We start from the raw sequence: 72,089 nt of genomic DNA, 5'->3' as shown, positions 1-72,089 counted from the left end.
TTGATAAGTGTATTGAAGTCTTTCAAAAGTGTATAAATACATATTAAAACACTACATGTATATACATTTTAACTGAGTCGTTAAGTCATCGTTAGTCGTTACATGTAAGTGTTGTTTTGAAACCTTTAGGTTAACGATCTTGTTAAATGTTGTTAACCCAATGTTTATAATATCAAATGAGATTTTAAATTATTATATTATCATGATATTATCATGTATGAATATCTCTTAATATGATATATATACATTAAATGTCTTTACAACGATAATCGTTACATATATGTCTCGTTTAAATAAAAATCATTAAGTTAGTAGTCTTGTTTTTACATATGTAGTTCATTGTTAATATACTTAATGATATGTTTACTTATCATAGTATCATGTTAACTATATATATATCCATATATATGTCATCATATAGTTTTTACAAGTTTTAACGTTCGTGAATCACCGGTCAACTTGGGTGGTCAATTGTCTATATGAAACATATTTCAATTAATCAAGTCTTAACAAGTTTGATTGCTTAACATGTTGGAAACATTTAATCATGTAAATATCAATCTCAATTAATATATATAAACATGGAAAAGTTCGGGTCACTACAGCAACAAGCATTGGGGACTCATCTAGACATGAGTACTGCCTATCATCCACAAACATATGGGCAGAGCGAAAGGACGATACAAACGCTTGAAGACATGCTACGAGCATGTGTTATTGATTTCGGAAACAGTTGGGATCGACACCTACCGTTAGCAGAATTTTCCTACAACAACAGTTATCATTCTAGTATTGAGATGGCGCCGTTTGAGGCACTTTATGGTAGAAAGTGCAGGTCTCCGATTTGTTGGAATGAAGTGGGGGATAGACAGATTACGGGTCCGGAGATAATACAAGAAACTACCGAGAAAATCATCCAAATTCAACAACGATTGAAAACCGCTCAGAGTCGACAAAAGAGCTACGCGGACAATAAAAGAAAAGATATAGAGTTTGAAATTGGAGAAATGGTCATGCTTAAGGTTTCACCTTGGAAAGGCGTTGTTCGATTTGGTAAACGGGGGAAACTAAATCCAAGGTACATTGGACCATTCAAGATTATAGATCGTGTCGGACCAGTAGCTTACCAACTGGAGCTACCTCAACAACTCGCGGCTGTACATAACACTTTCCACGTCTCGAATTTGAAGAAATATTTTGCTAAAGAAGATCTCACTATTCCGTTGGACGAAATCCAAATCAATGAAAAACTTCAATTCATTGAAGAACCCGTCGAAATAATGGATCGTGAGGTTAAGAGACTTAAGCAAAACAAGATACCGATTGTTAAGGTTCGATGGAATGCTCGTAGAGGACCCGAGTTCACCTGGGAGCATGAAGATCAGATGAAGAAGAAATACCCGCATCTATTTCCAGAAGATTCGTCAACACCTTCAACAGCTTAAAATTTCGAGACGAAATTTATTTAACGGGTAGGTACTATAGTGACCTGAACTTTTCCATGTTTATATATATTAATTGAGATTGATATTTACATGACTAAATGTTTTCAACATGTTAAGCAATCAAACTTGTTAAGACTTGATTAAATGAAATAAGTTTCATATAGACAATTGATCACCCAAGTTGACCGGCGATTCACGAACGTTACAAATTTGTAAAAACTACATGTTGTGGTATATATAGACATATATATATGGTTGACATGAGATTATGATGAGTAAGTATCTCACTAAGTATATTAACAATGTGTGATATACATAAGAAATGAGATTACTAAGTTAAGAAACTTGAAATGATATATATAACGATTATTGTTATGATAACGTCTACTAAATACATATGTATCATATTAAGATATTGATACACTATATTTAACATGATAAAATGATATTTAAATATATCATTAAGTGTGTTAACAATGAACTACATATGTAAAAACAAGACTACTAACTCAAGAATTACGAAACGAGACTTATATGTAACGATTATCGTTGTAACGATATTTTAATGTATATACCATATTAAGAGATATTCATACATCATAATATCATGATAATATAATAATTTAACATCTCATTTGATATAATAAACATTGGGTTAACAACATTAATTGAGATCGTTAACTTAAAGGTTTCAAAACAACACTTACATGTAACGACTAACGAAGACTTAACGACTCCTTTAGAATGTATATACATGTTGTGTTTTGATATGTATTCTTACACTTTTGAAAGACTTCAATACACATATCAAAGTACTTCTACTTAACAAAAATTCTTACAATTACATCCTCGTTCAGTTTCATCAACAATTCTACTCGTATGCACCCGTATTCGTACTCGTACAATACACAGCTTTTAGATGTATGTACTATTGGTATATACACTCCAATGATCAGCTCTTAGCAGCCCATGTGAGTCACCTAACACATGTGGGAACCATCATTTGGCAACTAGCATGAAATATCTCATAAAATTACAAAAATATTAGTAATCATTCATGACTTATTTACATGAAAATAAAATTACATATCCTTTATATCTAATCCATATACCAACGACCAAAAACACCTACAAACACTTTCATTCTTCAATTTTCTTCATCTAATTGATCTCTCTCAAGTTCCATCTTCAAGTTCTAAGTGTTCTTCATAAATTCCATAAGTATAGTTTCATAAAAATCAAGAATACTTCCAAATTTGCAAGTCTACTTCCAAGCTTTCTAATCCATTCCAAGTAATCATCTAAGATCAAGGAACCTTTGTTATTTACAGTAGGTTATCTTTCTAATTCAAGATAATATTCATATTCAAACTTTGATTCAATTTCTACAACTATAACAATCTTATTTCGAGTGAAAATCTTACTTGAACTGTTTTCGTGTCATGATTCTGCTTCAAGAACTTTCAAGCCATCCAAGGATCCTTTGAAGCTAGATCCATTTTTCTCATTTCCAGTAGTTTTATCCAGAAAACTTGAGATAGTAATGATGTTCATAACATCATTCGATTCATACATATAAAGCTATCTTATTCGAAGGTTTAAACTTGTAATCACTAGAACATAGTTTAGTTAATTCTAAACTTGTTCGCAAACAAAAGTTAATCCTTCTAACTTGACTTTTAAAATCAACTAAACACATGTTCTATATCTATATGATATGCTAACTTAATGATTTAAAACCTCGAAACACGATGAACACCATAAAATCGGATATACGCCGTCGTAGTGAAACCGGGGGCTGTTTTGGTTTGGATAATTAAAAACTATGATAAACTTTGATTTAAAAGTTGTTCTTATGGGAAAATGATTTTTCATATGAACATGAAACTATATCCAAAAATCTTGGTTAAACTCAAAGTGAAAGTATGTTTTTCAAAATGGTCATCAAGATGTCGTTCTTTCGACGGAAATGACTACCTCTTTAGTAATTGACATGTAACTTAAATTTCCGACTATAAACCTATACTTTTTCTGTTTGGATTCTTAAATTAGAGTTCAATATAAAACCATAGCAATTTGATTCACTCAAAACGGATTTAAAATGAAGAAGTTATGGGTAAAACAAGATTGGATATTTTTGATCTTTTTAGCTACGGAAAATGTTTAACAAATCTATACAAATTATATCCTAGCTAACTTATATTGTATTATACATGTATTCTAATATATTATGTAATCTTGGGATACCATAGACACGTATGCAAATGTTTTGACATATCATATCGACCCATGTATATATATTATTTGGAACAACCATAGACACTCTATATGCAGTAATGTTGGAGTTAGCTATACAGGGTTGAGGTTGATTCCAAAAATATATATACTTTGAGTTGTGATCTAGCCTGAGACGTGTATACATTGGGTCGTGGATTGATTCAAGATAATATATATCGATTTATTTCTGTACATCTAACTGTGGACAACTAGTTGTAGGTTACTAACGAGGACAGCTGACTTAATACACTCAAATCTTTAAAACATAATAAAAATGGTTGTAATTATTTTGATCATACTTTGATATATATGTACATATTTGTATAGGTTCGTGAATCGATCTGTGGCCAAGTCTTATTTCCGAGGAAGGAAATATCTGTGAAAGTGAGTTATAGTCCCACTTTTAAAATCTAATATTTTTGGGATGAGAATACATGCAGGTTTTATAAATAATTTACAAAATAGACACAAGTACGTGAAACTACATTATATGGTTGAATTATCGAAATCGAATATGCCCCTTTTTATTAAGTCTGGTAATCTAAGAATTAGGGAACAGACATCCTAATTGACGCGAATCCTAAAGATAGATCTATTGGGCCTAACAAACCCCATCCAAAGTACCGGATGCTTTAGTACTTCGAAATTTATATCATATCCGAAGGGTGTCCCGGAATGATGGGAATATTCTTATATATGCATCTTGTTAATGTCGGTTACCAGGTGTTCACCATATGAATGATTTTTATCTCTATGTATGGGATGTGTATTGAAATATGAAATCTTGTGGTCTATTGTTACGATTTGATATATATAGGTTAAACCTATAACTCACCAACATTTTTGTTGACGTTTAAAGCATGTTTATTCTCAGGTGAATACTAAGAGCTTCCGCTGTTGCATACTAAAATAAGGACAAGATTTGGAGTCCATGTTTATATGATATTGTGTAAAAACTGCATTCAAGAAACATATGTCGATGTAATATATTTCTATTGTAAACCATTATGTAATGGTATGTGTAAACAGTATATTTTAGATTATCATTATTTGATAATCTACGTAATACTTTTAAAACCTTTATTGATAAAATAAAGGTTATGGTTGTTTTAAAAATGAATGCAGTCTTTGAAAAACGTCTCATATAGAGGTCAAAACCTCGCAACGAAATCAATTAATATGTAACGTTTATAATCAATATGAATGGGACATTTCAATCTCTTCCTAAGAAGTTGCAGTCGATTGCCATACAAATTTCAAAAGATAGGTCAACAGAATAATATATAAATGAATTCTGTTGATTTCATTTATATACCACACTAGCCATATGCATATATAATTGATGTAAAAGTGAACCAACACTTGTGAAAAAAAATCGTAAGTACACCAACTTGTACCTAAAGTTAGGCGATGCATGTTCATTGTCTACACGACTACATCATCAAAAATAAATGTGTTTCATGAATTTAATAGTTGAATTGCAAAAAGAACACACAAGTAATTGTGGGTAGCATCCATCTTGGAACGTATTAAGGTCTTTCCATTTGCACTTCGTGTTGATACGGATGCAGAAAATTATATCTATACGAATATAAGCTTTATGAGTCATGTACGACTTGTACAACCTCAATTAAATTCTAATGTTTCAGCAGGCATTTTCAATGTTAACTCCTCATCAATGGCTCACTACTAATATAAAAGGTATAAAAGGTAGAAGGTTTTCACTGCTCACTGAAATCGTATATAAATAAGTGAAAAACCTAGCATTCTTTAAGATTATACATGCCACTTACTAGCAGACAGCTAAGTCCCATGTATCAAATGGCTATTAAGCAATAGCAAAATAACTTCTAATGAGCCATAGGAATATTTTACCTAAATCTTCACATCATCGGCGTTTTGGGGTACCCAAGACGCTAAATGCACACATCTTATTTTTAAAAAGGAGTACAGAGAATAACAATCTAACATAATCATATTACACCCCATCTACGAATAAATAGTCAATCCTATCCAAATGGGTTCCCACCAATTGAGGCCACTGGACCCTGGGCTTGAATGTTCCTGCAAAGTGAGCAATAAGATTTTAGCAATGTGGTTGGAATCTAAAAACGAGTCATGAGTTTGTATTTGTCGATAATCCTTTATATTAAAGTAAATATACATGGAGGCACTTACGGAATCTGCACGTTTGGTACCGGCCCAGTCATAAAAGCTAAAGCATCTGTACAATCATATTGCAACAGTAAGAATAGATTCATACTATAATAAACAGGAACTGATTTGTCAGTTGAGATCTTTACCTTGTGATATACCAGATGCACTTTCAGGATACCAAGATGTCGACATATTGTGATTTGGCAGAGCCGATTGCAAAGAACTCATGTCCAAAAACTGCAGTTGTAACTAAAAATCATTATATGTGGCGTGACTACTTTGAATAATACGGAGTAATACTTGACTTATATCATCAAAAAGTCATCACACAAATGACAAAATGACAGTAATTTGAAAAGTTTACGCATGGAACTTACCATGTTGCTTGATTCCAGATCAGCATCATCAGGAAAATCGAATGGATTGCTAGATTTCGATTCAAGTACTCGTGATTGTGCTCCACCCTGAATAAATTTAGACATCCCACAAACATATAAAAGAAGAGGTCTCGATAAAATAGATATTACAGGAAAGGGATACAATGAGCCCAAAATACAAATACAGATACATACATGTATATAGATACATAAACATACATGTATATAGATACATAAACATACATGTATATCCCCCATCAGGGGTTGAAATAAATGAACACATCATACCATGACAGGAAGTTGACTTGAAGAGTTTAATGATCCAAGGGCATGTGGTGTTGTGTTAAGAAAAGAAGGTGGTCTGGTATCCCAATCAGCTTGATTTATTTGGAAATTCTGTAAAAAATCATTTTATATAATAAAAAAATAATGTCTTGCACATAAAGAATGATACGGTTATATCTAGGTATCTAACTACGCCGATACCTCTGATATTCCCCATGCCAAATATGGATCAGCAACTTGAGTAACTTGTACAGGAACTTGTTCACTACCCTTCATATAACTGCCATCAAAGTGTGTGGTAGATTCTTCAAATGAACTCCATGACTGCATAAACGTTTAGAGTTAAACAAACGTATGCCTCTAATTAGGCCTGTCAAAGTGTCGTGTCATGATCCAGATCCAATCCATTTATATGATTCACTGGGTCAAAATTCATGATCCATCAACGCGAAAAGCGATGTAATAGATCAACCTGAGTCTATCCGCTTAAACAAATTCAAAATTCATTTAGACAGATGGATACTTAGGTTGATCCATGATCCATCCGAGTCCATCCGCTTAAACAAATCAACAGATTGCTCAGTTTTTATTTTGCAATATCAAACTCCTATTTGACCATTCACAATGATTATAATATTTTCTATGCATCTTGTTTCATTTTTTTTGTTCTTTTTGTTTTGTTTTGCCGGAGGTCCTCACGGAAGCAATCTTAGAGAAACGACTTATCTTCTATTCTATGGATTGTCTACATCTCACCTCCCCATACCTCGCAATACCTCGCAGGTACGTGATTTGTTGTTGTATATTTTTATATACATAACAAAAAGAGAGTGGAATATCAAATAAATAGATGAATATATACAGAAAAGGTTGGTAAAGGGAGAGTCGGTGTTTGTGGTGTACAGTGTAACAGACTATCGGTGATACGGTAGGTGGGGATTTGGACCGGGTTGTGCCTGATGTGACGTTTAACGTAGTAAAAAAATGAGTCATCTTGGTCATGATTCATATTTAGATTACATTGGTCATTGCTCAACTAATAATAATCCATATATTTAGTTGGGTCATGAGTCAAATCCGATCATCACTCAGCCTATCCAAATCAACAACATTGACAAAACTACTTATTATGTTTGATTACACAGGTAACATACCTGATTATTCTGTACATTTACTGGAGCCCCTGTATCATGCCACGAGCTATGCACAAACAATGAAGGTCCACTAGCACTGAACTCTTGCTGATATGGCAAATGAGAGCTCTTGTCCAGAGATACAGCACGATCCAATTTCCCAAGAGACGCATCACTAGTAGAAGTTTCTGACACGACTGAGCTCTTCGTACCTTGACTAGGTTCTGCAAGCAAAGGCATATCAAACGTCGCCCATCCACCATCATTTTGGGTTACTGTATCTGTTGGATTATTATCCAAAGTATCAGTCGACTGATGTTGCTGAGGCATAACAGTAAATAAGTCCAAAGGAGATTCAAAAGCTTTGAACTGATTCGTACTCAAAGTTGTTGCTGCAGATGGAGCTGACAACTCAAATAGGTCAATGGACGTTGGAGCCGATAATGTCGATTGAGGTGCATGAGGTGCACTAAAAAGGTCCAAACCACCAAACTTTTCAGGTTCAGAAGGTGCGGATGTGGTGGACTGAGGTGGGTTCGGTGCACTAAAAAGGTCCAAACCACCAAACTTTTCAGGTTCAGAAGGTGTGGATGTGGTGGACTGAGGTGGGTTCGGTGCACTAAAAAGGTCTAAACCATCAAACTTTACAGTTTGGTTAGAAGGTGCAGGTGTGTTCGATTGAGGCGGATTTTGCGCACCGAAAAGGTCCAAACCATCGAACTTTCCAGATCCTGATGATTGTGACAAAGGAGGTGATTGGGTACCAGACCTAAATAGATCACCTCCATTAGTCACCGAATAATCTGAAGCTCGAGCATTTGTAACCTCGTTTGCAAAACTGTCCTCTTGTACATGATCACTTAAACGACTTGTACTCATAAACCGAAACATTCCTCTGTCTGATCCAGGCTTTTTAGTAAGTGCAGGAGCCTGTTTTCCATAACGACGTTCTTCGTATTGATAATCATATGGTGGACTTTGCGAGTAAGAATGATATGAACTAGCTCGTCTTGTTTCATCCTCGTGATTTCTGTTGATCTGAGAATTTGATAATCCAAATGCACAATTTAGTATAGAGGAGAAACCAGGTGTGGCTAAATAAGCAGGTTGAGTAACAAGTCAAATAGGTTGTGTTTTATCCAAATAAATTAACTTTGTATAAATAATTGGTGTGTCAGATACGATAAAATATTATTTCAACAGAAGTCTAATGTTTTCCAATAAAATGAGTTAGTAATCCACTTGATCTTGTTCTTAATTAGTTACTTCTGTTTATTTTATAATTGACTGGAATGGTCAATTAGAGATAATGCATAATTTGAATGAGCCGATTGGTAACACAATTTTTAAAAAGTTGTGCAGTACAAGAAAGGCATACTACCATTGTATCTCTAGGAGGCTTTCCAGACGCCTTTGAAGCGAAAAACTTCTTGTCCACATAAACACTCTTTATAAAGGCCCGAACTTTGTCCACGTTGCTGTAATAGAGAGCATGCATAAGAGAATCTATTCGACGTCCTTTTACTAGGAATATTAGATGTTAGATGCAACAATTATAAAGTGTATCACCTGTTATCAGGAAGTCTCTGTTCTCGTGGGTCCCAATCTCTAAGAAACGTTTCCCTTGCACGCTATAGAAGAAACTATATTTTGTGAGAAAAAAATAAACAAATTTTCACCAATAAATAAAAATCTAGTAACATTTGTACCTGATTACCACCTTCTTGTAGGGCTTCAACTTCTTGTGACGTAAACTTAGACATCGACACAGATTTAACACGATGAGTAAACTCGCGGCTGCATCATTCCATGAAACAAAACAACAAGGAACAAGAAACTGTTACATTCATGTGGTCTGCGTATATCATCAAAACAAATGTTTACAAATCATAAATGGACATATCCGGATTTGTATTTGTTTCAACGTACTGAATTTGGACCAGAACTTGAACTTGAATTATCTGATGTTACCATAATTTGAATAACGTAAAAACCGAAATATGCCAAAATAAATCATATATGAAAATGTGAATTATCATATGATTCTAGCTCCATCTATTGCGTGAGCTCGTATTTTCACTATGTGTTGGGTTCGATACTTAAAACCTTAAGCCCGACTGATTAACCTCTTTTCACTGCCTTTACAAACCTATTTACTTCATATGAAAGATTAAGGCTTCTATGTGGGCACTGCCTTTACAAACCTATTTACTTCATATGAAAGATTAAGGCTTCTATGAGGGAGTATATTTATTTCTTTTGCTCAAATATACTTATATACATGTGCTCGAGGTAATTAGCGATAGTCCAGATAATAATGAGATAGTATTATTTATAAAAAAACACATCTTAACAGTTAACTGACTAAGTGTAACTGGAAAACTGCACAGTAATTAACATTCACAAATTATCCAACATTCACATGTGAAATAGCTTTGGATTAAAGAGAACTCACTGTATCCCACTACATGTCATGCAAACGAATGTCCAAAAGTTTGTGCACACATATTGAGGCCCCTGGAAATCAAAATTGAAAATCAAAATACAGTCAAGGAACACGATATCACAATATAATCTTTATCACAGACTATATGACTCCAGGCTATAGCACGTTCACATTAATTATCGACATAAAGTTATAGCTAATTGTTAATTAAAAGGATGTATAAACAATCTATGAAAACAACGATTTCATCGTCACCAAGTTATAAGGCTTTCAAATGATTAAGTACAAAAAAGCACTTGATTATAAAACATATAAAAAGTAGATACTAAACTTCTGTTAGCTAATACAAACTGGTAGTTAAGCTTTCATCAAGTAGTCAAGGTAGGTTTCCAACTTTATATCGAATAAAACAACAAATATATTACGACAATTCAATACATTTGATTCTTTATTTAATTTCTTTTTACATTGAAGGCAGGTAACTACCACTAAATCACTCATCTAAACTAACATAACCATAACTATATTCATAAGAAATAAAAAATATATATAGAATTTCAATATTTCATATATACCACAAATATATGGATAGATATAAGTATAAGTATATAACTAATAAAAACTTCAAATTTTTAACAATACATACCAAACTGTTGCAATTGATGCATCTTCGATTAGGTGGAAGTTTCATTAAACCCCTAATTATTTTTTCATTTCTCTCTTCTTCTCTCCTGCTACTCATTCTTATTTGATTTCACAGCAAAAAGATGTTCGATTGATGAATTTTGGATTGAAAAAAGGGGACGATTGAATGAATCTAGGGTTTTAAGGTTTTCAAATTGCGATAAATGGAACCAACAGTTCAGTGTTCTTCCCTAATCTTAGCTCGAATTCCTAACAATCTCTTTCGTTAGCTCAACGACAAGATTTAGTGCTTCAAATATCGCTTTTTGAAAGACTTTACAATTATTATAGGCTCAATTATATATACACAGTGTATATGTATGTATGTGTATATGTATATATGCATTATTATTATTATTTTATTATTATTTCTACAAATAAATAATAACCGGTCTTTTGGCCCGCGCTTTCGCTACGGGTTAGTTTCGGGAAGAAAAAAAAGTATTGTAGCTACACAGCTACAGTAGCGTGTATTCGGGTCAGGTTGGTGGAGCGGGTCAGGGGATCCGGATGGTATTGGATTAGTAGTTTGGGGGATGTTGGGCAAATCATTAGAGAAAAAAATGTTACTATTAACAAATGGTGGCAACCAATCATAGGTTCATCATTTACCACAATTTATATATATATATATATATATATATATATATATATAATAATAATAATAATTAAATTATATAATACTCCAATAAATAACAACGTATTTAAATTTGGCCCGTTGTAGAACTGATAAGCTATGCTGCTGAGTGCTGTAGCCAGTCAATGCCCACAAATTTGCAGTTCACTCCCACTAGTAATTACTTTGTCCATATCAAGCCCCATTCTTAGAGTGCTCAGAACTATGAAAAGTTTCCTCATCAGAATTAGCACATTAGCACTTCCTCATCAGTACTAAACACTCTCAACCATGACATATTAAACACTCTCAACCATGACATACTTTCTCATAAAAATTGAGATGTGCTATATTATTTAACTAATTAAATGTATAAGTATACAAGCAAACATTGATATTCCATACCTCTACTAAAAAAATAATTAGGACTTGCGTGTGTATTGCTTTCTGCTGAAAAGAAGGAAACCAGGGCAACGAGGCCAAGGCGGAGCAGGGTGGCCGACATAGCGGTTTTACTATTCATCCCTCATCATTGACATCATTAGTTTACTATTCATCCCTCATCGTTACCTCCTATTTTCTTTTTATAAAGAAAAAAAATTGCAGTCGATAATAAAATAGAATTTTTCAATTGAAATATGTTAATAATAAACTTATTCTATTGAAATATGTTAATTAATGATATTATTCGATTAAAATATGTTAATTTCTTCATATATCAAAATTCGAATTGCCATTTTATAAAACTTCTTTGTGGATCGTGGCATAACTTAACTACACATAATAACACATCTATTTTTCAGTTCAAATAAATTCACAATTTTTTTGATAGAAGGGGTAAAAGGTTTTTCCATACTAAATATTTGTCCTGAAGACCTCAACCATTGAGCCATCTTTTAATTGATTCACTATTTTTTGATATTGAATCAAACAGTTTGCTGTCATATGAAAGGCAAAAGAACCTGCAGAATCACGGTTCGGATTTTATGAAACAGAGACAACGAGCTAGCCGAACCATGACCCAATAGAACCTAACAGGGCCCATCTCTAGCAAATCTTATACTTGTAACTTGTAACTAGATATCCCTTTACATTACATTCATGTGACACTAACACCAAAACAATAACCATTGAAAGTTCGAGCAACGCCATTTTTTAACAAGAAACAGATCAGTTCGGTTTAAGCACATGTGACGGTGAACTTGATTCTCACGGACCAAATCACTGAATCAGTTACTTTTGTTCAAATGATAAAAGATGAAATATCCTAATACAATTGTTCCGAAAAAACATACATGATCTCCAAACTTTTTCAACTTTCTTGTTGAACTCCATACAGAAATCATCATAACTCTAAATAAATCCTACTAAAAACAAACAGTTCTAAACATTGAGCATGCTAACCATGCAAAATACATCAAATGTGATCATTTGATGCATGCTTTGATACCCATTGAAGGTTTCCATACGCAAACACGTATAGAAGTAACATATGACCTGTCGATATTGGCTATAGCGAGCAGAAGACTTGCTACTTTGTTGACTATCAATCATGGATCCAAGTCTTCGTGGTTAGTGTCAAGACTTTTGTGCTTCCGATGGTGAAAGTAGATAAACTGGATCAGAATCTAACATATTGTCAAGGATCAACAGACTAATGTGAATACAAAGATTAGTTTTTATGTTTATGTAACTTAATGATAAGATAATTGTTGAAATGAATTGTTATACGAGGCACAAAAATCATATGTTTTAAGGATACAAAAGTATCAAGCATTACACATCCACTTGCTTCCACCACCCATGGAAGGTTTGGTTTTATTTTTGACCATTCAAGGCTGCTCACAAGTATGCTACAAATATAACAAATAATCATGAGAAACATCATTTTTGTCTAAACAAAAATACCATTTCAAAGTTAAAGTACGATTCTACTATGATAAGCAAACAATGTGAAGAACATTTACCTTGCTACATAGGTAGAGTTTCCAGCAAGGGCAAAAACAAACATCAGTGGATTCAAACCCTGCATGTACGTGTCAAGAACATAAGTGAAGCAATACTTGCAGCATGTAAACACACATTGGTTACATGTGTCGTTTGTGTTGAAGACAAAACAATAAATAAGGATGTCAGAGTTTGTTTAAAAGTTACAATTAAACAATAAATAAGGAGGAGAAGAATGATTCATGGTTACCTGAACATTTCCCCTTTTGATCTGCAAATATTAAAATCCAGGATATAAACATGTTAGTATAGCTTTAAGTAAGTTTTTATATCAAACTATATTTTGTACTGTATTAAGTTAAAGGTTACTTGTTTTTCCAACACTTCTAATTTCTAGTATAGACTCTGCATGTACTTCCACATAACCAACCCCAAATTGCAGTAAACGATGTCAGAGTGTGTTTACTTTCTGTTATGTTATTGTATCTATTTTATTTATGGAAATAAATCCAGAAACGAAACTATCATCCTATTTAATGCCTACTTTCTTTCTTGAAAGACATGATGAAGCTCTCAATTAGATTTTCAAAAACCAGAATCAATTGTTCTACCAAGTTTTTAGAAAACATAACGTTGTCTGGACAGACAAACATACACATAACACACGTTGATACACACACACGCGTATTATATTTATGACAGGGGCGTTCTTACATTTAAGAAAATTTGTGGAAGACGTCCACCCATATAAATAGCTGCCATTCCCCAACCAAGGAACGTTCCAATCCCGATACTCTCTATACCATCGCTACCTTCCAATAAACCGCCACTTGCCTGAAATGGGTGCATATGGTTAAATAGTGATAATCTTATTATCTGAAATCAACCAATATATGCAACTTTTGGAGTATATAAGAAGTATAAAATGACTAGTGAGCACTATAAATCCTTATTGGTGATATTAAAAACAGATATAAGCAGAAGTGACAGTTTGTTTGGCAGTAGAATTTCAGTTACATTTCATTTAGATAATAAGTACTTGAGTAGTATAAGATCAAGAAGTCAGTTGCTTAAGTAACGTGACTAAATAAGTTGTTTTTGTTACCTGTAAAAGCTTTCTTCCCACATGCATTACAATCCCGTTATCTGGTCTTACAGAATTCAAACTAAGATAACTGTCTCTTTCAAGTTTTAGATTGTATGTACAGAGGAAAATTGTCACTGTAAATACCTGAAATGCAGAAGGATAAAACATCAATGTTGTTTATGTGTACCCAAAAAAGTGAATGGTTGAAGCTTTAACTATTGATTTACATTTTCTTGAGATGTAGCACTAATATTATTACAAATGCAACAGAAGTTGCATACAACTCACCACACATAACATATTTTTAGTTTCTGAAGCAGGTGGTGAATGTGAACGTCCACCAAGCAAGGGTTCTTGAACACTATCTTGATCACATCCGTTTGCGGTTGTTCGATGTGTAGGGAAGTATTTCATAGTTGGAGTGTGACTTCTAGATAGAGATCTAGCAGAACTGCACCATAAAACATTAATAAACCCAATAAAGAAATAAGGTTATATGTATATGTATATATATACAGCTTTATTGGATTCTTGAATAAAAATATGGTAATACACTTTTTCACGGTTACCTGTAGTATACAGTTTCAGGGGATGAGCAATCATCAGCATCTGGAATTGGCAAACTTGGTGTGAATTTTGATAGCATAGGAACAGTTGACTCTTCTTGACTGTTACCATTTGCCATCTGTTTTTTGTTACTGTCAAGACTGCGTCTTTTTTTCTTTTCTGCAGACTCCATCTGGATATGTTTAAGAAGTTAAAAAACAGGGCTATCTTGATCATACAAGTTATGATAAAACATAGTTCTAATGACCTTGTGAAATAGAATTTAAAACTTTTGAAGATCAAAGTAATACATACATATTATAGAAAAGTATAATTGTTACCTTATGGCATTGTCTTTTAGAAGTACCATTAAAAAAGTAACCATAGTACATTGCTTGGGATGCAAGAGCTAAGGTAGTCACTAAGTAGAGCTACATTGCAACAAAAAAAAAAAAAAAAAAAAAAAAAAAATAAATAAATAAATAAATAAATAAAACACACACAATAAGTAGAGCAAATTTTTTGAGTTGGAATAATATATTAAGAAAAAAATCAGGATTTATGGGTTAATAAATGCTTACCACTGCCGTATAGTACTGTGTTGGAAGCTGCAGAAGAAAAGCATAATATGAATTAAAAAAGAGACTTTCATCAAAGCTAACACAAGATACATGAAACATATCCCATTTTTAAACATAGATTCTACCTAAAGCTACTTTGAGTCTATGACACAATAACATACAAGAACATTTTCAGATGAGCACAGTAATACTACAGCCTTCATTTTAGAATAAATTTAGCAGAATTTAGAAGAAAGAAATACTTACTGTAGCTGGTTCGAGCAAACAACCAAAAACGTTGAGAAGATCTCTGCAAAAATAGAGGCAAAAAGAAGAGATAAGAAAGAGAGGGATGTACATATGTAGAATGATCATATCTCAATTCACATGATAGAAGAAAACAAAGCGTGGAAAAATATGAAGCGAGTGAACTTAGATCACCCATTTCATGTTTGTTATTACCATTATGAATGACAAAATTTCAAGGGATTTTGCCAGATTAAATATACCTACTGATTGGCATATTAAACTCTCAATACTTTTATAATGTTTCCCTTTCAATAACAAACAAGTAAATGCTTTCATAACTTTCACAAACTTTTTTAACTACTTACTTATATACAGCTTTAATAACCCTTAAAATATAATGCTCTCTAACATAGCCTCTATGCTAGAATATATGTTCATGTTTGTTTATCTATCCATCACTATGCTTTAACATCATCAATTCGACAATGACAATACCCATATATTTGATTAATTACAAATGTTTAATTAACAAAATTTATCTGTTTGCAATTGACCATGAGTAACATTAGTATAACCACTAAGTTAAAATGCCAACACCTTGTGCAAATCACCATCAACACAATATTAAGAAGAAACTCATGCCAAATTATAACATCATGATATTACAAATGAACTGCATAACTCAAATAAGATATAAGAATTAGTTACCCGAGAATCCATGTCAAAAGGAATCCGATAGCAAGCCCTTCAGAAGACTTCTCTTTGTAATTCGTAATGATTTGTGGTACCTCTGCAACACCCCAACATAAAACACTAACTATTCCCAATATCAACGAAATCAAATCTTTCCTGCTACACAAACAATACTTCATGTAACTTCTAGCCCATTGCGAGCAATGTTGGTTTGCAGGGCACATTGGTAAATTACTTCCACCAAAGAGCCCCATTGCATTCAAGAACTGCACCTACACAAAACATGACATCACATTACGTAATTGAGAAAACGACCCATATTGCCTATGCTAAAACGCCCAGATGGTATGTCCATAGTTTCATCCTAAGCTCAGCTAAACCCTAACAATGTTTCAAACGCCTCAATCTACAGATTAAGTTAGGCTACAATAGGGTTGTTGCCGAGTCGAGCAATTAATAAGCTATTTTGGCTAAAGGTCGTTTAGCTTGAGTTCCATGTTGATAAGTGGAATCCAAACAAAAGTCTATTCCTCGAACACTTTCACAAGTCGAGCATACAAAAACTAATGTTTGACTTGACTCGTTCGAAAGCTAGTTAACAAACTAATCAATCTCAGAAAGTTGAAAAGACTAGCTTATACGGAGTGTAGCAATTTTGTATCTACAAACTATTAATAAATGTAACAAACATAGTTTAACCCAAATACTCAAGTACTAATGTCAAGCTATCAACCGAGTTTATCAATAGATTGTATACTAGTTCTGCATATATAAGCTATTGGCATAAAATTAAACAAATAAATAAATAAATTTTAGGTTAAATTTCAAATTCAGTGAACATTTACCGTGTCCTCTTGACCCAATGCTAGTTCCCAAAAATCTGTTCCCCTAGAAAAAACACATAAATCCGCAATTAAAAACAAATTAATTTTGTAATTACTCCATTAATACAACCAAAATGGCAGTCTCTTTCTCTATAATTGTACGGAGTATATTGTATGTCACCACTCAAAACAAATAATTAAACAATTTTTCAAAAATCAACCGCAACAGTATCTCCGACATTTCCGCGGGAAACGAAAAATTCAAACTACGAACATTAGTAAGTACGATCGTAATTGAACGAAACCCTACCTGAGCGTCTTCGAGCAGAGATATGAAGAAAATGAAGCAGTAGAAAAGTGTGTTTACGAGTTCCAAAGAAGTTGGCAGACCGCAGATTAATTTATAAACAGGTGGCTAGCTTTATACTGTATGATTGAACGGCCACATGCTATGAGTGCGTTTTAGGGTATGCCTAATTTATGGTTATATATCCGACACTTTTTGAAATAACATATGATAATGAAATATGATATGATACAAACACATCAAAATAAATAGTTATGTATGGGCTTTTCAATCCAAAACCTTTAATTTCTATCTATCTACTCTTTTATCTACCGTCATAAATATTCCCAATCCAAATAATACGCATACAATATGAAACTCCAAAATACGGAGTACTTTTATTTATGGTATTTGTTAGTTTACAAGTAAATTACTTCTTACAAGTGAGTTTATTTCTTATTAGAGCTTACCGAATCTTAGGATTATTTGTTCGGCGTCACCTTGATGCCAAATGTCAGGGATCGAACCCGAGATTTGGAGATTCACTAAAAATTCTGATGGTCACTGATCACTTGAGCTGTACCCAAGTAGTTAAACTTATTACAAGTTAAGTTTGTAACTTATTGAAGTAGAATGATCATAAATGGTTGTTTATATCATTATTTACTTCGTATGATTTTTATGTCACTTTAATTTGTTTTTGTAAGCTTCATTTTCAATAAATTACTTTTGTCAAAAATCTATATATCTAAGCTTAAGATATTAAGCTGATCTCGGATCCTTTGACATTTTCCGAGCTTGAGCTCAGATCGAGTTCACCTTGTTAACATATGGTAATAATTATACATGTTTTTTTAGAACGGTAAGTGATATTGCTTTAAACATACATAAAATTCGACGCAATATCATTTATATTTCATCAGCTTTTATCGTTTACTAAGACATTCAAATGTATAAATCACGAGAAAAAACGACAAAAGTTAACGCGAGCTTACTGTTTGAAGAAACGACGATAAAACAACAATAAACGATGGATTTAAACCAATTACATATCAAGATAACGTTTACCCAAACGCAAGTTCAAGATGAGCGAAGAAAAAAAAGAGTTCAAATGAAAAGGTCCAAATCGATAAACGTCAACGCGGGATCAAAAGAGAACAAAACATAAAATAAAAACAAGAAAAACTGTCGGCTATTCTTACGCGAATCGTGTGAAGACCTACGCGAAACGCGTAGTATTTAACTCTTACGCGGATCGTGTGGACTCCTACGCGAAACGCGTAATATCTTGACCAGATTCAGATTCAAATGTGTATGGGACGGTGGCTTTTGTATTTTATATGGATTCTTTTTATTAGTGGTACAGCAAGAAAGCAAATATGCACTCATTTCTCCTACTACACAATTCACAAGATGATATAATACGGAGTACACTTACAAGACCAGGAGATAGAAAATAGAGAGGGCAGTACACATTTTCAAGAGATATATTTTTCTACACATACAATTCAATACAGTACCCATTCAATTTATTTTCGAGTATATTTTGTAATCTGTATTATTTTCAGCTTCAAGGTTCAAAAATTAGGATAGTTTCAAATATTAAGGGTGTATTGTTCGTAATTAAGGGTATTATTGTACGCGCAAAAAGGGGTGTTATTATTGTAATTTTCTACCGTTTAAAGTAAATGAGAGTGAAGATTTTCGTAAGTATATTCTGTTAAAATTTTCGTTATCAGTTTTTATCATTATTATTATGTTTGTATATTTATATTTTTATGTTTCCCTTAGTATAATGAGTAGCTAATTTCCCTAGTGTTTGCTTAGATGTAGAGCCCCTAGTGAAATGGATTGTTATCATTTGTAAAAATTAAAATGTAACTTTAGTATTTTTAATATTGAGCCTAATTAAAAGAACCATTATTATATATTTGGATATTTAACCCTTGTCACTTAATTTGTTAGATTAAAATAACGAAAGTTATTTTTATTTATATAAATTAAGCTTCAACATTAAAAGTGATATAGACGAACTTATAACTAATTTACTAACACTAAATTAAAAAGTAAGGTTCGGTGGTTTGGGTAATATCACTAGTCATATAATAGTGAAATTGTAAAAAGGGAAACCGTTATGATTTGGGTTTTGGCGAAGGTCAAAACTGGGTTGGGTCTCAATTTAAATACTTAAGGACTAGTAACTATCTAAATATAATCCAATGAAAATTAGATTTAATTTAGTTAGTCAAAACTTATTATTTATTCGAAAGGAAAATATAAGTTTTATACTAAACATTTTAATACGATCTTAAACTTAAAACAATCCATGGACCTAGAGGTGACACATTTAAGTAAACACTCCCTTTTATTTTATAAATCATTATTATTATTATTTACGTTCATTTATTCAGTAAAGTTAAAAGTAAAATTAAAAAATATATTACACAACATTATATTCCAGTTTATTCGTCACTGTTTTGTCACCTGGATTATAACATACGCGGATCGCGTATATCTCTACACGATACGCGTACATATTAAACCATACGCGAAACGCGTATTATACTACGCAAAACCCGTAAGTATAATACGGGTACTGTACGAACTAGGTTAAAAATCTAGGGTTTTAATTATTTTATTATTATATTTAAGTTGTTAATTTATAATTATTATAATTTATAATTAGTAATTAGTTTATAACTAGTTAAAATATTACAATTCCTATTAATTTATATTAATTTAGTTAAAATATGTTATTTAGTTAATTTAAATAAATTTATATTATAATTGCTCAAAACAAAATTCTAAACAATTAGTTTTATTAAAAAGTTATCATTTTATTAATTATCATTTAGTAATAAACTTATTAGTATGATTTCAATTAATTCACTTTTAAATTAATAATTATAAATAATGTATTCGTATAAATTAATAAGTAGTTCAATTAAATTAGGATTAAGTTATATTTTATTATTATTATGTAGTATTATCATTTCCTAATCCAAAACCCCCTTAGAATAAGTTTAACTATAAAGACTATTAAAAACCATTGAACACTGTCTCCCTGTGGAACGAACCGGATTTACCGGCAAACTAAACTACGCGGATAGGACTAGTTGCCTATATGTGTGAAATCAACCTAAAATCATTAAAATACCACATATACAATAAATCAATTCGTGTAACAAAATAACTCAAATCCGTTCATAAATAAAGGTACTGTTTCAGCACATCAGTAAGTACGGCATCAAATTCTCTCATTTGCCACCCACGCACCCGTTAGCATATAACTTGGAGAACCACCCCCCCCCCCCCCCCCCCCCCCCCCTTAATTTGACTACACCCATTTTTTCAAGGGTATAAGCACACAACCAACTGAGACTTTTTACCATTCAACCAATAGTTCCGTGATTATTATTAATGTATATAAGTGAAATGCTCGTTTAGGCTTGCGAGCTAGTTCACTCTGGATACAAGAAGCTCGGGCTCGAATACATTTAAGCTTGGTTTGAATCGATTATTTGAAGAAACTCAAGTTCATCACGAATACTTCGACTCTTTTAGACCCCTAACAATTTTGTATGTTTACTTGGCACTATTAATATTTTTAAGTTAACATACAGCTACAACTATATTTAAGAAAAATAAAAATACATAACTATTTTGGCTGATGTTAAGTCTTGTTTATGCCGCTAATGTTGCGTTTGATACAGAAATTGATCATATAATTCGGTGGATTTCATTCCTCAGCTTGTTTCGATAAGTAATAGACAAAAATCGTATTATTAAATACATGATTGGTCCCGAGAATTTAAGGGCCGAGAAAGAAGTGGAAAAAAGACTCATAGGTCCTAATGAATAATATAAACTATTTAAAAAAAAGTTCTTTCGTCTTTGCTAGAATGCTAGTCGACTTTGATTTTTTTATGGAGTATTTAATTATTGTTTTTAGACCTATTGTTTTTTTTTTTTTTAAACAGCGATTGTGATCACCTGAGGGGGACTAAACCACCTGTTGCGATCATCTCTCGTTTCGACTATGCCGATGCAGCGATAATAACCCCGCCCCCATCGCTGCCCGGGAGAAAAACTTGAAACCGATCCAAGTGTGTTTCATTAGTTTTCCTGCTTCTCAAATCTCCGATTATTTCTATATATATATATATATATATATATATATATATATATATATATATATATATATATATATATATATAGAAAATTGGGCTCTAAAAATTTTGAGTCCTGAGTGGTCGATCACTTTGTTCCCCTCTGTTCCTGATTAAGTACATATTGGTTTATGAATATTAGTAGTGCAATTTAACTTCTTTTAATAATACGTTAATCAGAGTTTGTCTCTAAACAAAGATAACTAAAAATAAAAGTAATGAATTTTTTAATGGATGTAAATAATGAGAACACTTTAGTGTGTTCTTTGTAATAGTTAATTACAATAATCAATCTAAATAAACAACAACAACAACAACAACAACAACAATACTCAATCCCATATGAATGGGGTATGAGGAGGTGGGATGTAGACAATCCTTCCTCTATCCTAGAATAAAGAGAAATCATTTCTCCACCCCGAGTTAAACACTCACAAGAACGGAGAAAGTCCTCCCTCTCTCTATTCGACGGGTAAAGAGATTGCTTTCGAGGGGACCTCCGGCCATAAAAAAAATGAGAAAAAAAACTAAAAAATAAATTAAATAAATAGAAAAAAAGCATGAAATAAATAGATAAATATATAAAAAATAGTAATAATAAATAACACAACAACAACAACAATACACAATCCCATATGAATGGGGTATGAGGGAGGTGGGATGTAGACAATCTTTCCTCTATCTTAGAATAAAGAGAAATCATTTCTCCACCTCGAGTTAAACACTCACAAGAGCGGAGAAAGTCCTCCCTCTCTCTATTCGACGGGTAAAGAGATTGCTTTCGAGGGGACCTCCGGCCATAAAAAAAATGAGAAAAAAAACTAAAAAATAAATTAAATAAATAGAAAAAAAAATGCATGAAATAAATAGATAAATATATAAAAAATAGTAATAGTAAATAAGAAAATAAAAAATAAAATAAAATAAACAGAGACGCCATGAAAATGGTAGAATCAAATTTTCATGGGTTTTACATCGTGCCTGGAGTTCAATTTAGGCTCTAAGCGGTAGCCAAATCGCCAATCAATCGACGCTTGCTAAGCCTCGCTTAATAGAACCGTGTATGAGAAAAAAAAAAAAAAAACTAATAGTAAGAGTATATATATATATATATATATATATATATATATATATATATATATATATATATATATAAGGGAAAAAGAAGACGTACCTTAGATAGTAGGGCGAAGCTCTGGACAAAACGAGATATGCTACAACTAAAAAACAAAAAACATATATGACCGCAAACAAGCAACCCTAAACAGAATAAGACATACAACCTAGAAACACAGACCAGCAAACATACATACAAACATACATACAAACATACATACATACATACATACATACATACATACAAACATACATACATACATACATATAAGCATACATACAAACATACAAGAAAACGTACGTAACCAAACAAAAAACATGAAAACCTGAAACGTACCCACGAGCATACATACAACCATATAATAATAGACCCACAAACGCATACAAACATACATACAGAAACCAACGTAACAAGCCCGCATATACAACAAACGCAAAAAAAAAAAAAAAAAAAAAAAAAAAAAATATATAAATAAATGAGAGTACCTAATACAGCTGTGGCGGGCTCAAGACAAATAGAGAAATGTCACACTAAAAGAAAAAAGAAAAAAAATAAAAAGGAAAGGAAAAAGAATAAAGAAAAAGAAAAGAGAAAAAAAAAGAAACAAAAATGACCACATACCAACAACCCCAGAAACACACATAACCAAACATAACTACAAAACATAAACCTACATACATACATCCATACATCCACACATGCATTCATATATACATACATACATAAAACCGTAACTAAAAAAAAAAAAATACAAACATGAAACATACATGCGTACATAAATACATACACACATATACGCATACATTCATACTCACTAACATACCTACAACCCTAAACATACAAAATATAGGAACATATATAAGCATACTTACAAAGGCATACATACTTCCATACAAAACATACATACAAACAGTCAAAAACATACACCAAGCAAACATAAAAGCACGGAAAAACAACCATAAACATACATACCCAAAACATCCCAACCTAAACATGCAAGCATCCAGACCCGAAACCCTAAACATGCAAGCATCTTTACCTGAAACCTTAAACATGCGAACATACATACATAAACCTCCATACATACGCAAACATTTCAGCACACACAAACATACCCAAACCAAGACGGGGTCCTGGTTAAATGCAAAGCGCGAGAATATACAATACAAGAAAATATATACGTACACAACATTCATACAAACATCACTATAAAAGAAGACACATACACACATTCACCCATGCCCACAAAACCACAAGCACCCCTACCCGCATAGATCCTACTCGTCTATTTTTATTCTAGCCTTCCACGCGTTCCTATCAGAAGTCATGTCCTCGGTCAGTAAAAGCTCATTCAAGTCGAGCTTTATCCTATCCTCCCACCTACGTGTGGGTCTACCCGTTCTCCTTACACCGTCAACTGTAAGTGCCTTGACTCTCCTAACAGGAGCAGTAAGGGGTCGCCTCCTCACATGCCCAAACCATCGAAGTCGTTCTTCTCTTAGCTTGTCGACGATGCTTCTAACTTTCAGGTTCTCCCTAAAAACACTATTTGGAATCATATCCAACATCGTCTTACCGCATGTCCACCTAAGCATCCTCATCTCTGCCACCTCCATCCTTCTCTCTTGCGCCTTCATCATTGGCCAACACTCTGATCCGTATAGCATGGCAGGTCTAATTGCTACCTTGAAGAATTTCCCTTTCAGCTTTAGGGGGATCTTCCTGTCGCATAAGACTCCAGTCGCCGCTCTCCACTTCACCCACCCTACTTTAATACGGTGAGACACGTCTTCATTTATCCTCCCCGATTTGTGGAGCATCGAGCCTAGGTACCTAAAAGAGGTTTTTGGATGCAAGACCTGTTCTCCAATGCAGATGTTCACTCCATCATCTTGTTCATCATTGTTTCTGTCGAAATCACATCTAAGATATTCCGTCTTTTGTCTACTTATTTGTAGACCATTACCTTCTAAGGCCATCCTCCATTGCTCTAGTCTTCTATTAAGTTCCTCCTTAGATTCAGAAACAAGCACAATATCATCTGCAAAAATTAAGCACCAAGGGATACTCTCTTGTATCCCTCGAGAAAGCTCATCAAGAATCAAAGCGAAAAGAAAAGGGCTAAGAGCCGAACCCTGATGCAGGCCAACTTCTATTGGGAAAACTTCGGTATTTCCCACCGGCGTTCGGACGCAAGACTTCGCCCCTTCGTACATATCCTTAATAGCACTAATGTATCTACTCGGAATACTTCTATCTCTAAGGGTCTTCCATGTAGTGACCCGAACTTTTCCATGTTTATATATATTAATTGAGATTGATATTTACATGATTAAATGTTTCTAACATGTTAAGCAATCAAACTTGTTAAGACTTGATTAATTGAAATATGTTTCATATAGACAATTGACCACCCAAGTTGACCGGTGATTCACGAACGTTAAAACCTGTAAAAACTATATGATGACATATATATGGATATATATATAGTTAACATGATACTATGATAAGTAAACATATCATTAAGTATATTAACAATGAACTACATATGTAAAAACAAGACTACTAACTTAATGATTTTTAAACGAGACATATATGTAACGATTATCGTTGTAAAGACATTTAATGTATATATATCATATTAAGAGATATTCATACATGATAATATAATAATTTAAAATCTCATTTGATATTATAAACATTGGGTTAACAACATTTAACAAGATCGTTAACCTAAAGGTTTCAAAACAACACTTACATGTAACGACTAACGATGACTTAACGACTCAGTTAAAATGTATATACATGTAGTGTTTTAATATGTATTTATACACTTTTAAAAGACTTCAATACACTTATCAAAATACTTCTACTTAACAAAAATGCTTACAATTACATCCTCGTTCAGTTTCATCAACAATTCTACTCGTATGCACCCGTATTCGTACTCGTACAATACATAGATTTTAGATGTATGTACTATTGGTATATATACTCCAATGATCAGCTCTTAGCAGCCCATGTGAGTCACCAAACACATGTGGGAACCATCATTTGGCAACTAGCATGAAATATCTCATAAAATTACAAAAATATGAGTAATCATTCATGACTTATTTACATGAAAACAAAATTACATATCCTTTATATCTAATCCATACACCAATGACCAAAAACACCTACAAACACTTTCATTCTTCAATTTTCTTCATCTAATTGATCTCTCTCAAGTTCTATCTTTAAGTTCTAAGCGTTCTTCATAAATTCTACAAGTTCTAGTTACATAAAATCAAGAATACTTTCAAGTTTGCTAGCTCACTTCCAATCTTGTAAGGTGATCATCCAACCTCAAGAAATCTTTGTTTCTTACAGTAGGTTATCATTCTAATACAAGGTAATAATCATATTCAAACTTTGGTTCAATTTCTATAACTATAACAATCTTATTTCAAGTGATGATCTTACTTGAACTTGTTTTCGTGTCATGATTCTGCTTCAAGAACTTCGAGCCATCCAAGGATCCGTTGAAGCTAGATCCATTTTTCTATTTTCCAGTAGGTTTATCCAAGGAACTTAAGGTAGTAATGATGTTCATAACATCATTCGATTCATACATATAAAGCTATCTTATTCGAAGGTTTAAACTTGTAATCACTAGAACATAGTTTAGTTAATTCTAAACTTGTTCGCAAACAAAAGTTAATCCTTCTAACTTGACTTTTAAAATCAACTAAACACATGTTCTATATCTATATGATATGCTAACTTAATGATTTAAAACCTGGAAACACGAAAAACACCGTAAAACCGGATTTACGCCGTCGTAGTAACACCGCGGGCTGTTTTGGGTTAGTTAATTAAAAACTATGATAAACTTTGATTTAAAAGTTGTTATTCTGAGAAAATGATTTTTATTATGAACATGAAACTATATCCAAAAATTATGGTTAAACTCAAAGTGGAAGTATGTTTTCTAAAATGGTCATCTAGACGTCGTTCTTTCGACTAAAATGACTACCTTTACAAAAACGACATGTAACTTATTTTTATGACTATAAACCTATACTTTTTCTGTTTAGATTCATAAAATAGAGTTCAATATGAAACTATAGCAATTTGATTCACTCAAAACGGATTTAAAATGAAGAAGTTATGGGTAAAACAAGATTGGATAATTTTTCTCATTTTAGCTACGTGAAAATTGGTAACAAATCTATTCCAACCATAACTTAATCAACTTGTATTGTATATTATGTAATCTTGAGATACCATAGACACGTATACAATGTTTCGACCTATCATGTCGACACATCTATATATATTTCGGAACAACCATAGACACTCTATATGTGAATGTTGGAGTTAGCTATACAGGGTTGAGGTTGATTCCAAAATATATATAGTTTGAGTTATGATCAATACTGAGATACGTATACACTGGGTCGTGGATTGATTCAAGATAATATTTATCGATTTATTACTGTACATCTAATTGTGGACAACTAGTTGTAGGTTACTAACGAGGACAGCTGACTTAATAAACTTAAAACATCAAAATATATTAAAAGTGTTGTAAATATATTTTGAACATACTTTGATATATATGTATATATTGTTATAGGTTCGTGAATCAACCAGTGGCCAAGTCTTACTTCCCGACGAAGTAAAAATCTGTGAAAGTGAGTTATAGTCCCACTTTTAAAATCTAATATTTTTGGGATGAGAATACATGCAGGTTTTATAAATGATTTACAAAATAGACACAAGTACGTGAAACTACATTCTATGGTTGAATTATCGAAATCGAATATGCCCCTTTTTATTAAGTCTGGTAATCTAAGAATTAGGGAACAGACACCCTAATTAACGCGAATCCTAAAGATAGATCTATTGGGCCTAACAAACCCCATCCAAAGTACCGGATGCTTTAGTACTTCGAAATTTATATCATATCCGAAGGGTGTCCCGGAATGATGGGGATATTCTTATATATGCATCTTGTTAATGTCGGTTACCAGGTGTTCACCATATGAATGATTTTTATCTCTATGTATGGGATGTGTATTGAAATATGAAATCTTGTGGTCTATTATTATGATTTGATATATATAGGTTAAACCTATAACTCACCAACATTTTTTGTTGACGTTTTAAGCATGTTTATTCTCAGGTGATTATTAAGAGCTTCCGCTGTCACATACTTAAATAAGGACGAGATTTGGAGTCCATGCTTGTATGATATTGTGTAAAAACTGCATTCAAGAAACTTATTTTGTTGTAACATATTTGTATTGTAAACCATTATGTAATGGTCGTGTGTAAACAGGATATTTTAAATTATCATTATTTGATAATCTACGTAAAGCTTTTTAAACCTTTATTGATGAAATAAAGGTTATGGTTTGTTTTAAAATGAATGCAGTCTTTGAAAAACGTCTCATATAGAGGTCAAAACCTCGCAACGAAATCAATTAATATGGAACGTTTTTAATCAATAAGAACGGGACATTTCAGTTGGTATCCGAGCGTTGGTCTTAGAGAACCAGAATTTTGCATTAGTGTGTCTTATCGAGTTTGTTAGGATGCATTAGTGAGTCTGGACTTCTACCGTGTTTACTTGAAAAATGATTGCTTAACAAATTTTGTTGGAAACTATATATTTTTAACATGTGAATATTATGTGATATATTAATCTCTTAACGCGTTTGATATTATGTGATAGATGTCTACCTCTAGAACAAGTCCCATTGACTCACCTAATAATAATGAAGGGTCAAATGTAAATTGGAATGATTCGTGGACTGATTCACAAGTTCCCGAAGAGGAACCGGAAGAAGAGTCGGAACCGGAAGAAGAATCGGAACCGGAAGAAGAATCGGAACCGGATGAAGAAATAGAACCGGTGGGGGAAATAATAAAACGGTTAAGTAAAAGAAAATCCTCAACCAACCGTCCAAGGTTAATTATGGTCAATGGTGTTTCCGCCAAGGAAGCAAAATATTGGGAGGATTACCAATTCTCCGATGAATCGGATTCCGACGAGAATTCCGATGATGTTATAGAAATTACCCCAACTGAATTTAAAAAGGCAAAAGAAAATAATAAGGGAAAGGGCATAAAAATAGAGAAATCTAATTCCAACCCCGATGAACTTTATATGTATCGTCAACCCCTAAGTCCTTAAGTTATAACAATGACCCGGGAACCTCTAAACCACCCGGTTTTTCTAAACCAATGTGGAAAACGACGGCTCGTATTAGGGGAACATCATATATCCCTAGAAACTTGGAAAAACGAACCAAAACCGAAGAAGAAGAAACAAGCGAGTCGGAATAAGATAGTTGTATTCGTGTGGTGTAATATATGTAATATAATGTGCTTATGCTTTATGATATATGTAAAAATTGCTTGTATTAATAAGTATTTTTTTTTTATGAATCTAACTCTTGTCTATTTTACAGTATAAAAACACAAAATGGATAGACAACCCAATATTTTAAGAGACCTACCCGGAGACATGATTGATGAAATCTTGTCTAGAGTCGGTCAGAATTCTTCGGCACAACTATTTAAGGCGAGATCAGTTTGTAAGACATTCGAAGAACGTTCCAAGAATGCCTTGGTTTATAAAAGGCTTTCGTTCGAAAGATGGGGGATATCACATTGGGAAATCCATAAGTTACGATGTGTTTACTTTGACGCATATATTGCGGGGAACCCAAATGCTATTTTACGCAATGGGTTAAGAAATTATTTTGACTCAATATATCCGAATATTGGACTTCGTGATTTAGAAAAAGCGGCTAACATGCAACATAAAGAAGCATGTTATGCTTACGGATTAGTAATGTTCGCTTCTCACCAAAGTGAGAACAAGAACATCGGGCTACAACTATTAAACAAAACATTCCCACAAGTGACGGAGTCGGTAATTGGGGTAAGAAATGAGGTTTTTAGATTGTTACGGGACTGTTGGACATTACGTAACCCTCGTCCCTTTGACGACGTTACAACACGCTGTCTTATCAACGGCCATAACGGTTATGTTCCACAAGACCAAGGATGGGAAGTAATCCTAGTAAAACCAGAATGCATGACTTGTTTCTGGACGTATGAATTACGTGTCTTTATTGCCTTTGCTGAACGACTTGTGTACTAGCTAGAATTATCTTCACAACCATCTTGTATCAAATTTATTGTGTGCTATATTTCATGCTATATGTAAAATAGGCGGCATTGTAAGTTTGTAAAATATTGTGTAAAAGTTTGAACGCGAAATATTATTATAATCAGTTTTTCATATAGAATTGTAGTAGTTGAATTGTATATTAGCTACTAAGTATGAACTTAACGGGTAGGTACTACCTGAATTTAAACTTATAAAATGCTAATATGAAGAAAAAGCTTTTATAAATGAGTTCATATTATGCTACGAAATACTATTAACTACTCTTAATATTCTGTATGATTAACTTGTTCCATTTGACTATTTTGAAGGAAATGGCACCGACTACTCGACACACCGTGAATATGAATGAAGAGGAATTCCGTACTTTTCTAGCTTCAAACATAGCCGCAGTACAGGCTGCGCTACATACCAACAATAACCTTGGATCTAGCAGTACAGGAAATCGTGTAGGATGCACCTTCAAAGAATTCACTGCCTGCAAACCTTTGGAATTTGATGGAACCGAAGGACCGATCGGATTGAAACGGTGGACCGAGAAGGTCGAATCGGTGTTTGCCATAAGTAAGTGTACTGAAGAGGACAAAGTGAAGTACGCTACGCATACCTTCACAGGTTCTGCGTTAACATGGTGGAATACCTATCTAGAGCAAGTGGGACAAGACGATGCGTACGCACTATCGTGGTCAGCATTCAAGCACTTGATGAACGAGAAGTACCGTCCCAGAACCGAGGTCAATAAGCTCAAGACAGAACTTAGAGGGTTACGAACCCAAGGATTTGATATTACCACGTATGAAAGACGATTCACAGAATTGTGCCTATTGTGTCCGGGAGCATTCGAAGATGAGGAAGAGAAGATCGACGCGTTTGTGAAAGGATTACCGGAAAGAATCCAAGAAGATATAAGTTCACACGAGCCCGCCTCCATACAACAGGCATGTAGAATGGCTCACAAACTAGTGAACCAGATTGAAGAAAGAATTAAAGAACAGACTGCTGAAGAGGCCAATGTGAAGCAAGTCAAAAGAAAGTGGGAGGAAAACGGTGATAAGAATCACCAATACAACAACAACAGCAATTACAACAATAATCGCAACAATTATCCCAACAATCGCAACATCAATCGCAACTACAACAAACGGCCCAACAACAACAACAACAACAACAACAACAACATCAACTACAACAATCATCCCAACAACAATAATAACCGCAACAACAACAATCAGAAGCAGCTATGCCAAAGGTGTTAAAAGTATCACTCGGGGTTCTGCACCAAATTTTGCAACAAGTGTAAAAGAAATGGTCATAGCGCGGCGAAGTGTGAGGTCTACGGACCAGGGGTTAATAGAACGAAAGGAACAAATGGTGTCGGAACGAGTAATGGCGGAGCAAGTAGTGTCGGAGCAAGTTATGCCAATGTAGTTTGTTATAAATGTGGAAAACCGGGCCACATTATTAGAAATTGCCCGAACCAGGAGAACACGAATGGACAAGGCCGCGGAAGAGTTTTCAATTTTAATGCGGCAGAGGCACAGGAAGACCCGGAGCTTGTTACGGGTATGTTTCTTATTGACAATAAATCTGCTTACGTTTTATTTGATTCGGGTGCGGATAGAAGCTATATGAGTAGAGATTTTTGTGCTAAATTAAGTTGTCCATTGACGCCTTTGGATAGTAAATTTTTACTCAAATTAGCAAATGGTAAATTAATTTCAGCAGATAATATATGTCGGAATCGAGAAATTAAACTGGTTAGCGAAACATTTAAGATTGATTTGATACCAGTAGAGTTAGGGAGTTTTGATGTGATAATCGGTATGGACTGGTTGAAAGAAGTGAAAGCAGAGATCGTTTGTTACAAAAATGAAATTCGCATTATACGAGAAAAAGGAAAACCCTTAATGGTGTACGGAGAAAAGGGAAACACGAAGCTACATCTTATTAGTAATTTGAAGGCACAAAAACTAATAAGAAAATGTTGCTATGCTGTTCTAGCACACGTCGAGAAAGTACAAACTGAAGAAAAGGGCATCAATGATGTTCCCATTGCAAAAGAATTTCCCGATGTATTTCCGAAAGAATTACCGGGATTACCCCCACATCGATCCGTTGAATTTCAAATAGATCTTGTACCAGGAGCTGCACCAATAGCTCGTGCTCCTTACAAACTCGCACCCAGCGAGATGAAAGAACTGCAAAGCGAATTACAAGAACTTTTAGAGCGTGGTTTCATTCTACCAAGCACATCACCGTGGGGAGCTCCTGTTTTGTTTGTCAAGAAGAAAGATGGTACATTCAGGTTGTGTATCGACTACCGAGAGTTGAACAAACTTACCATCAAGAACCGCTACCCACTACCGAGAATCGACGACTTATTTGATCAACTACAAGGCTCGTCTGTTTATTCAAAGATTGACTTACGTTCCAGGTATCATCAAATGCGGGTGAAAGAAGATGATATTCCAAAGACTGCTTTCAGAACACGTTACGGTCATTACGAGTTTATGGTCATGCCGTTTGGTTTAACTAATGCACCAGCTGTGTTCATGGACCTTATGAACCGAGTGTGTGGACCATACCTTGACAAGTTTGTCATTGTTTTCATTGATGACATACTTATTTACTCAAAGAATGACCAAGAACACGGTGAACATTTGAGAAAGGTGTTAGAAGTATTGAAGATGGAAGAATTGTACGCTAAGTTTTCAAAGTGTGCATTTTGGTTGGAAGAAGTTCAATTCTTCGGTCACATAGTGAACAAAGAAGGTATTAAGGTGGATCCGGCAAAGATAGAAACTGTTGAAAAGTGGGAAACCCCGAAAACTCCGAAACACATACGCCAGTTTTTAGGACTAGCTGGTTACTACAGAAGGTTCATCCAAGACTTTTCCAGAATAGCAAAACCCTTGACTGCATTAACGCATAAAGGGAAGAAATTTGAATGGAATGATGAACAAGAGAAAGCGTTTCAGTTATTGAAGAAAAAGCTAACTACGGCACCTATATTGTCATTGCCTGAAGGGAATGATGATTTTGTGATTTATTGTGACGCATCAAAGCAAGGTCTCGGTTGTGTATTAATGCAACGAACGAAGGTGATTGCTTATGCGTCTAGACAATTGAAGATTCACGAATAAAATTATACGACGCATGATTTGGAATTAGGCGCGGTTGTTTTTGCATTAAAGACTTGGAGGCACTACTTATATGGGGTCAAAAGTATTATATATACCGACCACAAAAGTCTTCAACACATATTTAATCAGAAACACCTGAATATGAGGCAGCGTAGGTGGATTGAATTATTGAATGATTACGACTTTGAGATTCGTTACCACCCGGGGAAGGCAAATGTGGTAGCCTATGCCTTGAGCAGGAAGGACAGAGAACCCATTCGAGTAAAATCTATGAATATAATGATTCATAATAACCTTACTACTCAAATAAAGGAGGCGCAACAAGGAGTTTTAAAAGAGGGAAATTTAAAGGATGAAATACCCAAAGGATCGGAGAAGCATCTTAATATTCGGGAAGACGGAACCCGGTATAGGGCTGAAAGGATTTGGGTACCAAAATTTGGAGATATGAGAGAAATGGTACTTAGAGAAGCTCATAAAACCAGATACTCAATACATCCTGGAACGGGGAAGATGTACAAGGATCTCAAGAAACATTTTTGGTGGCCGGGTATGAAAGCCGATGTTGCTAAATACGTAGGAGAATGTTTGACGTGTTCTAAGGTCAAAACTGAGCATCAGAAACCATCAGGTCTACTTCAACAACCCGAAATCCCGGAATGGAAATGGGAAAACATTACCATGGATTTTATCACTAAATTACCAAGGACTGCAAGTGGTTTTGATACTCTTTGGGTAATAGTTGATCGTCTCACCAAATCAGCACACTTCCTGCCAATAAGAGAAGATGACAAGATGGAGAAGTTAGCACGACTTTATTTGAAGGAAGTCGTCTCTAGACATGGAATACCAATCTCTATTATCTCTGATAGGGATGGCAGATTTATTTCAAGATTCTGGCAGACATTACAGCAAGCATTAGGAACTCGTCTAGACATGAGTACTGCCTATCATCCACAAACTGATGGGCAGAGCGAAAGGATGATACAAACACTTGAAGACATGCTACGAGCATGTGTTATTGATTTCGAAAACAGTTGGGATCGACATCTACCGTTAGCAGAATTTTCCTACAACAACAGCTACCATTCAAGCATTGAGATGGCGCCGTTTGAAGCACTTTATAGTAGAAAGTGCAGGTCTCCGATTTGTTGGAGTGAAGTGGGGGATAGACAGATTACGGGTCCGGAGATTATACAAGAAACTACCGAGAAGATCATCCAAATTCAACAATGGTTGAAAACCGCCCAAAGTCGACAAAAGAGCTATGCTGACATTAAAAGAAAAGATATAGAATTTGAAATTGGAGAGATGGTCATGCTTAAAGTTGCACCTTGGAAATGCGTTGTTCGATTTGATAAATGAGGGAAATTAAATCCAAGGTATATTGGACCATTCAAGATTATTGATCGTGTCGGACCAGTAGCTTACCGACTTTCCACGTCTCAAATTTGAAGAAATGTTTTGCTAAAGAAGATCTCACTATTCCGTTGGACGAAATCCAAATCAATGAAAAACTTCAATTCATTGAAGAACCCGTCGAAATAATGGATCGTGAGGTTAAGAGACTCAAACAAAATAAGATACCGATTGTTAAGGTTCGATGGAATGCTCGTAGAGGACCCGAGTTCACCTGGGAGCGTGAAGATCAGATGAAGAAGAAATACCCGCATCTATTTCCAGAAGATTCGTCAACACCTTCAACAGCTTAAAATTTCGGGACGAAATTTATTTAACGGGTAGGTACTGTAGTGACCCGAACTTTTCCATGTTTATATATATTAATTGAGATTGATATTTACATGATTAAATGTTTCCAACATGTTAAGCAATCAAACTTGTTAAGACTTGATTAATTGAAATATGTTTCATATAGACAATTGACCACCCAAGTTGACCGGTGATTCACGAACGTTAAAACTTGTAAAAACTATATGATGACATATATATGGATATATATATAGTTAACATGATACTATGATAAGTAAACATATCATTAAGTATATTAACAATGAACTACATATGTAAAAACAAGACTACTAACTTAATGATTTTTAAACGAGACATATATGTAACGATTATCGTTGTAAAGACATTTAATGTATATATATCATATTAAGAGATATTCATACATGATAATATCATGATAATATAATAATTTAAAATCTCATTTGATATTATTGATGTTGTAGGGATAGGGTACGAAATAGTATTATTTTTAGTACGAAATACTATTAAATACGATACAATTTTACACAAGATATTTATTTATTTATAGAATGGATATACTTAAACTTTGCTACAACACTTATAGGCAGTGTACCTAATCGTACAGTAGTGTAGTTTTTAGTAAGTCCGGTTCGTTCCACAGGGAATCTTTTTTAAACAAAGCTCAACGCTATATTAGTTTACTTTTATAGAAATACAAATATATATATAAGTAATATTATTATTATAAAGGGGGGTTTTTACCGTTTAATGACCGGATTGTCGATTTTAAAACTTTAGTCGCAGTTAAAACCTAATGTAAAATATTAAATAAATAAAAGACTTAATTTAAAGCGTAAAGTAAATAACGATAATGAAATTGCGAATAATAAAAGTGCGATAAAATAAACTTGCGATAATTAAAAAGTACGATAATTAAAAGTGCAATTAAATACAATAACAATAAAAATGCGATAATTAGCAGTGCAATTAAATATAAAATAAAGGAAATTAAATATGAAATAAACGAATTATGCTTATTTAAACTTCCGTAATCATGATGTTTGACGTGTTGATTTTAGTTTTATGCCCATGGGTTAATTGTCCTTTGTCCTGGATTATTTAATATGTCCGTCTGGTTTTTGTCCATAACAGTCCATCAGTCATAAATATAAAGTGCGAGTGTCCTCATCAAATTATTCTTATACCCGAAGTTAAATATTCCAACTAATTGGGGACTTAAACTGTAACAAGATTTTAATATTTTGTTTAATAATTACACCAGGATGTCGACTGAGTGTAACCCAAGGTTTTAATATTTTGTTATCAATTATACCAAGTGTCCTTGTACATAATTTCACCCCTGTTTTAATTATTCTAGTGGCTATTAATCCATTCCCGTGTCCGGTTAAATGAACAATTATTCGTACATATAAATACCCCGCCCATCGTGTCCGATTGAGTGTATAAGGTAATTTATAGGGACGCCCAATTATAAATCTTTATATTAACATTAACAAACTATCATTTAGTTAAATAAATATAAAGCCCATTAATAGCCCATAGTCTAATTTCCACAAGTGTCGTTCTTTTGTCCAAACCCCAATTATGGTACAAAGCCCAATTACCCAATTTTAGTAATTAGCCCAACATCATGATTACTTCGTTTTAAATAAGCATAATAATAACTTAGCTACGAGACATTAATGTAAAAAGGTTGAACATAACTTACAATGATTAAAAATAGCGTAGCGTTACACGGACAGAATTTCGATTTACACTCTTACAACATTCGCTAACATACCTTTATTATTAGAATTATAATTAAAATTAAAATATAAATTATAAATATATATATATGTTTTACGTATGAGAAAAGAGAAAGATGGATATATAAATTGGATGGATACAGAGTGCAGAGAACGAGGCCTTTTATAGGCGAAATATAGATTTGAATTTTCATTTATGACCCCTGAACTACGCTCAATTAACAACTTTTTATTATTTAATATTATTCTTATTATGAATTATTTAAATATTATATTTTATTCTTGTGCATAGTTGACTCGTAATTTTTACACCGTTGCGTCGAGCGTTGAGAGTTGACTCATGTCCCGGTTCCGGATTTTCGAACGTCCTTTCGTACTATTTTATATCGTGTATTTTGCGTTTTGTAACTTGTACTTTTGTCATTTTTAGACGTTCTTCCTCAATAAATTGAACCTTTTGAATTGTATCTTGTACATTTGAGCCTTTTGGACCTTTTTGTCTTCAATTCGTCGTTTTCGCCTTTTGTCTTCACACTTATTTAAAATAAACGAATATTACTCGAAAATGGAACAATTGCAACTAAAATCTTGTCTTTCTTGGGGAATAATGCTATGAAATATATGTTCCTTTTTAACCTTATCAATATCCCCACACTTGAGCGTTGCTTGTCCTCAAGCAATACAGTCTTGAAATAAAAACATACAAATCACTTCTTTATTCTTCACACTTTGTACATCAGTGATTTTGATAGAGCGGTATAAATAATGATAGTAACGATAGAACCATGGTTAAAGGTGGGTGTGTCATCCACAGTTGCCTCGGGTTTAGGTCAACGACACTTTCAATCAAATAGCCGATTTACTTTCGGTTTCCAAAGCAAAGTGCACATTTGAAAGGCGGTTTACAGTCCCACATGACTATAAAAATTTAGATCCTTAAGGAAATTGGATCTTTATGAAAACATTTGATCTTTTGAAAATTCAGGCTAGATTTTACCCTAGACAAGTTTTCTGATTTGATCCATCATCGGTGTTGCAAAATATATTTGTGGATCAATATTTTGGCTAAAAACTTTTAGGTTCGTGTAATCCACTGCTATCCCGGTATCGGAAAGCACACATCCAGTTTACTTGTTCCGTATATTACCTTTCGGTAAACTACCGTCCGGTTGTAAAGGAAAGCGATGAACAAGAAACTGTTAAGGCAATGTCCCGTGACATGCAAATGATTATGGTCTTATTAACGTGTCGGATGCTAGAACTATCCTTGGTAGGAGCAATAGTAAAGATCATCCTATAATTTTTTGGTCTGGCACAAGGTCCTGTCTCCGACCATGCTATGCAACCACCGTTCTTACGGTTGACACCCGATTTGGTTCAGGTGACCTAATGAATTCCAGGTGAATTCCTAGGATTTTACGTTCAATGGTAATGAACGCATTGAAAATGGGTTTTCAGAAAACAAATCGGTTTGTATTTTGATCAAAATATTTTCTCGTTCAAGCTCGAGTTTAGATATCATTGAATTCCATGAGTTTGAATTCTCAATCTTTAAGGTCAATCTCAAGGATTGAGTAATATCAGGCTTAAAAGCTGATTTTTAATCTTTAAGGAGATTATCCTTTCTGGGGATCTGATTCATTAGTCTTATCCAGCTAATTTGCACGGTGCCCCCCCATTGTACGAGATAAATCCTTCTCATGGTTAGGATAAATCTGACCACCTGGCGCCCCTGTTTGATGCTGAGGTCCGTGGATTTCCAGCCGATTTTAGTGATGACTTTTCTAGATTTTTCGTCAACCTACAGCTGGTCTGGACGACAACTTCATGACCTAAATCAAGAAGCGCGTGTCTTTTTCGGAAGACTTTACTTCCTTTTAATGATGGAATTGATTCATCGTGTAGATCCATCTTTCTTTCAAATATATTATAATAAATCGGGTAAAACTGTTTAGATTAGTCCAAAGCAAAAAGTATCTTAAATTATTTGTTACAGAAATATGTTACATATGTTAAAAATAACTTGGTAAATTTTCCCACACTTGACTTTTATTTTCTTTTATTTGCCTTTTTGTTCTCCTCTATTCCGTTCTTAAATGAATTTTAACATTTTGGTTTGTTTCTCAATTTATGTCCTTTCCGAGGTTACAATAATTTCGGTGTTAAAACCTAGTCTTATCGTTCATAAATATGTATAAACATGATTTTGAGTTCATTTAATTGAAAATTTTGAAAATTTTTACTAGAATTGGGTAGTCAGTATATAAGACTAGGGCTGTTCTTTATTATCAGAGAACACTAGATTCTAATACAACTACTGCTTTACTAGTATTTTTAATGGTAACCCAGTGTTTAAGATAAAAATTTTAAAATCCGAAAGAATTTAACCCCTTCCCACACTTAAGATCTTGCAATACCCTCATTTGCAAGAAATCAGTAACAATTTAAATTATTGAGGGTGATTTGCGTAGAAAAATGATTAAATTTTACCAAAGTTTCCAAACATATTGGATTTTTTTTTTTTTTAGAAATCTTTAACTTATAAAAAAAATATTAATTAATTTTAAAAATTTGTTTCTCTTGTTATTTAGGACGAGGTCGTTTCGGATCGATGTCCTAGTCCGTCCTTCGACAAAATTTTAAAATTTGTCTTTTTGTAGCGATTGTTTTAAAAGCTAAGATTTTTAGGGTTTTTTTTTTTTTTTTTTTTAATGTTTTTGGCATACTTTAATTCAATAAGATTAAAAATAATGATAATAAAAGTTCTCGTCCCTCCCTCGGGTAAAGCAATTTCGGTTCAATGACCTAGTCTTCAACTTACGACGAATTTTAAAAATCATATTTTTAACTTAATGAGATAAAGTAAATTTTTGTTTTTAAATTCACACAATTTAAATATAAAATTCAAAATTAATATTAAAAATTCACACCAAACTTAAAATTTGAAATGCATAAAATTAAAAAAAAATTCACATTTTAAAAATTAAAAATTCACACCAAACTTAATTTAAAAATTCATATTATAAATTCACACCAAACTTATATTAATTTTTCAAATATTTACAATTTTAAATATATTGTTTTTATAAACTTTACAATATTAATTTAAGATTTATATATTAATTTTAAAAATATGGTAAAAATAAAATTAAAAATCTTTTTGGCTTTTTATCTCACTTTAATCAATCAAATATTATCAAAAATATGCGCCCCTCTTTTCGGTAAAGTAATTTCGGTTCCAAGACCTAATTTAACTCATGACGAATTTTTGAAATATTTTGGGTTGATTGATTAAAGATATTTATACCTTAAGAATAAACGTTAAATTTCGCAGTGATGTAATAAATTTTTGAATGATATCAATAATTTCGGTCGCCAAACCTAATTTTATTTAATACCAATTTAATACTTTTTAGCGAACAAATTAGCGTTTATTATCAAAAGGTTAAAAATAAAAAAAATAAAAATAAAAACTGTACAGACATACCTGTGAAATAGATTTCTTAGTTATATGATCTATCCCATTCATAAGATAGTCGGTTTAATTGGTTTTCCATGGCTACATAGGCGTAACCTCGAGCATTTAGTGTCTTTTCTTCTAAACATATGAACGGTCCGTCTCTGCATAAAGTAACAAATTCGGTATTTGAATAGGTTTGATTATTTGAACATTTACCTCCATGTGACCATTTTCCGCATTTGTGACATCTTTCTAGGTGTCGTGCTCTTCTTTTCGCTGCGGATTTTGATTTTCCTTTACCAAATTGTAACTTATTATCTTCGCATCTGGATTCTTTTCTAACTCCGTCCATTCTTTCTCTGATTACTGATACTATTTCACTCGGGAGTATGTCATTATTACGTTTAGTGATCAAAGCGTGTAGCATTAGACCATGGTTTAGTTCACAGGCAGTCTTCATTTCCTAAAAAAAATAAAAATTCAGAATGGGGGGAGAAGACTAGTTCTTTAGGGTCTACTAGGGAAAGACCATTCGGGTTCCATTTTCGAGAACTACACGAAAACAGACAATCTAAATCTAACATAAATACATATTATCCTTTAAAGACTTGATTCTCCCCACACTTAGTTAGATGTGGTGTCGAAATTGTGATTAACTTCGTTGTCGACTTCCATCGGACCATGTATGTAATGTTTAACTCTGTGACCATTAACTTTAAATTCAATCCCATTTGAATTTATTAATTCTATCGTTCCGTATGGGAAAACTCTTTTGACTATGAATGGTCCAGACCATCTTGATTTCAATTTTCCAGGAAATAGCTTGAATCGTGAATTGAAAAGAAGAACTTTGTCTCCTTCTTTAAATTCTTTTAAACTTCTGATTCTTTTATCATGCCATTTCTTCGTTCTTTCTTTATAGATTAACGAATTTTCGTATGCTTCATGTCTTAATTCTTCTAATTCGTTTAGTTGACTTAATCGTAGACGTCCAGCTTCATGTAAATCAAGATTACATGATTTCAAAGCCCAAAATGCTTTGTGTTCAATTTCTACTGGAAGATGACATGCTTTTCCATAAACAAGTCTAAAAGGTGTGGTTCCAATTGGAGTTTTGTAGGCTGTTCTAAAAGCCCAGAGTGCATCCTCCAATTTAATGGACCATTCCTTCGGATTTGATCCTACGGTTTTCTCTAGAATTCTTTTTAATGCTCGGTTAGTATTTTCAACTTGTCCACTTGTTTGTGGATGATAAGCGGTTGAGATTTTATGAGTTACTCCATAACGTTTGAGAACTTTCTCAAGTTGATTATTACAAAAATGAGTACCCCGATCACTTATTAAAGCTTTCGGTGTTCCAAACCTTGCAAAAAGACGTTTTAAAAAGTTGACTACAACTCGTGCATCGTTAGTTGGGAGAGCTTGTGCTTCCGCCCATTTAGATACATAATCAATGGCTACGAGTATATATAGATTATTATGAGATTTTGGAAATGGACCCATAAAGTCAATACCCCAAATGTCAAATACTTCACATACTTGGATGACATTTTGTGGCATTTCATCACGTTGACTTATTTTTTCGGCCCTTTGACAAGCATCACAGGATTTGCAAAGAAGGTGTGCGTCTTTGTAAATTATAGGCCAATAGAATCCAGCTTCATAAACTTTTCTAGCTGTTAGTTGAGGTCCATAATGCCCTCCTGTTGGTCCTGTGTGACAATGGTTTAATATTTTACTAGCTTCATCTCCAAATACACATCGGCGTATTATTCCATCGGGACAACTTTTAAACAGATGTGGATCTTCCCAAAAATAGTGTTTTATATCACTGAAGAATTTCTTTCGTCTTTGGTACGATAATCCCTTTTCAAGGAATCCACATACTAAATAATTTGCATAGTCTGCAAACCATGGGATTTCTTTATAATCTATCTTCAATAGATATTCATCAGGAAAGTTGTCTTGTATGGCTGATTCATTTAGAACTTCTAATTCGGGATTTTCAAGACGAGAAAGATGATCAGCGGCGAGATTTTCTGCTCCTCTTTTATCTCGGATTTCAATATCAAACTCTTGTAAGAGTAAGATCCAACGGATTAATCTTGGTTTAGCATCTTGTTTTGAAAATAGGTATCTAAGAGCAGAATGGTCGGTATAGACCACTGTTTTTGCTAGAACGAGATATGATCAAAATTTGTCAAAAGCAAAGACAATAGCAAGGAGTTCTTTTTCAGTAGTTGTATAGTTCGTTTGTGCTCCTTGTAACGTCTTACTAGCATAATATATAGGTTGAAATCGTTTTTCAATCCTTTGTCCTAAAACGGCTCCCATTGCAAAATCACTTGCATCGCACATTAGTTCAAATGGTAGATTCTAATTTGGTGTTATCATGATCGGCGCATTAGTGAGTTTTTCTTTAAGAATATTAAAAGATTTGATACACTCATCTGAAAAGATGAATGGAGCATCCTTTTCTAGGAGTTTATTCATAAGAGTGGCAATTTTAGAAAAATCTTTTATGAAACGTCGGTAAAAACCGGCATGCCCTAGAAAACTCCTAACTCCTCTAACATTGGTGGGATGTGGAAGTTTAGCAATTACATCTACTTTAGCTCTATCCACTTCAATTCCTTCTTTTGAAATTTTATGTCCAAGAACGATGCCTTCTTTAACCATGAAATGGCATTTCTCCCAATTAAGTACTAGATTTGATTGTTCGCATCTAAGAAGCATTCGTTCCAGATTAACTAGACATGATTCAAATGTATCACCGAAGACTGAAAAGTCATCCATGAAAACTTCCATGCATTCTTCTATCATGTCGTGAAAAATCGCCATCATGCACCTTTGAAAGGTTGCAGGGGCGTTGCAAAGTCCAAATGGCATTCTTTTGTAAGAAAAAGTACCATAAGGGCACGTGAATGTGGTTTTCTCTTGGTCCTCGGGTGCTATTGGAATTTGAAAATATCCGGAAAATCCATCTAGAAAACAATAGTAACTATTTCCGGCTAATCTTTCCAACATTTGATCTATAAAAGGTAAGGGAAAGTGATCTTTTCTGGTGGCGTCATTTAATTTTCTATAATCAATACACACACGCCATCCTGTTACAGTCCTAGTAGGAATAAGCTCATTTTTCTCATTTGTAATGACAGTCATGCCACCCTTCTTAGGCACGCATTGAACTGGGCTTACCCATGGACTATCAGAGATTGGATATATCAAACCTGCATCTAGCAGTTTAATAATCTCTTTCTTAACTACATCTTGCATATTAGGATTTAGTCTTCGTTGGCGTTGCACATATGTTTTATGACCTTCTTCCATAAGGATTTTATGTGTGCAATACGAAGGACTTATTCCTTTAATATCATGAATCTTCCATGCAATGGCTGGTTTATGAGCTTTCAACACAGAAATGAGTTGTGATTTCTCATTTTCAGTAAGAGAAGACGATATTATTACAGGTAATTCAGATTCACCATGTAAATAAGCGTATTCCAAATGGTTTGGAAGTGGCTTTAACTCTAATTTCGGAGGTTCTTCTATCGATGATTTGTATCGATATTTGTCTTCTTCTTTTAGCATTTAGATTTCTTCTGTTGTTGGTTCATATCCATTAGCTATTAGTGTATCTAACATTTCAGCTTCATCAATTTGTTCTGTTCCTTCTCCTAAAGAACATTCTCCTGTTCCTTATAATTCTGGAAATTCTTCTAATAATTCTGCATGTGCATCTATAGTTTGAATATAATAACATGTATCATCTGCAGATTGCGGTTGTTGCATTGCTCTATCAACTGAAAAGGTAACACTCTCATCCTCTATACTTAGGGTCAGTTTCTTACCGAACACGTCTATCATAGCTTTAGCCGTGTTTAAGAATGGTCTTCCTAATATGAGAGGAACTTGAGAATCTTCTTGCATGTCCAAAACAACAAAATCTACTGGAAATACAAAAGTACCAACTTTAACTAGCATGTTCTCCATTATCCCTCTAGGATATTTTATTGATCTATCGGCTAGTTGTATGCTTATTCTGGTTGGTTTCAATTCTCCAAGGTCTAGTTTAGTGTATAGTGAAAACGGCATTAGATTTATACTAGCACCTAAGTCTGCCAATGCTTCTATTGAACTAAGACTACCCAGAAAACATGGAATTGTGAAACTTCCTGGATCAGATAGTTTTTCTGGTATCTTATTCAACAGCACTGCTGAACAATTAGCATTCATAGTAACAGCCGAGAGTTCTTCCATTTTCTTTCTATTTGAGATTAGATCTTTCAAGAATTTAGCATATCTAGGCATTCCTGAAATCACATCAATGAAAGGAAGATTTACATTTATCTGTTTAAACATATCCAAGAATTTGGATTGCTCGGCTTCAAGTTTCTCTTTCTTTATTTTACCCGGATAAGGAAGTGGTGGTTGATATGGTTTAACATAAGGTTTATCCTTAACTGTGTTATCTTCATTAACCTTTTCAACTACCAGTTCTTTTTCCTTATCTTGATCAGGTTGTGGTTCTTGTGGAGTAGGAATAGTTTCATCAGAAGTTACAGGTATTTCAGGTGGCTTAAGTGTTGTACCACTTCTTGTGGTAATAGCTTTAGCTGTTTCATTCCGGGGGTTAGCATTTGTATCACTAGGTAGACTTCCCGGTTTTCTTTCACCTATTAACCTTGCTAGGTTACTTACTTCTTGTTCCAGATTTTGAATAGAAGCTTGTTGATTTCTAAATGCTTGAGCATTTTGTTCATTGGTTTGTTTCTGAGATGTGAAAAACTGCGTTTGAGTTTCAACTAGCTTCGTCATCATATCTTCTAAATTTGGCTTTTTATCATCGATTTGTTGTGGTGGTTTGTTTTGAAAATTAGGTCTTTGCTGATTGTAAGTATTGTTGGATACTTGTTGATTGCTAGGACCTTGTTGGTTGTTGTATGGAATATTTCGGTTATAGTTCTGATTTTGATTGTAAATAGGTCTTGGCGGTTGATAATTATTCTGATAATTATTTCCAGGCCTTTGGTTTATGTATGAAATATTCTCTCTTTGTTCCATTGTTAATTCAATACTGAGACAATCTTTTGTCAAATGTGGTCCTCCACACTGCTCACAACTAATTCGTATTGAGTGAATATCTTTAGTCATCTTTTCCATTCGTCTCTCCACAACATCTATCTTTGCGGAAATGGAATCTAAGTCATGGCTAGAATCGGCTCTAGTTGCTTTAGATGATCTAACGATATCTTTTTCTTGGTGCCACTCATGTGAGTGGGAAGCAGTGTTATCAATAATTTTGTAAGCATCAGTTTCGGTTTTCTTCATAATAGAACCACCAGCTGCTATATCTATGTCTTTTCTTGTAGTGATGTCGCATCCTTGGTAGAATATTTGTACTATTTGACAGGTGTCTAAACCATGTTGCGGACATCCTCTTAATAACTTTCCATATCTAGTCCATGCCTCATATAGAGTTTCATTTGGTTTCTGTGTAAACGTAACAATTTCTGCTTGAAGTCTTACGGCTTTAGATGCAGGAAAGAATTGTTTAAGAACTTTGTCAACTAAAACATCCCATGTATCGATCGCCCCTTCAGGTAACGATTCTAACCAATCTTTGGCTTCTCCCTTTAAAGTCCAGGGAAATAACATGAGATATATCTGTTCATCCTCCACTTCTCGGATTTTAAATAGTGTGCAGATCCTATTAAAGGTACGTAGATGTTCATTAGGATCTTCCTTCGGCGCACCACTAAATTGGCATTGATTAGTCACCATGTGTAGAATTTGTCCTTTGATTTCATAATCTGGCGCATTAATGTCTGGATGAGTAATTGCGTGACCTTGGCCAGTGCGTTTAGCTCTCATTCGGTCTTCCATACTTAGAGGTTCCAGATTCTCCATAATTGAATTTGTTGAATCGGTATCACTAGATGATTCTGATTTAATGGTTCGTTCCTCAACAATCTCTGTTTGAATGATTGGTGGTTCCGGAGGAAAGTTTAATGGTTCAGGATCTACGAACCGTTCCTGAATATTCTCCGGATTCTCAATTGTGAGGTCGGGTTCAAAAAATGGATTATCGAAAATTTGAATTGGAGTACTTGGTCGACTGGATGACGATTCTAAAGAAAAATCAACGGTGGTAATATTTGCTAAATGTCTTGATCTAGTTACAGGTGGTGAACGTACAAAAGGTGGTGAACGTCTTGCTCGGTGCATTCACTGAATATCCTATTAGTTTTTAAAAAGGAAAGAAAAATTATATAAGTTATCCAATCAATAGACTTTTCTGATTTTGCCCACGTTTCGAATAGCCAAAAGATGCAGCAGAGGGGCAGGATTCGTTTGGTCTCAATATAATTGAGTACTGTTTGGCTCCAATAACCCGGTCCACGTACAAATCCAACTATTACTACGAACCAGAAAATTTTGATGTCTATCAATTTAACCACTTAAAATAAATTTTCGTAATTTTAAGAAATTTAGAGAAGAAGTAGAAAAAAATCTAAGTCCTAAAAACTAGAATGGCGAGAAATAAGAGAGAAAAAGATTGCGCGTCGAAAAGTGTCGAAAAAAATAAATGAAAAAGGCGAAAAGTGGCTTATAAGACTTTAAAACACACGACTAATCAATCCTTATTACTATCACTATCTTAAAATTAAAACTACAAATAGAGATTACTAATTGGAATTGTAATTGATACATAGGTAAACGGCGTCGAAAGATAAATAAAAATAAGAAAGTAGTAACCCGCTTAGTTATCGGGAGTAGCAATTTTTCACTTGTGCTTATCTTATCTGAGTTTATATATTAAAAAAAAGTTAAACAAAATAAATCATTAACTAATAATTAGTACAACAATTACTTCGTGGAATGCAAATGATACCTCAAGTGAACTTTAATTAATTTAGATCAAATGGGACCGACCAGCATACTTAGCATCCAATGTGATTTTATTTTTAATTATTCCTACTTTATCTAGATGCTATATTTCATCTTATGTACTAAATAGATTTGACATACACTATAGGTTAATTCGGCTTAATTTTGATAGCCGATATATCTCATGCCCATATATTGTTAGCCCTATTTGCAATCAACTTTCTATATATTTTGGATGACGATAAACTTGATTTCATTAAAGTTTTAATCGAGTTTGAGTTTGAATTACGTGGTGACGTTTTACTTGCATTTGATTCAACTCGAGTATATACTATACTATTACTATTACTATTGGCGTCGCAAAATTCTAAAGCACCTAAATCTTAGTCTAAGGAATAAGCACTTAAGGGATTTTACGGCAAAGCCTAAAAATCTAAAAGTATAAAAATAATTACGGCAAAAACTAAGCTTAGAACTAAAAGTTGTAACTATAGTCTAAAAATCTAAAGATAATAAAACTTAAAAAAAAAAAATTTAATATTTTTTTTTTTTTTTATATTTCGTTTAATGAATTCAAGGTTTAAAACAAAATGTCTAGATACATTGAATGTGGACTTGCTAGGTGGAATGGGGACAAGGTGACATGGGATAAAGCACGTGGGACCCGGCCGGTTGTTTTCCTCTTAATTTCAACCTACGGAAATAAAAGAAATGGGTGGTAGATGGGGTCCACTAGAAATGTCTTTTCTTTTATTATGGTGTGCAGTGTGCTGTCAAAAACTGTTACTCTAAATCATTTTTTAGACAACTTTTATTTTAACCCTTTTTTTTTCTTTTTACTTTTTACCTTTTTCTACTATATTTTACTCCCTTTTTTTTCACTTTTTTTTTCAGTTTTGCGGGTCAGGGGCAACTAAATAAGTGACTAGCAGACCACTTTATAATTTTCGTTGGTAGTAGGGTTGGGCTCACTTTGGATTTTTCTGGTATTCTTTTTAATAATTACTTTACAATTTCATGTAAAACTATATTAATGTGTATTTTAATTAATAGTTTTATTTTATATTTTCATTCATTCACTTAAGATAATTAGCTATAGATTCTGTGTTTATCAATAAAAAAAAATCGTACGGACATTTATATGATAACTTATTTTCCTATGTATTTGTACCTAGTGACACCACTCGTCTAATATCCTGGCTCCGCATCTGTGTCTAGATTCTTTTTTTTTATAGCGTTTCGCTTCTTCGATCCCCGGCAGCGGCGCCAAAAATACTTGATGTTGTAGGGATGGGGTACGAAATAGTATTATTTTTAGTACGAAATACTATTAAATACGATACAATTTTACACAAGATATTTATTTATTTATAGAATGGATATACTTAAACCTTGCTACAACACTTATAGGCAGTGTACCTAATCGTACAGTAGTGTAGTTTTTAGTAAGTCCAGTTCGTTCCACAGGGAATCTTTTTTAAACAAAGCTCAACGCTATATTAGTTTACTTTTATAGAAATATAAATATATATATAAGTAATATTATTATTATAAAGGGGGGTTTTTACCGTTTAATGACCGAATTGTCGATTTTAAAACTTTAGTCGCAGTTAAAACCCAATGTAAAATATTAAATAAATAAAAGACTTAATTTAAAGCGTAAAGTAAATAATGATAATGAAATTGCGAATAATAAAAGTGCGATAAAATAAACTTGCGATAATTAAAAAGTACGATAATTAAAAGTGCAATTAAATACAATAACAATAAAAATGCGATAATTAGCAGTGCAATTAAATATAAAATAAAGGAAATTAAATATGAAATAAACAAATTATGCTTATTTAAACTTCCGTAATCATGATGTTTGACGTGTTGATTTTAGTTTTATGCCCATGGGTTAATTGTCCTTTGTCCTGGATTATTTAATATGTCCGTCTGGTTTTTGTCCATAACAGTCCATCAGTCATAAATATAAAGTGCGAGTGTTCTCATCAAATTATTCTTATACCCGAAGTTAAATATTCCAACTAATTGGGGACTTAAACTGTAACAAGATTTTAATATTTTGTTTAATAATTACACCAGGATGTCGACTGAGTGTAACCCAAGGTTTTAATATTTTGTTATCAATTATACCAAGTGTCCTTGTACATAATTTCACCCCTGTTTTAATTATTCTAGTGGCTATTAATCAATTCCCGTGTCCGGTTAAATGAACAATTATTCGTACATATAAATACCCCGCCCATCGTGTCCGATTGAGTGTATAAGGTAATTTATAGGGACGCCCAATTGTAAATCTTTATATTAACATTAACAAACTATCATTTAGTTAAATAAATATAAAGCCCATTAATAGCCCATAGTCTAATTTCCACAAGTGTCGTTCTTTTGTCCAAACCCCAATTATGGTACAAAGCCCAATTACCCAATTTTAGTAATTAGCCCAACATCATGATTACTTCATTTTAAATAAGCATAATAATAACTTAGCTACGAGACATTAATGTAAAAAGATTGAACATAACTTACAATGATTAAAAATAGCGTAGCGTTACACGGACAGAATTTCGATTTACACCCTTACAACATTCGCTAACATACCCTTATTATTAGAATTATAATTAAAATTAAAATATAAATTATAAATATATATATATGTTTTACGTATGAGAAAAGAGAAAGATGGATATATAAATTGGATGGATACAGAGTGCAGAGAACGAGGCCTTTTATAGGCGAAATATAGATTTGAATTTTCATTTATGACCCCTGAACTATGCTCAATTAACAATTTTTTATTATTTAATATTATTCTTATTATGAATTATTTAAATATTATATTTTATTCTTGTGCATAGTTGACTCGTAATTTTTACACCGTTGCGTCGAGCGTTGAGAGTTGACTCATGTCCCGGTTCCGGATTTTCGAACGTCCTTTCGTACTATTTTATATCGTGTATTTTGCGTTTTGTAACTTGTACTTTTGTCATTTTTAGACGTTCTTCCTCAATAAATTGAACCTTTTGAATTGTATCTTGTACATTTGAGCCTTTTGGACCTTTTTGTCTTCAATTCGTCGTTTTCGCCTTTTGTCTTCGCACTTATTTAAAATAAACGAATATTACTCGAAAATGGAACAATTGCAACTAAAATCTTGTCTTTCTTGGGGAATAATGCTATGAAATATATGTTCCTTTTTAGCCTTATCAATTATAAACATTGGGTTAACAACATTTAACAAGATCGTTAACCTAAAGGTTTCAAAACAACACTTACATGTAACGACTAACGATGACTTAACGACTCAGTTAAAATGTATATACATGTAGTGTTTTAATATGTATTTATACACTTTTAAAAGACTTCAATACACTTATCAAAATACTTCTACTTAACAAAAATGCTTACAATTACATCCTCGTTCAGTTTCATCAACAATTCTACTCGTATGCACCCGTATTCGTACTCGTACAATACACAGCTTTTAGATGTATGTACTATTAGTATATATACTCCAATGATCAGCTCTTAGCAGCCCATGTGAGTCACCTAACACATGTGGGAACCATCATTTGGCAACTAGCATGAAATATCTCATAAAATTACAAAAATATGAGTAATCATTCATGACTTATTTACATGAAAACAAAATTACATATCCTTTATATCTAATCCATACACCAATGACCAAAAACACCTACAAACACTTTCATTCTTCAATTTTCTTCATCCAATTGATCTCTCTCAAGTTCTATCTTCAAGTTCTAAGTGTTCTTCATAAATTCTACAAGTTCTAGTTACATAAAATCAAGAATACTTTCAAATTTGCTAGCTCACTTCCAATCTTGTAAGGTGATCATCCAACCTCAAGAAATCTTTGTTTCTTACAGTAGGTTATCATTCTAATACAAGGTAATAATCATATTCAAACTTTGGTTCAATTTCTATAACTATAACAATCTTATTTCAAGTGATGATCTTACTTGAACTTGTTTTCGTGTCATGATTCTGCTTCAAGAACTTCGAGCCATCCAAGGATCCGTTGAAGCTAGATCCATTTTTCTCTTTTCTATTAGGTTTATCCAAGGAACTTAAGGTAGTAATGATGTTCATAACATCATTCGATTCATACATATAAAGCTATCTTATTCGAAGGTTTAAACTTGTAATCACTAGAACATAGTTTAGTTAATTCTAAACTTGTTCGCAAACAAAAGTTAATCCTTCTAACTTGACTTTTAAAATCAACTAAACACATGTTCTATATTTATATGATATGCTAACTTAATGATTTAAAACCTGGAAACACGAAAAACAGCGTAAAACCGGATTTACGCCGTCGTAGTAACACCGCGGGCTGTTTTGGGTTAGTTAATTAAAAACTATGATAAACTTTGATTTAAAAGTTGTTATTATGAGAAAATGATTTTTATTATGAACATGAAACTATATCTAAAAATTATGGTTAAACTCAAAGTGGAAGTATGTTTTCTAAAATGGTCATCTAGACGTCGTTCTTTCGACTAAAATGACTACCTTTACAAAAACGACTTGTAACTTATTTTTTCGACTATAAACCTATACTTTTTCTGTTTAGATTCATAAAATAGAGTTCAATATGAAACCATAGCAATTTGATTCACTCAAAACGGATTTAAAATGAAGAAGTTATGGGTAAAACAAGATTGGATAATTTTTCTCATTTTAGCTACGTGAAAATTGGTAACAAATCTATTCCAACCATAACTTAATCAACTTGTATTTTATATTATGTAATCTTGAGATACCATAGACACGTATACAATGTTTCGACCTATCATGTCGACACATCTATATATATTTCGGAACAACCATAGACATTCTATATGTGAATGTTGGAGTTAGCTATACAGGGTTGAGGTTGATTCCAAAATATATATAGTTTGAGTTGTGATCAATACTGAGATACGTATACACTGGGTCGTGGATTGATTCAAGATAATATTTATCGATTTATTTCTGTACATCTAACTGTGAACAACTAGTTGTAGGTTACTAACGAGGACAGCTGACTTAATAAACTTAAAACATCAAAATATATTAAAAGTGTTGTAAATATATTTTGAACATACTTTGATATATATGTATATATTGTTATAGGTTCGTGAATCAACCAGTGGCCAAGTCTTACTTCCCGACGAAATAAAAATCTGTGAAAGTGAGTTATAGTCCCACTTTTAAAATCTAATATTTTTGGGATGAGAATACATGCAGGTTTTATAAATGATTTACAAAATAGACACAAGTACGTGAAACTACATTCTATGGTTGAATTATCGAAATCGAATATGCCCCTTTTTATTAAGTCTGGTAATCTAAGAATTAGGGAACAGACACCCTAATTGACGCGAATCCTAAAGATAGATCTATTGGGCCCAACAAGCCCCATCCAAAGTACCGGATGCTTTAGTACTTCGAAATTTATATCATATCCGAAGGGTGTCTCGGAATGATGGGGATATTCTTATATATGCATCTTGTTAATGTTGGTTACCAGGTGTTCACCATATGAATGATTTTTATCTCTATGTATGGGATGTGTATTGAAATATGAAATCTTGTGGTCTATTATTATGATTTGATATATATAGGTTAAACCTATAACTCACCAACATTTTTTGTTGACGTTTTAAGCATGTTTATTCTCAGGTGATTATTAAGAGCTTCCGCTGTCGCATACTTAAATAAGGATGAGATTTGGAGTCCATGCTTGTATGATATTGTGTAAAAACTGCATTCAAGAAACTTATTTTGTTGTAACATATTTGTATTGTAAACCATTATGTAATGGTCGTGTGTAAACAGGATATTTTAAATTATCATTATTTGATAATCTACGTAAAACTTTTTAAACCTTTATTGATAAAATAAAGGTTATGGTTTGTTTTAAAATGAATGCAGTCTTTGAAAAACGTCTCATATAGAGGTCAAAACCTCGCAACGAAATCAATTAATATGGAACGTTTTTAATCAATAAGAACGGGACATTTCATTCCAAATCAAATTTCGTGGGACGCAATCGTAGGCCTTTTCCAGGTCTATGAAAACCATCTCAAGGTTCTTTTGCTTTTCTCTATACTTTTTCATAAGGTTCCTAATAATATGGATAGCCTCTATCGAAGAGCACCCTGGCATGAAACCAAATTGATTTTTCGAAACATTGGTCACGCGTCTAAGTCTAGTCTCGATCACTCTCTCCCAGAGTTTCATAGTATGACTAAGTAATTTTATACCTCTATAGTTACCGCAAGTTTGAGCATCCCCTTTGTTCTTATAGATGGGAATAATCTCGCTCACTCTCCATTCCATAGGCATTTTAGAGCTTCGATACGTCTTGTTGAAGAGGCAAGTCAACCACCTAACACCATCATCGCCGAGGCACCGCCACGCCTCAACGGGGATCTGGCCTGGTCCCGCGGCTTTATTTTTCCCCATCTTTCTTAGTGCCGATCTTACTTCCTCTTGGTTGATCATCCCACAATCTAAGTTGTTCCGAGATTGTTCTATATCAGAAGCTTGCTGATCTTCATGACATTCGGGTCTTCCTCCAGCGAAAAGGGTTGAGAAATACCCTTCCCATCTTTTTCGAATTTCATCTTCCTTAACTAGGGTTTGATCAGCTTCATTTTTGATAAACTTGATGTTATCTAGGTCCCTGCGCCTTCGCTCCCTAGCTTTGGCTATCCTGTAGATATCATTTGCTCCTTCTTTGGAGTCTAATTTCCTATATAAATCTTCATATGCCTTTTCTTTTGCACGGGCTACAGCCTTCTTAGCTTCTCTTTTGGCTTCTTTATGTAGGAAATTAGGTGATATAAATGATAAATTAGGTGATATAAATGAACCGGTCGGGCATGTGAGATAATGAGACAAAAACATAAGCAAATGATAAATTATAGATTGGCTCGGCACATAATGTTACAGGATATCAAGGTTTAGTTTTTATATGCATTCACGATTTCACGATCAGAATCAATGGGGTTCCAGGAATATTTTTCAGTACAAATCAGTGGCGGAACTTGAATTCAAAAACAGATGGGGCGGATGCAAAAATTTAATAAATTTTCATTTCCAGTGGGGGTAAACACTAATAAAAACCTTATTTTTTGGTAATTTTTTTTTTTTAGTGTAAAATTTTTTTATCCGTTAAATACAGGTGGGGCAGATACCTCCTTTGGGTTCCACTAAGATCCGCCCCTGGTAATAGTTATATTTAAATGCTATTTTAGTGGTTGATCACCTTTAAAAAACTACAAATTCGAAAATTATATGGGTCCGAGTAGTTACTTTTAGTGGTGTCCTATACAATTCAAAGAAAAAAACTATAAACGTGAAAAATACGGGGTCCTACGGTTAAATCTGCCATGAAGTATCCACCCATAGCACCTTTCCCATATCATTTGGGGGTAAAGGGGAGGGGGTTTTACTTGACCATGCCCTTGGATCGGTTTCAAGGTTTCCTCCCGGACAGCGATGTGGGAGGGGTTATTATCGCTGCATCGGCATAGTCGAAACGGGAGATGATCGCAACAAGTGGTTTAGTCCCCCTAGGGTGATCCCAATCGTTGTTAAAAAAACAGTTAAATTTAGTGGTGTCATATACATGTTAAAGGACATTATTACCATATATACTAATAGACAAAAGTTACGAATAGTACTCCTCGCACGCTTTAATCACTTGTACAACGCGCAACAATGGTTGTACACCGGTCACTATCCACGTGAACGGTACTATTCATGGTACTGTAGCAAGTTTTTTTTTTTTTTTGCAACAGTTTTTTTTTCCCATTTTTTTCTTTTTTTGGTTTCCTTTATATTTTTCTTCACCCGCAGCAAATATCTACAAGAAAAAAAATATGAATAATACCGATGGTTTCTTTATAATTAGCAGCAGCAAATATCTACTAGGCAAAAAATATGAATAGTACCGATTATTTCCTTTATATTTTTCTCTCTACCCGTTATAACAATTTTTTTTTATTTTTCCTTTTTTGGTTTCCTTTATATTTTCCTCCACCCGCAGAGATGCATCTATATTGTTAATTTAAAATAACATTTAAATCTTTGACGGGTTATACCTTTTAGTTCGACTCGAGTTGCGCTTCAACGACATCATCGTTAAACTAAACGCAATAAAATACATTGAAAACCGAACACTCGGCGCGAAGCGAGGGTAAACAACTAGTTTTCTACTAAAAATGTTCGAAATAGTGGTGTCCCGTGACCCCACGGAGTAATACTTAGAGTCGCCCATGTGCATGAATACTAACTTTTTCAGGTGTTTTGCTGATTTTCTACTTCACGGACCTTATTAGTTCTTAGAACATTTGAGTGAAGGGAGTCTTCAAAGTTCCTCAAGTTTTTTTCATAGTTCAACAACTGGAACAGCTCTGTCCCGAAGTTACACTCGATATTCCTTTTACGTTCTATTTTGGAATCCTCACACTCGGTATTTCTTTGACGTTCTATTTTGGAAATCTCAAACCAAATGCTGAAAAAAAATATTCATCCCTAATCCATTTTTCTTATTGGTTAATACTTATATTTGACATTTGATATTTGATGACAAATTTTAACTAATTTGAAGTTTGATATCCACTTCCTCACTTTTTACATTCGGTATTTTTGAATATTAACATAAACAAGTACAGTTTTAACTAACAAAAAATTGGTACCAGATTAAGTATATATTGGATAAAACATATGTTCAAGCTGAATACCGCCTCAACCGCATCTGTTAAAAGAGCAGTTGAGATGCGAAACTGTTGTTGAGTGCTTGTTCTATGGTTAACTACAAAGGTAACAACTTTATTCATGTAAAGTACACTGAAGATTAACAATGTGTGGTCTCAAATTGTTTTGTTTGTTTTCCCCGCTTGACACAATAAAAATGCGCAATATGTGGGGGCCCTCTCGATAGATTTAGAACTGAAATTGCATCTCAGATGTATACCCCAAAGCGTCTAGATGACCCGCCATGGCCTTGTTCATTGGCGGTGGACCACATCTAAGAACCTGCATGTTCAACAAAATTATATAATTATTTGTTATATATTGTACTATGTATGTATACACAAAATTGCAAAAATCACTACTCGAGAAATACTCGGATGTTGACCAAGTTTGACTTTGAACGAGTTTGACCGAGTACTCCCCGAGTTGAAAAAACTAATGTGATCATACAAGACTATACCTGGCAATTGAGACCCAAATACTCAAAGTCGGGTCAAATGGGTCAAGCATTCGGGTCAATTGGGTCTTGAGAAAAATTAGGCCTAACAATGTAAATCAGAACTTAAAAAAAGATTTAAATGAGTTTTTCTCCAACCTATTGACTCCTATACAAAAAATGAATGAACGGGTCTAATGGGTGTCAATAAAGATCAATAAATAGAAATAGGTCTAATGGGTTTTGTGAATGGGTCAAATGGGTCAAGCATAAAAAGTTTCATCCGTCAAAAATTTATAAAGCATTCATGTTTATATCATTTATTATGTATATTAATGTTTCTTATGTATATTTAATGAATAATAATAACTAAAATAATGTAATAAATGTAAAAAAAGCGATGTAACCCGTTTGACCCATTTGACCCAATTGACCTGTGACCCGTTTCGACCCGTTATCCAAACCGACTCAACCTGACCCATTTTGACCCGTTTAAAAAATTGACAGGGTTTGACCTATGACCCATTTCAACCCAAAACTATTTTGATCCGTTACCCAAACCGACCAAACCTGGCCCGTTTGCCAGGCAACAAGACTCGAATCATACAGCTTTTAGAAAGTGGATAACGCGTGTAAACCTTACCTTAATGTCGGAGGCAGGTGCAGGGCAATGGGTTTGAATCATTTCTTTCGATACGAAACCAACACCACCCGTCCATTCCTCTGGTGGCTGCAAAAAGTATAAAAAGAACAAATTAACCAACTGTTGAAAAGGTAAGATTTTAGCCCATATGACCAATTTTTATATCAATACCTGATTCAATACATAGAACACTTTGAAACGGTCAGGGTAGTTAGTTGCTAGTCCGTCAATTTCTTCCTGAAATTTATTGAATAAATCAATTACTCTTGACAAACAATACAGACTTACAAAATAATTAAAACATTTGTACTTACCTTAAGAAGGATGTCATCATATGTAACATTAGCATAGATGAGATGAATTTGAGTCTTGTCTTTTGGGTTTTCTAGTATAGCTCTAGCAACCTAAATAAAAATCACCAATAAGTAAAACACGCCTTTTTTTGGCTAAACACACACACACACACACACACACACAATTAAGACGCAAAACAATTAGGAAAAAAAATAATAATAAAAACCTGAAACATTGGAGTGATTCCAGAACCTCCTGCAAGCATGCCAAAAGCTCTCACCTGACCAGGTTGATACTTGAAACGCCCCTGGAATCGTACAAGGTTTAAGGTATATTGAGCTTTTACAATTAAGCAGCAAACAAATGATTCTATCACAAACTGCTTATACAGAACTCGTAAGAAAGGTAGTGCTCATTTTAAAATATGATCCAGTAACCAGTAAATATTGGCGATTTTTGTATAACTGAAATGTTATTTATGCCAGTGAGATAAAATACATCTAAGCCCGGTTCCTACCTAAACAATGAATGTATGGAACTAACAAAACCTTATTAACTTGCATTTTAGTGAATTAACATCTCTAACTAAGATTCAGACTTTTACAGAAAATGTCATTTCACATAAAGATCCCAGATATCAAAGTGACAAAGGAGCAAGTAAGCAACTACCAAAATGGGTTCTAACAAACAAATCTTCTTGAAAGGGATACAAAAAAATAATAAGAAGAAAGAAGTATGACACTGGTTAGATAAAAAAGAAAGCAATAACCAAATGCCATAACCAACATACTAATAATAAACTATTGCAAACAACTGCACAAAGCCTAGAAGATCAGGAATTATAACTAATGGGAAGTGAGTCTACCTTGGGTCCCTTTACAGCCATATAGTCACCTTCACGCATCTCTCTAAAATGGTGTGACATCCGTCCTTGTGGATACATCTACATATACATCCAGCATCATAAGCATTTATACTAAAAGATTCAACATCAGAAAAAAGAAAAAAAAAAGTGTACACAGCAAATTTGAATCTTGATGTGTACCTTAATAACTAACTCAAAATATCCGACATCAGTGTCCAGGGTGGTTGGTGTGTATGGTTTAATGACCTCTTCTCCTTGGCTATCTTTACCCCTGAAGTTTAAAACAAGGTAAATATTACATAAAAAAACACATCAATGTTTTTCACTGAAGCACATACCAAACCTAATAGACCCTACACTAAAAAACGAAAAAGATACATTTTTAATTTCTGATAACACACCGATATGGATTCATTGCCAAACTGAAACTGGTACTTCTGTATTAGTAGTAGATATTGATTTAGAAGTTGAAATGGACATTAACCGTCAAGTTGCATCTCTTTTTTCAGCACAAACAGAATAAGTAAATGATTGATATAGATTTATCAGTGAAGAGGAAGCGAAGCTAAGTCATACTTGCAACTTATGTGCTGTCCAATAGGAAGTCCCAACACGGATGTAGGAGTAGGCAGCTCAAATCTGAATTTAGCCACGTTATGACTAAGTTGTGTTTTCTTTACAAGCTTGAATTGCTTAAAACTTTCTGCATCGATGCATCCTACTGAAAAAAACACATGAAATACTTATTCAGTTTTACCAATGAACTGCAGGGAACATTATAAACCAACACTTTGAAACATAAACCGTGTTTACTATATTCTTTTACGTGGGTATATAAAAAAGGCTAATTAAGAAATTTTGTTTAAGTAGTCTAAGTTTATGACAAACCTTTAGTTTTCTTTGAGGAGTAAAAGTAGGCTGCGGTGGCAACAACAGCAAGAACAGAAACAGCAAGGCCAACTTGGATCTCCTTCGCTTCCAAAAACTCCATTGCTCCCCAAAGCAACGAAGGTTTTCTTATTTTTCGAGATTAATCTTATATCTGAAAGATGTTAGTGTTAGGATATTAGGACCCAAACAACGCTAGTAATTCTACAAGACTACTAGCCGAGTAGTGATTCTATCAAGATCACTCAAACCCACTTAATGAACGAAAGATAATAAATGCGTAAATGTAAGAACGACACAAGATATAACGTGGTTATATGCGGTGTGATTGCTTTAGTCCACGGACCAACTAGAGAGTGTTTATTACTGAGAATCTGTATTTGGTATGTTACAATTGCATACAATGAGTTCTATATATAAGAGAAAACAAGAACACCATGACAACTAGCTAGGAATCTTCATCATGACAAGTAATCATCTTGTTTACCAACTAGCCATGCTTTCCACCTTGTAATGGCATGATCACAGCCCTAATTTTAGGTGTAAAGTGATTAACTTTGCACCTAAAGTGAAAGGAGGCCAAAGCATGCTCGGATGTAAATGTTGCAACTTGCCAACTTGCTGCCAGACACCAGATGCGCCGCATCTGATGTGTGATGCGCCGCATCACTTGCTTTTCACGTTCCAAATTCATGTACCAGCACTCGATGCGCCGCATCGAGATGGTGATGCGCCGCATCTGACCCCTGATGCGCCATATCAGCTCAATGCTCCGCATCAATAAATCTCGGACTATTTTGCTCGATGAATGCGCCGCATCCATGTCAAGATGCGCCACATTTAACTGCTTCACGCTTCCCGAAATCTGCAAAATCCGTAGTTTTTTTTTTTTTTTTTTTTCTCGTTTTGTATAAATGTCTCCATAATCTAACAAATCTCCCACTTGGAGACTTTGAACAAAACTCCAATCATATCAATGAATTAACCAAGAACATTAAACCACCTTCGATTACCGCCAAATACCATTTGGGACACGCACGCTCAACACATTCTTCGGATGAGTAGACTTTCGATAAAAGGTCTTCAATACTACTTGTTAAACTTGTAACACCATTCACATCTCTAGCTGGGGTCTTCTCTCATCAATTCATGAGAAGACCAATTGAGGTAATGCAAAACCTCAATTTCTCCGTCGTATCCACCTTAGTAAACATATCGGCAGGATTCTTCTTACCAAGGATTTTCTCCAAGAATAAAGTGCGATCATTTATATGTTGTCGAATAAAATGATACCTTATCTTGATGTGTTTCGTTCGACTATGAAACACTGGATTCTTCCCAAGATGAACCGCACTTTGATTATCACAATACAAGACGCAATAGTCTTGTCTTTTACCCAACTCACCTAAGAAGTTCTTCAACCACACTAGCTCTTTAGAAGCTTCCGCAATAGCCATGTATTCGGCTTCGGTGGTTGACAAAGCAACACTCTTTTGCAATCGAGATAACCAACTAATCGCCGTCTTCCCCATTGTGAAAACATAACCCGTAGTGCTTTTCCCCGAATCATCACATCTACCCAAATTAGCATCCGCATAACCTCTAAGTATGAGATTGTTTTTGGAGAAACACAATCCCATATTAGAAGTACCTTTCAAATAATGAAGCAACCATTTGACCGCTTCCCAATGCTCTTTTCCCGGATTAGACATATAACGACTTACAACTCCCACTGCTTGAGCAATATCGGGTCTTGTACAAACCATGGCATACATAATGCTACCCATGGCCGATGCATATGGAACCTTTTCCATATCCTTCTTGTCTCTTTCCGTCTTTGGTGATTGACTTTTCGATAACTTTAAGGTGCTTCCCAAAGGCATAGAACGGGCCTTTGAATCTTCCATGTTGAACCTCTCTACTACTTTCTCAATATATTTGGATTGAGACAAGTATAGAGTACCCTTCAAACGATCACGCACAATACTCATGCCAAGTATTTGCCTAGCACCGCCAAGATCTTTCATCTCGAATTCTCGAGAAAGTAATCCCTTCAACTTGTTAATTTCGGACATGTTTGAACCTGCAAGTAACATGTCATCAACATACAACAATAAGATTATGTAAGAAGACTTGAATTTCTTCAAGTAGCAACAGTGATCCGCTTCACATCTTAAGAAACCAATCTTCTTCATAAACTCGTCAAACTTCAAGTACCATTGCCGAGGTGCTTGCTTCAACCCATACAAACTTTTCTTTAGCTTACAAACCCACTTCTCTTTACCCTTTACCTCAAAGCCCTCGGGTTGCCTCATGTAGATCTCTTCAACAAGATCACCATGTAAGAATGCAGTTTTTACATCTAGTTGCTCAAGATGTAAGTCTTCGGATGCAACCATAGAAAGTACCAAATGGATAGTAGTCATTTTAACTACTGGTGAAAATATCGCTTTGTAGTCAACCCCTTCCTTTTGTTGAAAGCCTTTGACTACCAAACGAGCCTTGTACCTTTTCTTGCTATCCATCTCATTCTTGATTCTATATACCCATTTGCTTTGCAATGCCCTTTTATCATGAGGTAACTTCACTAGTGACCAAGTCTTGTTCTTCTCAAGTGATCCCATCTCTTCTTTCATGGCAAGTTCCCATTGTATGGATTCTTTTGTTTTTCTTGCCTCAAAGTAACTTTCGGGTTCACCATTCTCGGTATAGAGCAAGTAGTTTGCTGATGGAGAATACCTAGGATTAGGTTTGGGCACTCTAGTCGAGCGTCTTGGTGTAGGAGTAACCGGAATGGTTGGACCGGTTTCATTTGTGTCCTCCTCATCATTAAAACTCGCATTATGTTCGGAATCATCACCGCTTTCTGAATCATCCCCATCATTAGCATTTTCCGACGCCTCACCGTTATTTGGCAATTCATTGTTCCCCGTACTCCCACTAGAACCTGCAAGATCATCAATAGAAACATCGTCAAAAGTAACTTGACTCGGTTTAGGACTCCCCGTTTCCGGTTTGCCATAGACCGAATCTTCATCAAAAGTAACATCTCGCGAACGAATTACTTTTCTAGCTTCGTTGTCCCAACAACGATAGCCCATTTCATCCGACCCGTAGCCTATGAAAGTACACTTCTTTGACTTAGCTTCAAGCTTGTCTTTATCCGCATCTTTGGTCTTCACATATGCATTACACCCAAAGATCCTAAGGTGACCATAACTCACCTTCTTACCTTGCCATTCTTCCTCGGGAATTCGGAAACCCAACGGTGTTTAGGGTCCCCTATTTATCAAATAAGCCGCCGTGTTAACCGCATCCGCCCAAAACATTTTAGGCAAACCGGCATGTAGTCTCATACTCTTAGCCCTTTCATTTAACGTACGATTCATACGTTCGGCGACCCCATTGTGTTGCGGTGTCTCCGGTACCGTTTTCAACATTCTAATACCGAGCTTTGCACAATGGTCTTTAAACTCAAGACTACCATATTCCCCTCCATTATCCGACTTCAAGCTCTTGACTTTCAAGTTAGTTTCATTTTCTACCATAGCTTTCCACTTCACAAAAGTATTAAATACATCGGATTTAGCTTTAAGAAAATAAACCCATACCTTTCGAGTGGAGTCGTCAATGAAGGTGACATAATAGCGAGAACCTCCATGTGATTCTACATTGGTTGGACCAAACACATCCGTATGAACGAGCTCCAATTTCTCCAACTTAGGTGGATTCCCTGATTTCCCAAAGGTCACCTTCTTTTGCTTTCCATATACACATGGTTCGCAAAACCCAAGTTCTACCTTTTTCAAATCCGGAATTTTCCCACTCGAAACAAGCATCTTCATACCCTTCTCACTCATATGCCCGAGTCTTCGGTGCCATAGAGTTGATTCGGACACAACATTAATCGTAGCAACCACCGTGTCTTCATCAAACACTTCAACCATATAAAGAGTTCCCCTTTTATGTCCACGAGCCACAATACTACTACCCTTAACCACCTTCCATTGGCGATTTTCAAAAGTAACTGCGTTACCTTCATCATCTAATTGACCAACCGAAATAAGTTTCCTTTTCAATTTAGGAATGTACCTTACGTTCTTCAAAGTCCAATTAGAACCAAGAGTAGTCTTCAAAACAACATCTCCAATGCCCTCTATGTTGAGTTGCTTGTTGTCCGCCAATCTCACCTTGCCTTGATATGAACGAAAATTCTTCATCATGCTTTTGATATGAGTTGCATGAAACGAAGCTCCCGAATCCAAAATCCAAGACTCCATAAAATTTTCAACACTACACAAAAGTGCATCATCACTTTCCCCTTCGGCTAAGTTTACACCTTTCGCGGAACCATTTTTGCAATTCCTTTGAAAGTGCCCCTTTTGATTGCAACCCCAACAAGTAACTTCACTTCTATCCTTCGATGAATTCCTCTTCTTAGACTTCTTCCTACCCTTCTTCTCACCGCGTTCAAATTTTCTACCACGGTTGTCGGTACTTAACAAAGAACCGGATGTCGATTCTCCCGAGTTTCTTCTACGAGTATCTTCACCAAGAATCAAATCCCTTATAGCTTCAAACGCTAGCTTAGTAGTTCCCGTAGAGCTACTAACCGCGGTAACCGTACCCGACCAACTTTCCGGTAATGATGAAAGCAAGATAAGGGCTTTTAGTTCATCATCAAACTTAATCTCTACCGATTCAAGTCTTGAAACGATATTATTAAATTCATTGATATGATCCGTTGCACTCGTACCTTCCTTCATCTTAGTATTAAACAATTGACGCATGAGAAATACCTTATTTGCAGCTGTAGGTTTCTCATACATGTTAGAGAGTGCTTTCAAGCAAGCAAACGTCGTCTTCTCATTCACAACGTTGTATGCAACGTTCTTAGCAAGTGAAAGACGAATAGCACCCAAAGCTTGACGATCCAAAAGCGTCCAATCGGCATCGTCCATGCTTTCGGGCTTGGTCTCTAACAAGGGTTGGTGTAGCTTCTTTTGATACAAGTAATCTTCAATTTGCATCTTCCAAAAGCCAAAGTCTCTCCCATCGAATCGGTCGATTCTAAACTTCCCATCTTCCGCCATCGTTCCCTTAACGAAACCTTGTGCTCTAGATACCAGTTGTTAGGATATTAGGACCCAAACAACGCTAGTAATTCTACAAGACTACTAGCCGAGTAGTGATTCTATCAAGATCACTCAAACCCACTTAATGAACGAAAGATAATAAATGCGTAAATGTAAGAACGACACAAGATATAACGTGGTTATATGCAATCGGTGTGATTGTTTTAGTCCACGGACCAACTAGAGAGTGTTTATTACTGAGAATCTGTATTTGGTATGTTACAATTGCATACAATGAGTTCTATATATAAGAGAAAACAAGAACACCATGACAACTAGCTAGGAATCTTCATCATGACAAGTAATCATCTTCTTTACCAACTAGCCATGCTTTCCACCTTGTAATGGCATGATCACAGCCCTAATTTTAGGTGTAAAGTGATTAACTTTGCACCTAAAGTGAAAGGAAGCCAAAGCATGCTCGGATGTAAAGGTTGCAACTTGCCAACTTGCTGCCAGACACCAGATGCGCCGCATCTGATGTGTGATGCGCCGCATCACTTGCTTTTCACGTTCCAGATTCATGTACCAGCACTCGATGCGCCGCATCGAGATGGTGATGCGCCGCATCTGACCCCTGATGCGCCATATCAGCTCAATGCTCCGCATCAATAAATCTCGGACTATTTTGCTCGATGAATGCGCCGCATCCATGTCAAGATGCGCCGCATTTGACTGCTTCACGCTTCCCGAAATCTGCAAAATCCGTAGTTTTTTTTTTGTTTTTGTTTTTCTCGTTTTGTATAAATGTCTCCATAATCTAACAAATCTCCCACTTGGAGACTTTGAACAAAACTCCAATCATATCAATGAATTAACCAAGAACATTAAACCACCTTCGATTACCGCCAAATACCATTTGGGACACGCACGCTCAACACATTCTTCGGATGAGTAGACTTTCGATAAAAGGTCTTCAATACTACTTGTTAAACTTGTAACACCATTCACATCTCTAGCTGGGGTCTTCTCTCATCAATTCATGAGAAGACCAATTGAGGTAATGCAAAACCTCAATTTCTCCGTCGTATCCACCTTAGTAAACATATCGGCAGGATTCTTCTTACCAAGGATTTTCTCCAAGAATAAAGTGCGATCATTTATATGTTGTCGAATAAAATGATACCTTATCTTGATGTGTTTCGTTCGACTTTGAAACACTGGATTCTTCCCAAGATGAACCGCACTTTGATTATCACAATACAAGACGCAATAGTCTTGTCTTTTACCCAACTCACCTAAGAAGTTCTTCAACCACACTAGCTCTTTAGAAGCTTCCGCAATAGCCATGTATTCGGCTTCGGTGGTTGACAAAGCAACACTCTTTTGCAATCGAGATAACCAACTAATCGCCGTCTTCCCCATTGTGAAAACATAACCCGTAGTGCTTTTCCCCGAATCATCACATCCACCCAAATTAGCATCCGCATAACCTCTAAGTATGAGATTGTTTTTGGAGAAACACAATCCCATATTAGAAGTACCTTTCAAATAACGAAGCAACCATTTGACCGCTTCCCAATGCTCTTTTCCCGGATTAGACATATAACGACTTACAACTCCCACTGCTTGAGCAATATCGGGTCTTGTACAAACCATGGCATACATAATGCTACCCACGGCCGATGCATATGGAACCTTTTCCATATCCTTCTTGTCTCTTTCCGTCTTTGGTGATTGACTTTTCGATAACTTTAAGGTGCTTCCCAAAGGCATAGAACGGGCCTTTGAATCTTCCATGTTGAACCTCTATACTACTTTCTCAATATATTTGGATTGAGACAAGTATAGAGTACCCTTCAAACGATCACGCACAATACTCATGCCAAGTATTTGCCTAGCACCGCCAAGATCTTTCATCTCGAATTCTCGAGAAAGTAATCCCTTCAACTTGTTAATTTCGGACATGTTTGAACCTGCAAGTAACATGTCATCAACATACAACAATAAGATTATGTAAGAAGACTTGAATTTCTTCCAAAAGTCAAAGTCTCTCCCATCGAATCGGTCGATTCTAAACTTCCCATCTTCCGCCATCGTTCCCTTAACGAAACCTTGTGCTCTAGATACCAGTTGTTAGGATATTAGGACCCAAACAACGCTAGTAATTCTACAAGACTACTAGCCGAGTAGTGATTCTATCAAGATCACTCAAACCCACTTAATGAACGAAAGATAATAAATGCGTAAATGTAAGAACGACACAAGATATAACGTGGTTATATGCAATCGGTGTGATTGCTTTAGTCCACGGACCAACTAGAGAGTGTTTATTACTGAGAATCTGTATTTGGTATGTTACAATTGCATACAATGAGTTCTATATATAAGAGAAAACAAGAACACCATGACAACTAGCTAGGAATCTTCATCATGACAAGTAATCATCTTGTTTACCAACTAGCCATGCTTTCCACCTTGTAATGGCATGATCACAGCCCTAATTTTAGGTGTAAAGTGATTAACTTTGCACCTAAAGTGAAAGGAGGCCAAAGCATGCTCGGATGTAAATGTTGCAACTTGCCAACTTGCTGCCAGACACCAGATGCGCCGCATCTGATGTGTGATGCGCCGCATCACTTGCTTTTCACGTTCCAGATTCATGTACCAGCACTCGATGCGCCGCATCGAGATGGTGATGCGCCGCATCTGACCCTGATGCGCCATATCAGCTCAATGCTCCGCATCAATAAATCTCGGACTATTTTGCTCGATGAATGCGCCGCATCCATGTCAAGATGCGCCGCATTTGACTGCTTCACGCTTCCCGAAATCTGCAAAATCCGTAGTTTTTTTTTTTTTTTTTTTTCTCGTTTTGTATAAATATCTCCATAATCTAACAGTTAGACCAATAAACACAACTTTAAATTAGAAATGCCCTATTAATAAGCTATATTTATAGCAGTTTCAAAATTTGTCAATAAGCAACAATATGCTTTTTGTTGTCTACAACAATTTCACCTTAAATAATAGGAACAACTAGAAGCGCATACATTCCAATAATATAAATCAACAGATTCACGAAATTGACATTTATATATCTCAAATAGACCTCATATAAGTCGAAAAATTGTAGATGAAGATATTTGACATAGATGCACAGTAATATAGATAGAACTGTAAACTCAATCTTGTTGGCTCTAAAACACTTCATTAGTCAACACCTAAAAAACTACTCGTACATTATATGTATCGAAATTTATGGATCAAACTTGAAAATATGAGTGTACATATCCTTCTTGTTTTCAAACGTGTTGTTATCTGATCATATACTTATATAAGTATATATGGTGAGCATTTTTGTAAGGATAAAACAGCTACAGCATCATAACAAATTTTAAATATAGATTCACAGGTATGAAAATTCAAAAGATGTACACCTGTACAGATTCGATTGCATGAAACAGATAATCAGAAATCAAAATTAGGTAATTCAACAAGCTCCGTATAATATATTTGATTATCCAAAACGATAGAGAAAGAAGGTAATACCTCGAGCTTATCGAAGTTGGTGACAAGCAAGAGAAGCAGGAAAGAGAAAAACAAAAAAAAGGAACAAAAAAGACTTAATAAGTTAGATCTGGGAATAATTTAAAATTAAAAAAAGTAAGGTTTATAAAAGTAAGGAATTGTCGATAAATTTGGGTAAATTTGAGGTATTAGGTGGGCTGGTGGGTGGGCTGGTGGGGAATGGGATAGGGTGATGAACAAAGGGGCGATGGAAACTAAACACCAATACAAGTAGAGGAAAGGTAAGTAGCCAATCACATGCCAATCACAGTCAATGTTTGGGACTTGTATACTAGCAACTTTCTTATTCTTTACTACCAGCTCAAATCGAAATCAAGCAACACACACCTAAAAACCTCTCCGTACAAAACCTCATTTTTCTCAGATCTAGGCTTTATCCCTTCAGCCGCCTTTCGCCCATAATCACAGGCCTCTCCTTCTCCAGATCTGTTCTTCCTGCAGGGTCGTAGGCCTTGGTGTCTTCCACTTCCGAACACCGACATCTCGCCGGTGGTTCAGCCTTGTGTTTTTATTCGTTGGTTTAATAAGTGTGCTACCTTTCCTTGCCTACCCGACGGCGAGCCTACCAACTTGTTCTCCTCCGTCCACTCTGTCGGAAAGCAGGCGGCTGATTCGGTGGTTTTTTCTCCGGATCTGCAACCTGGCATTGTAACGGGGATGGTGGGTTTTTTGGTTCTCCGATTTGGGTGGTTTATGGCCCGAGTTTAATGTTTAGTTTTATCTCACGTCGACACCTCTTCTATGTGGTCGTAGGTGATAGGACCTAATTACATCAGATCATGAAGGAAGTTAGGAATCAGGCATTATGAATAGAATCAGACAGTAGATCCGGATTCCGGATAGGTGAAATCGGACACAAATTTTTTTTTATTCCACAGCTTCTTAAACTCTTTTACAATGCAATGGCTATCTAGGTAGGAGCTTAAGAGTTGTATTTATAGCCCTCTTCAATACACATTATTTTACATTTTAAAGCATACACAATTCACACTATTCAACTATACTTTTCGGGGTCCTAACAATCTCCCACTTAGTGTTAATTGTAGATCTAACGTAATCCTAATCATACTTTTTGAATGATCCAAAGGTAGCTTTCCATCTTGTTCCGTCAGCATCAAAAACTTCAACTTGATCCTCCGATGTTTGCTTTGTCGAAAACCATGGTTGCCACACTCTTCTTGGATCACCGAGGAAGGTTGGATGTTCATACATTTCTTTGAACAACCATCTCTTTCTTTGACCGCGTAAGATCTCAAAGTATCTTGCATGAATTCTGAGTTTGAGACGATATCGAACGTGCTTTATAAATTCTCCAAGACTCATCTTCTTGTCAATGCCGTAAAACTTGTTTTGTCGATACTTTAGAAATCTCAACGCTAATTTTAGTGTGAATGTCGTCAAATTGTTTTGTCGATACTTTAGAAATCTCAACGCTGATTTGAGTGTTCCATCAGAGTATTTGTTGAGGGCTGATTTCAGTGTTCTATCAGAGTATTTGTTGAGTTGACTTGTTCTGATAAACACCTTTTTCTTTTGAGAATTGACAAACACAAAACCTTCTGGTTCAAACCTTGTTTCAAACACCGTCATATCCCCAAGATCTTCATGTGATTGATCTGGACATGTAATCCAAATCTTTTTCTTTTTAGTTTCTAGACCAATTTGAAAGTCTTCTCGTCTTATAAGTTCAATACATTTATTCATGTATCTCTTCACACCTTCTAATTGTGTCACTGCATGTTTTCTTTCTGAAATAGCACTTAGATAGTTATAGATATGAATGATATTAATCATATTAAGATTCGAAAAGTCAGCTTCTGAGAACTTGTAGTGATTTCCTTCTTCTCGAATGACATGAAATTAACCTAAGACTTTCCTCACATCTCCAATCATGTCCACACCCAGAATGGTTGATATTAGAAGCTTTCGTTGTAACCACAAATTATATACATTCTTGTTCATGCATCTTCTTCATATCCAACAATACATAGCTATTTCATTCGATGGAAGTAATGTTGATCCGATGTATGTAAACCTTTCACTTCTCAGAACTTCTTGATGCGGAAGATTCTATAAGAATTTTCTTCAATGAAAGTATTCCTTAATGTTAAGAAATCTTGTTCAACACCCAACTTCAATCTATTTTCTCGATAGAATATCCCTTTATTGAATTTGAACTGAGAATTAACATTTGCACCTGAATGAGTTGATGTTGAAGTAGATCGAATAGATGCTGAGGCTTTATTCTCTGTTGCTATTGATATTGGAGGTGTTGTGGTGTCAGAAGTATTCACATTTTCTTCCTCAATATGTTGAAAATATTATCAACATCTGGAGCTTTATAATGATCATTAACTTCATCATCAGTTAACTCATCATTTTCCTTATTATGTATAGTATCCTCCAAGTTATCAATCTCTACAACTTCAACATTCTTAGTAATGTCTTATAAGTGTAACATCGTACTTAGAATAATGCATCCATCATCATCATCATCAATCTCGTGTAGATATGAATTCCTTAAATCTAAATCTTCATCAAATGGTCGATTGAGATTGTCAGTTTCTTCTGATGTACTAGCTTTGAAATTATCAATTTCGGATGTACTAGCTTCAAGATCAGGTGTACTATCATTAGTGACATTATCATGTGTATCAGTAGTGACATCATCATGTACCGCCGTTGTGACATTCTCATGTGTTGGTTAGTGATCCAATGATAATATTCAAATGTTAACCACTTTGTTTTGATGATGACACCAAGTATTATGTGCTTAAAAGCGTATAGAACAACACAAGTTCACGAGCCTACACAATCTCTAGCAAACGACCAATACACATAATAACAAAGTCAAAAGAGTCATTTGTAAAATCCTGGATGAGCACGGCTAGGTCCACGATCGACCACAGGTCAGACCATGGGATGCCCTGTGCCTTAGTTCTACGAAACAAGGTGCATGGTCGACTCCACGGTCAACCGTGGGTCGACCGCAGTTTTCACTGTCCGGATTTTTGATCGAAAAATGTTTTCACTGTCCGGATTTTAATAGTTGCCTCCTTCATATCCAAATGAGTTTTGGTCACCAAAACACTAATCTTGGTTAATCACACTTAATGACGCCTTAATTACACTTTTAGCTTGTGATTAATGTTAACACACAAGTATGGCTAAAAGTTCTTTTTCAAAAGTTATCTTTTTAAATCTAAATTAAAAGTAATGAAATACTTAAGATGGTCATTAAGTCTCAATTAAAGAGATGCTCTCCACTTGATTAATCATTAAGCATTACTTACATGCTTAAGTATGTTTATCTCTTTATGATTAATGTAATTCCCTAAAAGTCTTCATGTAAATCAAATGGGTCTTATTTAGAGGGTTGCAAGTAATTAATGAATGCATTGTTGGATGTGAAGGATATCAAAACAAGTCGAAGGAATTGGTTCAAGAGAAGAGGCCCGTTGTGGCCCTTGAATTGCGCGACGTGGCCTAATGCATAAACAGAGCATCAGATTTGAGAAGCTACTGTCTGGGATTTTGCCTTGGAGGCGCGGCGTGGCCCAATATAGCCACGGCGCGGCTTGTCTGACGGAAAGTTTCCATATTGATGTTTTTTCTTGTTCTCCAAGGTGTTTCCTTGTTTTTGACCTATATAAGCATCATATTGTAACCCTTATGTGTGTGCACAAATTATATCAATAAAATCTCTCTTGTTGGTCCGTCGATTAAAGTAATCGACATTCGATTACATATAACCACGTTAAATCTCGCGTTCTTTAATTTTTTTCATTATTGTTCTTTCATTTGTCGAAGTGGGTGATTAATCTCAGTGATTAATCTTATTGTTTGGGTCCTATAATCCTTACAATTGGTATCTAGAGATCAAGGTTCGAGTTGGGATCGATGGCGGAAGACGGTAAATTGAAGATTGAGCGGTTTGATGGCAAAGACTTCGTCTTTTGGAAGATGCAAATAGAAGACTACTTGTATCAAAAGAAACTTCACCAACCTTTATTGGAGTCCAAACCCGAAGGCATGAACGATGCTGATTGGATGCTCTTGGATCGTCAAGCTTTGGGTGCGGTTCGTCTTGCACTCGCCAAGAACGTTATTGGTAATATTTTGAACGAAAAGACAGCGTTTAATTATTTGAAGTCACTCTCCAACATGTATGAGAAACCTACGACGACAAATAAGGTTTTTCTCATGCGACAATTTTTTAATACGAAGATGAAGGAAGGTATGAGTGCAACAGATCATATCAACGAATTCAATAATCTTGTTTCAAGATTAGAGTCGGTTGAAATCAAACTTGATGATGAACTAAAAGCACTAATCTTGCTTTCATCATTACCGAAAAGTTGGTCGGGTACGGTTACCGTGGTTAGTAGCTCTACCGGTACTACTAAGCTTGCGTATGAAGGAATTAGGGATTAAATCTCGGTGAAGACACTCGTAGGAGAAGTTC

The 72,089-nt window shown here is 34.6% G+C and overlaps 4 protein-coding genes across 5 annotated transcripts; all 4 read right to left on the bottom strand.

The window, feature by feature from the left end:
• Window positions 1-5,294: 5,294 nt before the first annotated feature.
• LOC139842359 (probable ADP-ribosylation factor GTPase-activating protein AGD14) lies at window positions 5,295-11,083 on the bottom strand. The gene is made up of 11 exons (XM_071832510.1): window positions 10,767-11,083; window positions 10,130-10,191; window positions 9,384-9,471; window positions 9,244-9,305; window positions 9,056-9,152; window positions 7,696-8,712; window positions 6,743-6,865; window positions 6,545-6,652; window positions 6,257-6,343; window positions 6,026-6,116; window positions 5,295-5,946 (listed from the first exon to the last, which is right to left on the bottom strand). Exons 1-11 carry the CDS (start codon window positions 10,860-10,862, stop codon window positions 5,897-5,899), a joined length of 1,881 nt encoding a protein of 626 aa, XP_071688611.1. The 5' UTR covers window positions 10,863-11,083; the 3' UTR covers window positions 5,295-5,896.
• A 1,627-nt stretch (window positions 11,084-12,710) lies between these two features.
• Window positions 12,711-16,713, bottom strand: LOC139842352 (uncharacterized). The gene is made up of 10 exons (XM_071832503.1): window positions 16,518-16,713; window positions 15,828-15,870; window positions 15,582-15,608; window positions 15,342-15,431; window positions 14,473-14,598; window positions 14,082-14,201; window positions 13,618-13,638; window positions 13,388-13,446; window positions 13,183-13,273; window positions 12,711-13,048 (listed from the first exon to the last, which is right to left on the bottom strand). The coding sequence occupies exons 1-10, from the start codon at window positions 16,679-16,681 to the stop codon at window positions 12,971-12,973; spliced, it is 819 nt and encodes a 272-aa protein (XP_071688604.1). The 5' UTR covers window positions 16,682-16,713; the 3' UTR covers window positions 12,711-12,970.
• Window positions 16,714-16,733: 20 nt separating this feature from the next.
• On the bottom strand, window positions 16,734-25,114 carry LOC139842347 (uncharacterized). The gene is made up of 3 exons (XM_071832499.1): window positions 24,584-25,114; window positions 17,348-17,390; window positions 16,734-16,774 (listed from the first exon to the last, which is right to left on the bottom strand). Exons 1-3 carry the CDS (start codon window positions 25,112-25,114, stop codon window positions 16,734-16,736), a joined length of 615 nt encoding a protein of 204 aa, XP_071688600.1.
• A 30,643-nt stretch (window positions 25,115-55,757) lies between these two features.
• LOC139877533 (NADH--cytochrome b5 reductase 1-like) lies at window positions 55,758-59,120 on the bottom strand. 2 transcript variants are annotated; one of them, XM_071864972.1, is made up of 9 exons: window positions 58,959-59,120; window positions 58,647-58,791; window positions 58,251-58,341; window positions 58,071-58,148; window positions 57,432-57,512; window positions 57,226-57,315; window positions 57,083-57,148; window positions 56,912-56,998; window positions 55,758-56,114 (listed from the first exon to the last, which is right to left on the bottom strand). In XM_071864972.1, the coding sequence occupies exons 1-9, from the start codon at window positions 59,059-59,061 to the stop codon at window positions 56,022-56,024; spliced, it is 834 nt and encodes a 277-aa protein (XP_071721073.1). In that variant the 5' UTR covers window positions 59,062-59,120; the 3' UTR covers window positions 55,758-56,021. The 2 variants fall into 2 exon arrangements, with proteins under 2 accessions (XP_071721073.1, XP_071721078.1); XM_071864977.1 differs by having other exon boundaries at window positions 58,647-58,788.
• Window positions 59,121-72,089: the final 12,969 nt, after the last annotated feature.

Source organism: Rutidosis leptorrhynchoides, chromosome 1 (genome assembly GCF_046630445.1).
Source record: "Rutidosis leptorrhynchoides isolate AG116_Rl617_1_P2 chromosome 1, CSIRO_AGI_Rlap_v1, whole genome shotgun sequence".
Classification (NCBI taxonomy): domain Eukaryota; kingdom Viridiplantae; phylum Streptophyta; class Magnoliopsida; order Asterales; family Asteraceae; genus Rutidosis; species Rutidosis leptorrhynchoides.
Note: the sequence above shows the minus strand (reverse complement) of the source record. Positions and strands in the feature narration are given on the sequence as shown.

Excerpts from the sequence above, each read along its gene's own strand:
- LOC139842359 (XM_071832510.1), bottom strand. The coding sequence starts at position 10,862 with ATGAGTAGCAGGAGAGAAGAAGAGAGAAATGAAAAAATAATTAGGGGT. Across the intron at positions 10,192-10,766 it reads GCATCAATTGCAACAGTTTG|GGGCCTCAATATGTGTGCAC; the intron begins GTATGTATTGTT and ends TTTGATTTCCAG. Across the intron at positions 9,472-10,129 it reads ATGACATGTAGTGGGATACA|CCGCGAGTTTACTCATCGTG; the intron begins GTGAGTTCTCTT and ends GGAATGATGCAG.
- LOC139842352 (XM_071832503.1), bottom strand. The coding sequence starts at position 16,681 with ATGAAGTATTGTTTGTGTAGCAGGAAAGATTTGATTTCGTTGATATTG. Across the intron at positions 15,871-16,517 it reads CTTTTGACATGGATTCTCGG|AGATCTTCTCAACGTTTTTG; the intron begins GTAACTAATTCT and ends CTATTTTTGCAG. Across the intron at positions 13,049-13,182 it reads GTGTAATGCTTGATACTTTT|ATTCTGATCCAGTTTATCTA; the intron begins GTATCCTTAAAA and ends ACAATATGTTAG.
- LOC139842347 (XM_071832499.1), bottom strand. The coding sequence starts at position 25,114 with ATGTACGAAGGGGCGAAGTCTTGCGTCCGAACGCCGGTGGGAAATACC. Across the intron at positions 17,391-24,583 it reads TGAAAGGGAAATTCTTCAAG|GGGAACAGATTTTTGGGAAC; the intron begins GTAGCAATTAGA and ends TGTTTTTTCTAG. Across the intron at positions 16,775-17,347 it reads CATTGGGTCAAGAGGACACG|GTGCAGTTCTTGAATGCAAT; the intron begins GTAAATGTTCAC and ends TGTTTTGTGTAG.
- LOC139877533 (XM_071864972.1), bottom strand. The coding sequence starts at position 59,061 with ATGGAGTTTTTGGAAGCGAAGGAGATCCAAGTTGGCCTTGCTGTTTCT. Across the intron at positions 58,792-58,958 it reads CTCCTCAAAGAAAACTAAAG|TAGGATGCATCGATGCAGAA; the intron begins GTTTGTCATAAA and ends TGTTTTTTTCAG. Across the intron at positions 57,149-57,225 it reads ATGATGACATCCTTCTTAAG|GAAGAAATTGACGGACTAGC; the intron begins GTAAGTACAAAT and ends AATAAATTTCAG.